Raw genomic sequence first — 72,089 nt, forward strand, 5'->3', positions numbered from 1 at the left:
TTTTTTTTCTCTAATCTCTTTTTTTTTTTTCTGTCTGTCCCCTCTATATCTTATTTCAAGACTTCTACTTATATCCCATCTCATAAATTTTTTAATCAATTAAAATCAACCCATTTTCTCTACCAAACCCATTATCTTCCCACTCATCCCATTACATTAAATAAACATATCACACCATCCCATTATATTTTGTCCCCCATGCCTAACATAAAATAATGCAAGATTCCCCCCACTAAATTTTGTCTTGTTCCCCCTTTATATTAAAAAATCATATCACAACCCACCCCATTTCATTTTGTCCCCCATGCTTCAAATAAACAATTACAAAATGTACAATTCCTAAACTACCCATCCGACCCTATTACAAATTACTATTTTACCCCCGAAAGTACTATAAATTACCAAACTACCCATCAGCTATAACACATCAATTAATCAAACTTAACCAAAATATAGACAATATGATTAATTTCTAACAATGTTCAAACAACAAATTTCATGAACATGAATTCTTCAACATTTCAACAACAAATCACATGAACATGATTTCTTCAACATTTCAACAACAAATCACATGAATACAAATTGAACAACAAAGAACAACTAAAATTTGATTGAACAATATTTTAGCAACAAACAATCCTATTTTCGGATTCAACAACAACAACAAACAAGTATATTTAGATTTCTAAATTCAATCATATTGAACTTAAAATCCACTCTAACAACATTACAACAAACAATTCTTATATTAAACTTTAAACAAGATTATGAGACCAATTCAAGAAATAATCACAAATGGTAAACAAGAAATCAAACTATAAACATTTCGGATTCAAAATCAAACAAACATAATATGAACATGAATTAAATCTAAAAATAAAAACGACGGATTCAAATGACTAAAACCAACATACTTCCCTTATTACAACTAAATTCTTTTAGGCAAATGACAAAACAAAAACTAAGAAGAAACAATTATGAATTTAAACTTGAACTTAACAATATTAACAATTTCCGGAAAATACATCAAATACATGAAACAAATTGAAGAAACAATTAATTAAATTTCAATTTGAATCTAACAAATATTAAACTAACAAATATTCACTTAAACAATAATACAAACATGAAATAAACATGAAAACAACTAATTAAACTTCTATTTTGAAATCTGAAAATTAATTTTAACAAAGCACATGAACATGAACAAACTAGAAAAACGATTTCAACGATGAACAACGAACAAAACAAGAATCAAATATTTAACGATTTTAACTTTGAGAAATATAAAAACGAAAATGGACAAAATAAAATTCAAAACTACTAACCGGATTGAAACGACGAACGACTAACCAACGACGAACTCGAACTTAGTCTTCAACGAAAACCCACCTTCCTTTAAACTCGACGAACTCACAACGACAAACGACGACCTCGACGGATTGAAACTGAGGAACGACGAACAGCAGCCATGAGAGCTCGAGCTCGAGCTATAATCAATGGCGACGACGAAGGGCAAAGCAGCAACAAAAACCATGGTAACCACGCTGCTCAACTGTAGCAAGAAGACCACTGTAGCAGCGGCGAAGAAACTGGAAGGAGAGCAGCAGCGACGGAGGAGCTGACCACGCTACTCAACTGTAGCAGCAACACTACTGTAGCAGCGGCGAAGAAGCTGGAACTGGAAGGGAAGCAGCAGCGACATGGAGAAGAAGACGACGCAACAGTGAAGCAATTCGTCGAAGGTTGCTTGGTTGAAGGAGGAAGGCGACGCAACAATGTGTGTGTGTGTCGTGAGAGTGACGGGGTGAGGGGAAGGGCTGGAGGGGTCTGTTTGGTGGTGAGGATGGAGGGGAGGCCATGGTTGGGGTCTTGGTGTTTTGCTTGAGGAAGAAGAAGAAGAGAGATAGAGAGGGGGGCGGGTAGTTAGTATAGTTTTTAGGGTTTTTTTTTCATTTTTTTTTGTTTTCTTTTGTTTTATTTTTTGAAATGCAAGATAATAGGGTGTTGGGTTATGGACCGGGTTAACCCAGTTCGAAATGGGCTGGGTCGTAGGGAAGATTGGGCCATTTTTTGGGCATGTGGCTTGAAATTGAAGACGAGGCTCAATTCCGACTTTCTTTATATTTTCGCTCTCTTTTCTTCTTTTATTTTTCTAAAACTAAATTATAAAAATACTTAAACTATTATTAAGAACTAAATTAAGTTATAAAAGCGCAAATTAATTCCCAATAACAATTAACGCACAATTAAGTATTAATTAAGCATAAAATTGTATATTTGGACATTAAATGCTAAAAATGCAAACGATGCCTATTTTTGTAATTTTTAATTTTTGTAAAACAAATTTAATTACTATCAATTGTAGAATTAAATCCTACATGCAAAATGCGACATATTTTTGTATTTTTTATTAATTTAGCAAATAAACAAGCACAGACAAATACAAATAATTATTCAAAATATCACAAAATATCACAAAATTGCACACCAAAGAAAAATCATTTTATTTTTGAATTTTTTGGGAGTAATTCTCACATAGGGCAAAAATCATGTGCTTACACTTACTCGCGAGGGTGACACTTAGTGTAATTGGAACACATAGTCCCGTAAGCTTAACTTTGCTCACATTGCTTGCTTTAGGGAAGCGTCATCCTGAATTACCATTCTCTGAATTTCTCATGAATCTTCTTTTATTCTCCATTCTATTATCGCTGGAGCAAAATCTAAAATTCTTATGATGCCGACTATTATCAATCACTCAGTCCATAATTCATGTTTAGTTTATCATGTTCACCAGCCCATACTGATTTCTATCATTCTGAGGTCTAACATTTCCTTCTGGTAGTTGCGTTGGAGTCCCAAACCTATTTCTCAAAATGAGGGTATACTTTATAGCTTATACTCTTTTGTTGTCTCAAGGCATGTCACCACTCGTATTTTCCTTCTTGAGTATATACTCTTTAATACTGTCATCTTTTTGATCTACAGTTGTCATCCATGTATCATATCTTACTCATATTGCTTCATTTACTCTATTCTTATTTCCCGCTAACATTTATGTCTATCACTTTATTCTGAACTCGAACAAGACATTCTTTTACTATTAGCTCCCCTTGCTTTATCTACTAGCCCTTCGGGTTGTCTAACATTCTTTCTCTACTAGGGACGGGAGCCACACTAAAGTAATATTTATCCGTTCAAGGCTTCTAGTGCCTATCCTTGTAGTACTCATATCCAGCTGTACTATTTTAGAGTGCACCATGTGGGTCTCTCACGAGAAAATCTATTAGCACATTTGTAATATCCTTCGGAAATATCAACTAACACAAACAATCCATTCATTATTTTGGGTTACTCTAACCCCAACCAGAGTAATTAGATTGATCCATCTAAGGGTGATACTATACTTTCATAACCGTACTTTATCGTGTCCCAATGTCATTCACTTTATATGGGTATTTTAGCCCCTTACAATCATGCAATCCTCTTCAAGTCATTACTCAATCGAAGGCCCAAACGTCATTCTTTATCTATCACAATTACGCCCTTATTCCACTACCAGGGCAGCATTCCATCTCTTCTAAATGCTACTAGTCTTAGACTCATTTGAGTTTATTCTGGCTATACTGAGGCTTCTATAACTTAGAGAATCCATCAGTTCTCTTATTTTCATGGGATTAACCCCGAGAACTTATTCATTCTTGTCACCTTCTCACTCATCATTTCTTGTTCTTACTCTTGTCTTCCTAAAACCTTGTCGCTTTATCATACTTTAGCTTGCGACCTACATATATCCATTTATAATGCTCGCAATCTTGCTTTACCATAGATTTCCTTGTATTATTCTAGAACACCAAGCGAGAGATCTCATCGTCCCTATTTCTTCTTTACTCTCTTGGCTAGATCTCTCGGTACCTAGAAACCATAGGGTGGAAAATATACCATTGATGATGATGCTATCATTCCTGGATACTGAATACATATGCTTTTAGCCTTCTATCCGAAGTATGGACTATTCATACCCTTCTGCATTTGAGTATCTCATACGTTGTTCACCTTTACCTTACTTACCTTAAAATCTCGCACCACATCTTGTATCTCTTTCATAACCTCCCTTCCACATAGGTATGATTCACATCCAGAACTTAGAGCTTTATTATAATACTACAATCCAGTGGGAGGTTCATACTGACTTCTTAAGAGGCTGTTATTTTTCTAACTGGATTTATCGAAGAGCTGTTATAGACTATAGTTGTTGTACTATCTCTATTGTACCTCTGATATTAAGGTTGGACCTGCAATGTTCTTGACCACGATTTCTATAATTTTCTAGGTCCAATAATTAGACTCTTGATTTAATTGATGTAACTCTTTAGTTTCTTCTTCCCTTTGATCAACCTTCGTGTAGGCTTAAGTTATCTTCCGATCTGCGGCCCATGGTATTAGCTATTACTTTAGTCGTGCATGGACACTATAGAATATCCAGGATATAATCTTCTAACAACTCAATTCTTTGTTTATAACCTGGACTCAATTCTTCCTTTTAACTTATACTGGAGTTTCTACGACTGATCATTAATCGAATAATTCCTTTCGTTCCATTTTAGCTTTCTTTAATTGCAAGTTCTTCCACTATGTTGCGTGCATACTTGGCTTATCTTTTTTCCCATGCATGTCAGAATTTTCGTGCAACTCATATGATCTCGAATAGTACTTTTGATTTACTTCTCGTTCATTAGCCACGATAGGGGCCACTTTCTTATGGAGTGAATACAATTTTGTAGTGAGACTATTATTACACGGCCATTTCCTCTTTAGGGCACCGTGCTTAGGTTGAAGCTTTCTTCCTTATTTTCTTAACTAGTCTTTCATTGTAGTACTTAGGGAGGACCCTTTGACTCTTGTAAAGCTGCGAACTTATTACGTTGTATGCTCAACAGAATTTTTGATGTCCTTCCTTGCCTATAATTATTCGTAATTACTTACCTCCATGCTCTTGTACTTGTAAGGTTGCTTCTGAAATGATATTTCGACTATCTTTCCAGTGGCGTTCTCTTTTATTTCGGTAATACTCATACGATACCTTTTTAACTTCACCAATTATTATATGAATATATCTCAAGTATTACAATGTCATAACTACGAGACTGGATTCCCTATGTTGGGGCGTTTATCTTGCATTGATATGTTGACTCATGTGTAACCTCCTATTTAGCCATAACTAGGCTCTTCCTGAATCGTTTACTAGCTATTCGTTGGCCCATTCTCATATCAATATTCTGCGTACTGGATCCTTATTTATCAATAACATTCCGGGCAGGAATCCTTACTTCCTTTTTTGACGTCGCATTTGCATAATGTTCTAGCATCGTAACATATCTGTATGATGTGAATAAGTTCAATTTCATCCCTTTCTCATATTTATCGCGTTCCTTTCTTTACCACTCCATAGTTACTAGAACTACTTAATTTTGACTTAATACCACATCACTCCATATTCCCCCTTTAAGGGAAGTACTAAGATTTAACGCTACGACGATCTATCTATTGATGTTTTACCTCTTCATCATTGGCACCTTCTCACATTATCGATGACCCTTACTCGCCTTGCGATAATCCTTCTATACCAAGGATAATGAAATTCCTTACTCCCGAGGGTGACACTTAGTATAACTGGAACACATAGTCCCTTAAGCTTAACTTTGCTCACATTGCTTGCTTTAAGGAAGCGTCTTCCTGAATTGCCATTCTCTAAATTTCTCATGAATCTTCTTCTATTCTCCATTCTATTATCGCCGGAGCAAAATCTGATATTCTTATGATGCCGACTATTATCAATCACTCAGTCCATAATTCATGTTTAGTTTATCATGTTCACCAGCCCATACTGATTTCTATCATTATGAGGTCTAACATTTCCTTCTGGTAGTTGCGTTAGAGTCTCAAACTTATTTCTCGAAATGAGGGTATGACTTTATGGCCTATACTCTTTTGTTGTCTCAAGGCATGTCACCTCTCGTATTTTCCTTCTTGAGTATAGGCTCTTTAATACTGTCATCTTTTTTATCTACGGTTGTCATCCATGTATTATATCTTACTCATAATGCTTCATTTACTCTCTTCTTATTTTCCGCTAACATTTATGTCTATCACTTTATTCTGAAAACTCGAACAAGACATCCTTTTACTTTTAGTTCCCCTTACTTCATCTACTAGCCCTTTAGGTTGTCTAACATTCTTTCTCTACTAGGGACGGGAGCCACACTAAAGTAATATTTATCCTTCAAGGCTTCTAGTGCCTATTCTTGTAGTACTCATATCCAGCTGTACTATTTTAGAGTGCACCATCTGGGTGTCTCACAAGGAGATCTATTAGTACCTTTGTAACATCCTTCGGAAATATCAACTAATGCAAACAATTCATTCATTATTTGGGCTACTCTAACCCCTGTCGGATCCTGATATCCGTCCTTCTCTTATACTACTTCTGTTAGCCCCCATTGGGCATAAATGAGACGGGTGTGGCCAATTACACATACCTCTGTTATTGTTGAAGGTAACTCAAAAGGCTTATATTCCTCTGCATGAATTGTAAATACCGACAATCTTCATTAACTGGGCGCCTCGTACCCTTCTTCGTCTTGCTTTTTTTTTCTTGTTGAAACTTGTATCCATCTTTTGAATCTCTTTATTGCCTTTCACCATAGGGGTGGATAGATATTCCTGCCTTAAGGCTCCTTATCAAAAGACTTACCCGTCTTAGTACACCCATGTTCTGATGGAAACTCCATATTTATCCAATATAAGAATGATACAAAATCGAGTTCCTCTGACTCAGCTCTTCCACAGCTATATCTCTTACCAACCGTATTTTTGGATATAGGCATTATCGTATTATGAATAATATAGAGTTTAGGAAATTGAGTTCTTACAAATGAGCTCTACCACATGATCTAGAGTAAGGAGAAAGAGTGACAGTCCTAAATGCTCTGTTGCCTCCTCCTTATAAGTGTGGTGCACGACACACCCATAAATAAGACTCTACTAAACATGGCTTGTAGACTCCCTAGGATAGAACTGCTCTAATATCACTTTTGTTACGATCCAAATAGATGGGTTGCGACGGGCACCCAATACCTTACTCAGTCGGGTACCAACGTAACGAATCTTTCATATTATTTTATCATAGGTAAGTGAACTGGAGTAAAGCATGAGTGAATATAAACTTATACATATGATAAGACCCAAATAACCATTCGTGTACTGAATATAGGCTGATAAGGCCATACAATCTTTTACGTACATGACATTTGTTTACAAGCCTCTAAGAATACATAATTTTCATAAAGATCACGAAAAAGGGATGCCAGTACGAATAATGTACCGAGTATGTAAGGCACATAAATAAGTACATAACAGACATGGAAGAAATATAGGGTAAATGACTCAACCTGTAAGTCTGTATAATTTTATAAATCATAAAATACTTATAGTGTCATGCATATGCGTATGAATGTCATTCCATGAATAGGTACATGTGTTCATAACATCATCAAGCCTCCGAGGGCATCCCATCATATCATCTCGTCCACTGTGGGAAAATCACCGACGTATACCAACTGATTAGGTGGTGGTGCGTATATAACGCCATAACCTTTCCCATATCCCATATGCATATATATATATATATATATATATATATATATACACACACACATATATATATATGCGTATATAACGTCATCCGGTCATGGGTCAATATACATGTATAAATGCATGAAATGCATATGAAATACATTAATAAAATCTCTCGGTCCGTCATAAGACCATTATGCCTCTAATTCATATCATGAAATAAACTTTACCAACTTACGTATTTTTGATACCCATGAACAGATGAGGAACTCTGGCTCTAGTTGATCCCAATTATCAATAGATCCCGCCTAGAGGTTTGTATACCAATCAAAAGCATTTCCTTTTAGCAAGTGGACAAACTATTTGACGAGGTAATCTCCATAAGTCCCAGCGTTGTTGCATGTCTCAACGAAGTGCGCCATATGTTGCTTTGGATTGCCTTTACCATCAAACTGTTAAAATTTTGGAGGTTGATAGCCAGCAAACATCTTCAATATATCGATCCTTGTAGTGTACGTCTTTGCGTATGTAAGGGAGGGCTTGACAACAACTTCATACTTATTATTAATAGTTACTTCAATGAACTCCTTCAGTTGATCGATTGGAATCATCCCTTCAGATAAGACAGGGATAGCCTAAGCGGAAGCTACTCGTCTTGGGGGAGAATCAATCTCTGGAACTTCTGGGAGCTTGCTAGGTGCATGGGTGGATTCTTCTTCCATCAAGGTTCCTACCTTGTTTGTTATCTTGTCAATTCTAGCATCTTGATTTTGCATGCACTTGGTCAAGCCAGTGATTGCTTCCGTCAAGTTTGCCAATTGCTCCTCCACATATGAAGAGTTTGTCATAATGGCTTGCATGATTGTTGTGGGCGATAGAGAGTAACATGGATTGTCACATAGATTGATCCTCGATTGGCTCACGTTATATTGTGTAAGTAGGGATGATCCATCACTTGAAGCATTATCATCTTCCTTTATAACAGAGTTCTTGGATCTGGAGAGGTCAAGCAGAGCAAAAGTTTTCTTAATCTTTTCAGCAATATCGCTTCCTCCTTCAGGTGTGTTTGTGGAAGATCTTGCTCCTTTTGAGATTGAAGATCCGACTAAAAGGGTTGATGCGGACGGCATTTGGAGTGCTTGTTGTCCTAAAGAGAGTGCCTTGCTCCTTGTAGTTGTTCCAAAGCTTCCAAATGTAACGTTGAGGATACTTTCCACATCAACATAAAACCTAGAATAAGCAGTCTTGGTGGAAGTTGATCTGGAGTTAACCTTCTTTGAAGCCATTTCGATGTTCTTGAACTTTGGTGATTGAAAAGTTGAGATGAGAGGTAGAGATTGTCCCACTAGGCGTGGCAAAATTTGTAGACAATAAATTTGCGTCGAGAAAATAAAATCAAGACCGAAAAATATTGCAACACATTATTTGATTTCAAATAATATGAGTGTACAATCTCTATGAATCATCTGATTCTTTTTTTCAATAGTAAATAAATTCAAGGGTCTTTGAGCTTGATCTTGAATCTATATTTGCTGCCACGAACGTTGATCTTGAATTTAACTAGCCGAACTTTGATTTGAACTCGTATTTCTTGAACCTTGATTTGTTCTTCGTTTTGAGCTTAAGCTTGATTGCTTGAACTTGAACTTGATTTGTTCTTCGTTCTTGAGCTCGAACTTGATTTGCTCTTCGTTCTTTAGTTTGAACTTGATTGCTTGAACTTGAACTTGATTGTTTGAAGTAGGGCTATGCATGGATCAGATTGGATCGGATTTAGCACATTTCAGATTCGGATTCGGATTCTAAAAAATGCAATCTGAATCCGATCCGAATTAATATCGGATCGGATCGGATTTTAAACTTTGGATCGGATCAAATTTTTGAATTTTCGAATCAGATTATTATGCCTCAAAACTGCAAACTCATATGTATATTTTCTTTGTAAAAGAGACAATACAGTAAGAAAAATTTACGTTTATGCAATTATGAAAGTATTATGGTGCCAATATAGCTAAATCCAATAATTGCAAAGGTAATAACTTGGAGGAAGACGTAAAGGAAGTACCGACTATTCGAAATTAAAGTTTAGTATACATGCCCTAATAATTTCGAATTTTGGATCAGATTAAAATTATACCAATCTGAATCCGATCCGAAACTCGAAATTTTTTATAAACACAATATGAAATCCAATCCAATCCAAAATCCGAATTCCGAAATTGAACGGATCGGTTCGGATTTCGGATATCCGATCCAAATGAACAACCCTAGTTTGAAGCTTGAAACTTGTGGAGGAATTTGCAGCATTTGATCCACGAGCTCTTTCTTGCTTCTTGTTATAACTTCTGGTGTCTTTTATGGGTTATGAAGACCCCTATTTTTAGTTGTGGGAGGGAAGGGTTATGATAAGAACAAACTCTTTCCGACCAATCAAACTGAAGTGTGACAAGGCCGCATTTGATTGGCCAAAACATGTCACTTGCACATGTGGCACATTTTCATTGGCCTTTTAATTTAGCTTGGCATGCCTTGTCATTTTGACACATGGCACGATCCTATTGGCTCTTTTGTTTGACTTGGCGTGCTACGTCATTTTTCATGTGGCACCAAAACTGGGCCTCTAGGAAGATGACTTCTTGGGCTCAATGAAGTGAGCTCATTGTCTGTAGCCCAATGAATTTTAAATGCCTACAGGTATATTATCATATTCTATGAATAAATAATTATAAATCTTGAATCCTTTTAAAATCGAAAGGTTTTTGTTATAACTCATAAATACGTTCTTGTGATTTGAATATCAATATTACAAGATATTACTATTAACAAATGATTAGTAAGTATGAGATAATTAGCGAAACAAGTACGAAGTGGTTTTTGAAAGATGAAAAACAGTAAGTGAAAGAAAAATATAAAGAAAAAATGATCAAATTTATCTATGAACTTTTTGAAATAATATAAATATATCATTCGTTAATCCATATATATATCTATATCTATCTATCTATATCTATATTATTATAAAAGCACAAATGTTAAAAGCTAAATGTTGAGTGACTAAAATATCCTTGAAATTTTGAGAGACTTTTGTGCCCTTAAAAAGTTAAAGTATTTATTTACTTAATAATTTAAAGGTGGATATAATTGTAATAAAATATTAATGGAACTCTTTTCCGATTTAAAGTCAAGTTAGCAGTAACTAAATACCTATAAAGCTGCTAGAGAATTGCTTCCTTCTAATTGTAACGTGAATCAAATATATCTCTATAATGTATCAAATTGTCGATTCCGCCAAAGTTAATGTGATTAGAGATTCCGCCAACAAGCACTTCGCTGGAGATGTTATCTAATACTATTGAGATTTTGTTTTGTGAAACTTTATGAAACTTTCTCTTTTCCTTTTTCTTAATTCGAATTATATTTACAATATAATGAGATATAAACTTATTGTAACGAGATAAGCCAAAAACTTCTATAAAAGAAGTTATTATTCTACAAGCTCCATCATAAATTTTTTGAAGAGTATTAATCATAAGTTGTCTATGGACTGTGGGAGAATGAAGGAGTATTATTAGTTCTCTATTGTTTTTTCTTTTTTGAAATTGAGGAATATTTTTATATTTCGTCGTATAAATGAATTACACGTTAACTGGTTTGAAAAAATTCTAGGGTGATGGAAATTTTTGATAAGAAATTGGGCATATATTGCTTGGTTTTGCTTTATTATTACTGAATTATGAATACTTTTAAATTGATTTTGCATAATATTGTTCTTTCATCAACGCGTAAATCTTTTATTGTCCGTTTCTGATTCACAGACGAGGGTTGTAATCTTAAAATATGGTACTATAACTCTCTATATGCATTGAAGGTTACCTATAAAACACAACTAAAAAAGAGATCGCTATAGGATTCGTTATGGCTCCAACTTTGAGAAGGTAAATTATTCTTCCTTAGATTCGTTAGGGTTCCAGCTTTGAGAGAAGGTAAACATTGTTAGTTTATAATTTAAGCTAACTTTCATTTTTCATCTTGCTTTTGTAATTATTATAATTTTGTTTTCTACATGTTGATTGGGATAGTCTGTGCTCTTTATGAAACGTTTATATATTGAGTTTTCTTACGAGCCAACGAGGTACAAACAAAATATACATGTTTACATGTATAATAATAAACGTTTCACTATAAATCGTGAATACAACAAAAAAATCTTGCATATCAAGAGTAAAAATTATTTTGCAGCTTTGTCTTTTTTATTATAGGTCCTTGAAGAATGGCAATGAAATCATATTTGGAGAAAAAATGTATCCCTATAAGTAAAATTTTTGGCAATCTGATTTTCTTTTGTACAATCAAACAAATGTATGTTTAAAATATTATTGATGATTAAGAATTAATAATATGTAAATATAAATTTGTAAAATTAAAATAGGATAGCGTGCAATCCTAAAACAAAAGATAAGGACATGTATTTTGATCTTGAGATATGACTTGTAAATACCTAAATCATTTAAGGCTTTAACTTTTTGTTTTGGTTAAACGTTTAAACTGTATTAACCAAGTAAAAATATTTACATCCGCTAGTTCTTTTGGACTCCAGAACTAGACCTATCTACATAGCTATCTGACTAATCAGTTAACAAAATTCCTATCACAATTACATTGTCCTATATGAGCTAAGGAAAATTCTTCAACTTTTCTAACTCTTTATGCCACTTTGTTTCTCCTTGCCCTGCTATATATGTAATTCCATCACAATTTCTTTGATTCTCTGATTACTGACAACTATTTCCCCTTGAAATCTTCTTTTGTTTCTCTCTACCCAGAAATGATACACCATTGCTGTGAATAGGAATATCAATATTTCCCCTCGAGTTTTATTAGCAGTCCTTCTTCTCAACCATTCAATTTCTTCTTCCCAGCTTCCAATCTGATGCTTCTCATTGAGCCATTATAGCAGTATAGCCCATATTGTTCTGGCAGAGTCACATCCAAACCATATATGCTCCAGTGACTCATCTTCCTTTGTTGCACATAGTACACATTCCTTTGCTACTGTTATTCCCCATCTCTCAAGTCGATCAACTGTAGCTAGTTTCCTGTGTACTGCTAGCCACAGTATGAATCTGTGTTTTGGTATTGCCTTTGATCCAGTTAATACTTTTTTCCACAAGCTTTTCTGGAATTGAGGTCTCATAGCATTATATAACTTTTTAATGCTAAATTTGCCATTTCTACAGTACCTGTGTAAGTTAGCACTTGTATACTTTTCCAGAAACCAATATCTGATTTCAAAGATCTTCCTAACAAGCCAGCATGCTTGTTTAGGAGTATCCATCCTCATGTTGTCTTGCCCTTTGATATAGTAGCTATGTATCCATTGTATCCAAAGAGTATCCTTCTTTTCACTAACAACCCATAGAAGTTTACACAATGCAGCTTTGTTTCATATATGAATGTCCAGTACATTTAACCCACCTGCTGAGAAAGGCATACACACTGTATCCCATGCAATTAGAGCTCTTCTTGATGGCTCACCCCTTCCTGTCCATAGAAAAGTTCTACAAGCTGAAATTATTAGCTTGGAAATTTTCTTTGGCAGTAAGAACACTTGTGCCCAATAAGTCTGCATTTCAAAGATAACAATTTTCAGCAATTGGAGCCTTCCACTGTATGATAGTAGCTTAGCAGTCCAGCAGTTGATCCTAGCTGTAATCTTCTCAATCAATGGCATACATTGTTGAACTGTCAGCTTCTTAGAGGATAGTGGTACTCCAAGATATTTGAATGGCAGTTCCCCGAATGAAAATTGCATCTCTTCCAGAATCATCTCTTTGAACTCCTTTGTAACACCTGCAATGTATAAAACACTTTTCTCCATGTTAGCTTTCAGGCCTGAAACTTCTGAGAAATGATTGAAACTATCTATCAGCAATTTGATGTATACCTTATCTTCTCTACAACACATAATAAGATCATCTGCAAAGCATATATGAGTAATGTTATTTCTGAAATACTTTGGGTGATAGTTAAAGTCAGGATTGTCCTTCAGCTTCTTCAATACCCTACTCAGATATTCCATCACTAATACAAAGAGGTAAGGAGACATTGGATCTCCTTGTCTTAGCCCATTTTTTCCTTGAAATTTAGCTGTTAACCCTCCAATTAGAATCAATGAGTAACTGACAGTAGAAACACAATTCATTTTTAGCTCTATAAACTTGGCAGGCATACCATACTCCATCAAAACCATTCTTAGAAAAGGCCATTCTACTGAGTCATATGCTTTCCTTATGTCCACCTTTATACAACATCTTGGTGAAACTCCCTTCTGAGTATATCCCTTAACCAGCTCATGTGCAATAATAACATTATCAAGTATGTTTCTCCCTTCTATAAAAGCTGACTGAAAAGGTCCTACAATTGAGTCCACTACCAGCTTCAATTTTGCTGTGAGAATCTTGGATATGATCTTGTACACTGTAGTGCAGCGGGCAATAGGTCGGAACTCTTTGATAGAGTTTGGGCTAGCAACCTTAGGTACTAGTGTAATTGTTGTACAATTAACACTCTTACGCAGCTTCCCAGTGTTGAAGAATTCTTGTACAGCTTGCTTGACTTCTCCTCCAATTATGTGCCAGTATTCTTTGAAAACTCTACTGGAAAGCCATCTATCCCTGGTGCTTTTTTATTTGGTTGCTCTTTCACTGCCATATCAATCTCTTATGTAGTTACTGGGGCAATAAGCAATTGTTGTTACTCTTTTGTAAGGCAGTGTCCATCTCTAGTTGTTGTAATATTAATACAGTGGATCTCCCTTGCTGAAGTGCCAAGTAAGCTTTGGAAGAAGCTTATGAATTCTTGTTCAATCTGCTTTGGTTCTGACACTCTCCTCCCTTGTTCATTACATATAGATGAAATTTTGTTCCTTGCCTGCCTATTTTTTAGCTGAGCATGAAAGAATTTAGAATTTCTATCTCATGCTTTTATCCACACTGCTCTGGACTTTTTTCTGAGTACCTGTTCATTCACCCCTTCCCATTTTTCAGTCTGTATAATCAACTCTCTTTCCTGCTCAATCAACTGTTGGTTGAGAGGATCATCATCTAGCTTTCTTTGAGTATTCTGCAGCTCCATTCTTAGGTTACCCAGCTTTTTCTCTAATGAGTTCATCTCCTTGTTCATCTGCCTGGTTCTATTCTGCAGTCTTTGTAGCTTAGTCCACACATAGTACATAGTATACCCCTCAATTGTTTGGTTCCAGATCTCATTCACACTGTCTTTACACTCCTTTTTATATAGCAGGACATTGTAAATCCTAAAAGGCCGTTGTAAATGATTCTTTACCACTTCAGTGTTAATCACAATAGGTGAGTGGTCAGAAATCCCTAGCAGTTCATATATAGCTTCAAGGCTGCTATACTTTGTAAGCCAAGAGGCATTTCCAAACACCCAATCTATATTGCTATAGATTCTATCTCCTACATCCCTTTTATTGCACCATGACCATTGGCAGCTTTTTCTATTCAATTGCCCCACTCCAATGTCTCTTATACAGTCTTGAAAATCCACTAATTTAGCCTGATGTATAGGTTGCCCATTTATTCTATCATTAACAGACAGAACACTATTAAAATCTCCTATGACCAACCAAGCCTCATGCATTGTACTTTGAATCTGCCTTAGTTGATCCCATAGCTCCCTCCTTTCATAAACTTTGTTCTTTCCATATACAAAAGTGATGTGACATGAGAATTGTGACCCTATTTCCTTCACTTGGCAATAGATCAATTGAGTAGTAATCATCATCATTTGGACCTAGACCATACTGTCCTTCCAAAATAACCATAACCTCCCAATAGGACTTATATGCTCATCTGAAAACACTTGCCAATCCCTACAAAACTTACTTTTTACTTTGCTAACACTTCTAGGCTTTATCTTTGTCTCAAGTCAACCTAGTAAAGTAATTTTATGTTTCAGCAGAAAGGCCTTGAGTTCTCTCTGCTTGTAGGGCTTGTTCAGCCCTCTTATATCCTTGATCATGGTGGATTTTCCTCATTGAGGTCAATCCCTTCAGTCACATTTGTAGTGTTGCAAACCTCTTGTATTCTCAGAGAGCTATATTTATTAGTCATTAGCAGCTTCTCTATCTCATTGTCATTTAGGGTTCTCTTATTTTGCATCTGTACTTTCATCTTCTGCTTACCTTTAGATCTTTGTTGTGGCTGGAATGCCTCTTCTTTTCAGCATTTTGTTCTGTATTCTCCTGCTCTTCCTATTGCTTTTGCAGCTTCTCACTTGTCTCTCCATTCTGTTCTTTCCCTGTCTCCTGTTGTGCTATTTTTCCTTTCTCAACAATTTGTGCTATTTCTGATTGTTCAGCAGTAGTATTTTTTACTTTCTATTGTGTTTTCCTCTTCTGTTGCTTGAATGGTTTCCCTTGTTTTTGTTGTTTCTCCTCCTTGGGCTGCTGCTTTTCTGTTGGTACCTTCTCACAGTTGAATTCATGTTATCCTATTTGGAAACACACTCTACAGAACGAAGGTCTCCATTCATAGTCTGGGATTTGCTCCATAACTTTGCCATCTGCCTCCTCAATTAGCATTCTGTCCGGTAATTCCTGAGAGACATCCATTTCAATTAACATTCTCGCATAGGATATTCTATCTCCTTCTGTCGTTAATCTATCAGAACATATAAGTTTCCCTATATAGCTTGCTATTCGACCTAGATTTTCCTTTGTCCAATATTCAACTGGTAACCCTGGAAATAGCACCCAAATTGGGACATTTCGAGTCATTTCTTTACTCATCTGAAACCTAGGTACCCATTGTTTCAATATCATAGGTCGATTATGAAATGTGTATGGTCCTCTTTGAATAACTTTGTTCTTATCATCTTCATATTCAAATATGAAAACAAAGTATCCATCGTCATGAAGAAATACATGCGGAGTTGCTACAAAGTTCCACACACCATATACGAATTTGAGCATTTCTTTGAAGGATGGATTTCCTCCCAGTACATACCCAATTAGTGCTGCTTGCCATTTCTGGGTTTTCTCCGCCACCTCAACTTGATTCAGATGAACTACCTTTACTCCTTCTTTGATAATTGGGGGATAGTACTCCAATTGCATCCCATGTTGTTGAAATCTGTTGCCTTGAACCACCTCAGCTAGTGTCGCCTTTGTTTCCTCCTGGTTTGAGTGTTGATTTGAGAACGTGAGCTTCCTAGTTGTTGTGTTGTTATCTACCTCTACTGGTTGAGGCTTCACCATTATAGCACACTTTGAAACTTGCATGACAGTTGGTGCACTTCCCATTCCAGTCATCCAGTGTACTAATTGCATTTGACTTACTGATTGTTGGATCCCAGACTTCAGTGTTACCATTCTTTCTCCGTCTGTCGCCTCCGGTTTAGCTGGCGGTGCCATTGTCTATGATTTCTATCTAGTCATCGTGATGTGCGTACGTTAGCTATCCCTACGTAACGTGCGCCTTCAGAGAGAGCATGACCTTATTTCTTAGGTACTAAGGCTTTGACTAACTTAAACTATTGCGTCACAAAGAATATTAAATATTGTTGCCTTTTTTTTGGTATACAAAAGATATTCGTGCAAGGCACGGACATAGAGACTAGTTATTATAAAAGCACGAATACAATGCTGGTTGACAGAAACGTCCTTATAATATTGTACTTAATAACTCACCGTGAAAGGACATTTCGAGTCATTTCTTTACTCATCTGAAACCTAGGTATCCATTGTTTCAATATCATAGGTCGATTATGAAATGTGTATGGTCCTCTTTGAATAACTTTGTTCTTATCATCTTCATATTCAAATCTGAAAACAAAGTATCCATCGTCATGAAGAAATACATGCGGAGTTGCTACGAAGTTCCACACACCATATACGAATTTGAGCATTTCTTTGAAGGATGAATTTCCTCCCAGTACATACCCAATTAGTGCTGCTTGCCATTTCTGGGTTTTCTCCGCCACCTCAACTTGATTCAGATGAACTACCTTTACTCCTTCTTTGATAATTGGGGGATAGTACTCCAATTGCATCCCATGTTGTTGAGATCTGTTGCCTTGAATCACCTCAGCTAGTGTCGCCTTTGTTTCCTCCTGGTTTGAGTGTTGATTTGAGAACGTGAGCTTCCTAGCTGCTGTGTTGTTATCTACCTCTACTGGTTGAGGCTTCTCCATTCCAGCACACTTTGAAACTTGCATGACAGTTGGTGCACTTCCCATTTCAGTCATCCAGTGTACTAATTGCATTTGACTTACTGATTGTGGGATCCCCGACTTCAGTGTTACCATTCTTTCTCCGTCCGTCGCCTCCGATTTAGCTGGCGGTGCCATTGTCTATGATTTCCATATAGTCATCGTGATGTGCGTACGTTAGCTATCCCTGCGTAATGTGCACCTTCAGAGAGAGCATGACCTTATTTCTTAGGTACTAAGGCTTTAACTAACTTAAACTATTGCGTCACAAAGAATATTAAATATTGTTGCCTTTTTTTTGGTATACAAAAGATATTCGTGCAAGGCACGGACATAGAGACTAGTTATTATAAAAGCACGAATACAATGCTGGTTGACAGAAACGTCCTTATAATATTATACTTAATAACTCACCGTGAAAGGACACAACCAAAATATTGTACCTTAGCCCATGAATAAACCTATTATTTTTTTATCTATGTTTGACAGTAAAAATTGCACTGGGCGCCTTATTTGGTCACCCCCATTTAATCTATACCCATTTTTTTAAAAAGTTTTAACTTGCACCCACTTTTTAAACAAATTCAACCCCTTTTTGTCCTCCTCATTCGTTTCTTCTTCCTATTCTTCTTCTTCTTCTTCTTCTTCTTCTTCTTCTTCTTCTTCTTCTTCTTCTTCTTCTTCTTCTTCTTCTTTCTGTTGTTGGTGCTGCTATGAAACTTTAGTTCATGGGATGATTGGCATAAATATGTTTATCAGATTATTTAAAAATAAATTATAAATAATTACATAAGTTAGTAGACAATAATTTGTGAATATTTCCACGTATGTAAGTTAGTAGACAATGATAATTCTGTTTTTTCACGTTTATTGTTTCCAAAATTTATGATTTAGATATTGTTGGCAATCTGATTATTTATCTAGTATGTTAGAAAGCTTTTTAAAAAACTTCAGCTTATATAGTACTGAAGTTTTTACAAATAAACTAAATAGCTTCATCATCTTCTGCTGAAGTTTTTGAAAAAGCTTTATGACAAAACTAATGAATCCAGGACAAAAAAACTTCAGCTTTTAGTGCTGAAGTTTTTACAAATGAACTAAATAACTTCAACATCTTCTACTGAAATTTTTGAAAAAGTTTATCCAGGACAAAAAAACTTCAGCTTATTTAGTGCTGAAGTTTTTATTAATGAACTAAATAACTTCAGCATCTTCTGCTGAAGTTTTTGAAAAAACTTAATGACAAAACTAATGAATCCAGGACCAAAAAACTTCAACTTATTTATTGCAATTACAAATAAAAACTTCAGCAAATAGAGAACAAAACTTTAGCTACTATGCTTAAGTTCATCAATTACAAACAAAAACTTCAGCAAATAGAGAATAAAACTTCAGCTACTATGCTTAAGTTCAACAATTACAAACAAAAACTTCAGCACACTTGGTTCGGCACGTTTGCTACTTCAGGTCCGTCTACTAGAATGCTGAAGTTTGCGTGATTGCCTTTGCTACTTCAGCCCCGTATACTGAAGTTACGCGAAAAAGTGAGTACGCTTGCAATTTTTTTTGCAAAGAAGGCACAAGTTAAAATGTGACCCAAAAGTGGGTATAGATGCAAATGCTCCTTTTTGACAATATACGTTAGCCCATGTGTAATCCTATACATGTTAGGCGGCCATATTACATTTTGGAAATAAACCTACTTCTTTTGGACTACATATGTCTATAATTCAATTTATGTTTGAACAACAACGATGAAAAGTACCCATATTAATTTGAATAATTTGATCTCCTCCTCTTAATAGTGTTGAACCATATTCATAAAATAACTCCATATCTCATATTAATTTAATTATTTGATCTCCTTTCTCTTTTTATAACAATGTTGGAGGATAAAAGTATTTTTGAAATAACTCATATTCCATAAAATTTATAAAGTCTAGACTTTGACTAATATTTAGTACGTTGAAACTAATTAAAATTCAAAATACTATATCTCTAATATCTCTCCAAAATATCCAAGAATTTTTCCTTTTCAACTTTGTATATTTTTTTTAATCTCCAAAAAGGTGGTGTTTTCATATTCATATTTTTAAAGCTATTTTTTAGTGTTGAATCTTGACCAAAGCAAGCATGATAGTACGTTCCTTTAACGTTTTAATCTTTTTATTTTTTATTTTGTTGTTGTTGTTGTTAAATTTTTGTTTTAAACCTTAAGAGAATAAAGTAATGTCTTTAATGCATGTTTGCTGGTACTTTTATATCTTGGACATATTGTAAAATTCTAAGTTGTAGGGACATTATATGAGCCCGTTTGGATTGACTTAAAAAAAGTAGTTTTTCAGTAGAAATAAATTTTAAGCCAAAAAACAATAAGTTAGGATTGCCCAACTTATTGTTTTTGACTTGTTTTAAGCAGTTTTTTAATTTATTTTAAGCATTTTTTAGTTTTGCCAAACACTGAAAAAAAACTTTAAAAAACTTAAAAGCTGATTTGACCAGCTTAAAAGTGAGAATAACAATTTTTCTTATCCCATTTTCTTAATTGATGTTGAAGGGTCAACTGAGAGCGTGGGATTCAAGGTACTCCTAGAAGAAAATTATGGTAACTTTAATTTTTTGTTCTAGATGTTATATGGTGTTATTTTAGTACACAAAGTATTGGTTCTTCATATATAGTATACTCTTGTGTTGATACTGATTTTTTTGGAGAAAAATTTCGCTTATGATATGGATGGCTATGTTAATAAAATACTACTAATATAAGATAAACTATCGAGTTTGTCCTCACATCATATTTTATGAGTTGTTATCTACATTCTACTCTTTTTATTTGATAATTATTGAAATTGTACTTAAACTATTAAAGCATCAAGAGTGAATAGTTTCAATGTCAAGGAAAAGTAGAAGATCTTTCGAATTTTATTAGTGCCACTTTGTTTTAAATGACGTAATAGCACATTTAAGAATGAATACCCATACGAATAAAGGGAAGAAGCCCTGCCAAAAATAATTACAAATTGATTTTATAATTTACCTGCACTTATCAGCAACGTAAGTTGTGAGGATGCACTATTTGTGCAAACTATAGAAAAGCTTAATTAGAAATTAAAAAAGGACTAACTCTTTTGCATAAGAGGATATTTTCGAGAAAAAAATGATGCATACGACTTGGACGTGACCTTCAGTTGTCTTTAGAATCCAACAACTACAATCACCAAATTACATGCAACGAGATTATTGTCTATATATACTCACACATATTAATGTAGTTTACGACATAACTACAATTCACTTAACTATAATTAATTTGAGCAAATATCCTGACATAATATACACGTAAAAATTTGTTACTACAATCAACAATATAGTAGTTTTATAGGAAACTTAATGAAATATTTTGTTTTGAAGGCTGATATCAGCTTTAGCTACAACTTCTTACAAAGAATATTTTTTTTAGTCTTTTTTTTCTATATAATTTTTGCAATAGTTTTGGGGTCATATACGTGACATAAAAACTACTAATTAATTACATGGTAACACGTGGCAACCTTAGGCACTACTCAAATATTTTTTATGTTACTTAGATCCAACTAATGCTCTACGTACTAGTACTTTTGTAACTTGAAAGGCACACTTGACTCAACTATTAATGGAGGTATATTTTAGACAATTTTCCCATTGTTCATAGGCAATTTTCCTTCTCCGTAGTTAATGTAAAGTCCAGTTATATCTCCTATTTTCATCTTGACTTTTGACATTTGTAGTAATTTTAAAGCGTCACGCCGTCGTTGTCCTCGAGAAAACGTCCTCTATCAGGCAGGCGGCAGCAACAACAGCGACACGTATTCTCTCTTTTACTCTTCTTCCTGGGTACTCAGTTGAAACTCTCCCTCAATTTGTTTCGCCGAGCATTATAACAGCTACATATACAAAAAAAAGCCTACACAAATGTCGCAGGATCAATCCTTGGAACAGAATTCTGGGTTCATGTCCATCGACAAGTTGGATCGAATGGCTAATTGGGTGGGGACAAGCGTGGCATCGGCGTTCTTCGCCTCTCTTGAACGCTGCTCCTGCATCCACCTTAGCACCGCTCAAGACGACGGCGATGAATATGATGACGAGGATGAGGCCAAGGATCGCCCTCTTATGCTCAACAAACCCCTCTCTCACGATCACTCTTCTTCCATCACCATTAAGCTTCCTTCTTCTTGATTTACTTATGTGTTTGCTACTTGTGTAAAGATGAAAAAAGAATACCTTTTTTTTTCTGTGCTTTTTTTGCTTGTAAATAATTGATGGGCGTGTGGTAATGTCTGGCATGGTTTTGTAAATTGTGACAAAATTTGAAGACGTAAAGTTTGTTTTCTATGTTACGAGCTTGTTGTTTCTGTAACTATTTGTGTTCTGTAGTGGACCTCTTAGTAGGGTTCAAATTCAGATGAAGATCTCACCATCTATCAGAGAAAAAAGAATGAAAGTATCTTCATGCCCTAATTCGTGTTACGGCAATAGAATCACCAATTAACTTGAGTTTAATTATGGTGGAACTAAAAGGAGCTGGATTGCGGAAATAGTAGCTGATTCATCATGGTTTGTTATGTTGCTAATACCAGATAATACATGATTCATCATGGTTTGTTATGTTGCAATACCTAGATATATTGCGTTCTGTAACATTAAAATTATATTGACCACGGGGCTTCAATGATGTTGAAAAAGTATCATACCTCTTAGATTTATAAATTTAAATGCAGTGTAGCATGTATGCTGGGGGTGGGCCAAACGGTCAACCTGATAAAAAGAATGGCATAAAATGAAGTAACTCCTTTGTAAGAGATCACATTTTTAAAAATAGATTTGGTTAACCATATTTTTCATGTTTACTCGGTGAGTGATGCTGTAATTTTGGAGGATCAACGATGAGCTACTACTGTTTGTAGTGGCGGTTTTCACTTTGTAGATTAATCTTCTGTTCAAGGTGGCCTTTGATTTCTTGCTGCTTTTGAGATATTGTTACAGAATGTATTTCGTTGAATTCTAAGCACGCCCTTCTTCAATCCCTGTGACTTTAGTAACCTCATAAAAATCCTTTACCTCTATTGCCAACATAGATAATGCGACTTCTCAATTATTGGCTGTAGCCAAGGTTAAGAGGATTTTGCATATCAGTAACTTTGTTGGGAAGTCCTGTAGCCACGCACAAAATGAAGCTTAGACTTATTGATATTCAGCATTCTGGATTTAGAGTCTTGCTGATTGATTTGTTCCTCTGTCAACAAACAGTTCATGTTGCTTCCTTTATGAAGCTTATCTCTTAACTCCTTTGTAGTTCTCCATATCTTCTTTGCTCCCAAAATATTTTAACTGGTTTCTTTGATCAGGAATATTTTTACTGTTTTCACCCCTGCATTGGATAAATTAATGAGCATTCTTGAGTTTAATAAGCTGATTTAAGCAACTACTCTTCATGCTTAATCAAATTTTCTATGGGTTCTATGATCAGAACTAGACCCCAGATAAGCATGCATACTACCCAACAGAATGTGTAATGCTTATGCTTTATGGGGATAAAGTGTGACTGCAACTTTGTCATCTTTTGGCATACATCAATCTGATGATATTTGAGGATTGACCTCTTCAACTGTGGCAACTCCACTTTGTGACAACCAACCTTTCAGTTTCTAGCATGTTCGATGAGGATTGCAATAACCAAGTTGCTCTATGCAATTAGGAACCGCTTTTTGGATGATAAGCTTGTATCATGAATTGGTAGCATTATAGATTCTCTAGAGTCAATGGATAAGAATGGTTGGTTGGTTAGTAAACACTAATTTTTACTTACATTTTTGGGTGGTTGAGTGTCAGGGAGTGTTCTCACTTCTCTGCGCTTATGCAGTTGCTATCTTGTGGATTTTCATTTAGTTTTACTTTTCCCAACAGGTATGGAAGGCTTCCAAGACCAGGATTAATGTGCCCTGTCAGGCATAAAATTTAGAATGAACGAAACGCTAACCATAAAGTTTAGATAACATGTCTTTCTGGCACTAGGATGGATAGGATCATAGGAGATTCACTACTAACAGTGTTACTAGTTGAAAGAAAAGCAAATTATGTCTAGTATGTCAAGTAACTGGACCTTCGTTGATTGAATTACAGTGACAGTTTTGTGAAATCCTTCAAATGTTATGACTCTATTCTATGATTCTTTTTGTCTTCTTGAGCTGAAGGTCTTTCGGAAACGCCCTCTCTACTCCTTCGGGTAGCGGTAAGGTCTGCGTACACACTACTCTCCCCAGACCCCACTAGTGGGATTTTAATGGGCCGTTGTTGTTGTTGTAGCAGAGAAAACATTTGTAACTTGCAGAGAGGTAAAATCAGTTTCTATCTCATATGATTCTTAGATAAATGATTCTTGACATTGTCATCGCTTCTGTACTTGAGATAATTAGCTCGAGTTCATAAGATATGTTTGCTTTGGTTTTGCCCAAAACTTTTCTATCTAATCGTAATTCTCCCTTGTTTCCTCTTTGAATTCATTCATTTTGTGATCATGTCTGCTAAGTACTACTACCAGAGATTATATTATTATATGCTTTACTAAAATCGAAGTGCTATTTGTTAGAGTAAGTGTAGTAAAGGCTTGAGATGAGAATGATCCTGTTCCAGTATCATGGATCACAATGCAGGTTTAGCATAGTCCACATCAAGAACTAGCAACTACAAAGGAGCAACTAGACAGGTATGCAAAAGTCTGACTGATTTATTATTTGAATGCTCACATTAACAATAAAAAATAAAAAAACCATTTGGCTTTCCCATCTCCAGTAATGCTGCCATTGATCCACAGTTAATGGTAGATCTTATTACTGTGAAATGCTGTACTTTTCACTCTCTATTGATAAAAGTCCAGTTACTAATACCAGTTATGTTGCTAATACCAGATAATACATGATTCATCATGGTTTGTTATGTTGCCACTCAAAAACCAAACCACCACCCCACACTTTTGCATAATTTCAATACCATTCAAGTGCTTATGGGAGGTAAATGGGTTCAAACAGATGTCCATTCAAACAATTGGGTAAGGTTCGCAATATGGTTGACAAGGAAACAGGCTTATAGGCTCAACGGAGTTGATTACGATGTATTACATTTAGGTGGGTTTACTTTATATGTCTGGCTCAACAAAGAATTGTCTATATCACTTCTAAGACTGAATGAAACTACTATTTCGCTTTGCAAACACACGGGGCAAGTTCTAGGCATCAAATGTAAAGCATGGAATACAGTATATCTCACACACACATGGCACATGACTCACTCCAGATTGGCTTATCAAGACACTCTCGTCTGAGTACTCAAGTCAGTGACAAACATACAATTTAAGGCACTTTAGCAAGAATCAACCATTGAGACTAAGCGTTACACTCTAGTATCTATACTTTTCAGGTGTATCAACGCAAAGGGTTTCTCTTCGATTTCAGCTCGTGGCCCATCAATACTAACTAAAAAGTAAAAAAACAAAAACAAAAACTACCTATACCCGGTTCAAGCTAAACCCTTGGAAAAGAATCGTGGCCCAAAGAAAAACCAAGGGGGAATTACTACACTACCTAAAAAAAAATTTGGTCTTTTCTCTAGACTTACTTCCCTCAAGAAAATTGTCTAAAGGATCCGTCATCAGGAAGAGTCTCCATATTCCCTTTTTTTTAGTTGAATATCGACTTAGTCCCTCAAGAACCCCGTCGAGAGAGATCCGTCGTCGAGACCAGTCAACTTACCTACTTTAAACTTACCTAAATTAACTATCACTCAAACCACAAAAACAAAAAAAATCAAGAAGAAGAAAACATCAAACAACAATTTGTTACATGTACATACACACATTGAAGTATCCCCCACCTCACACTTAAAAGGTAAGTCATGTCCTCATGGCATAAAAATTATCGGAGACGGTGTCTGGGTTCAAGTTGCAAGCACGACCCAGAGCTCTCAACCAACCTAAGATTTTCTTCTCCGACTTTACCTGCCGGTCAGCCACCGCGTCAACACGGGCACCCAAATCAGTGACTGAGGTACGCAACCCAGCCACCTCCTGCTCCAAAGCAGTGAAACGGGAAACTCGAGCAGCTCCAGAAGGTGTTGCAGTCCCAGATGGTGCTACAGCTGCTGCAAATTGCTCATGGGCCTGTGGCTCGGCCCCCCTCCTGCTCAGCCTCCTCATCCTCCAAGTCATCAGAGTCACTACTATCCTCACCAGCTGCCGCCAGCTCCTTACCAGTGGTTACTTTGTCTGCTCGAAACTTGCGGTCATTTTGGTACTAGCCCATCCACAGCCAGATTTTCGGGCACCCGAGCTTCCCTGCAAAGTTTAGTAACCAAAGAAGGGAAAAATAACCCATACTTTTTGACTGGACAGCGGGTGAACATCTCCTCATGAATCAATCCGGCCACGTCGAAGTTGTGACCATTAATGAAGCACCAAATCAAAGTTGCTTGGGGGCCATTTACCTCCGTAGTGTTGGATGACGAAATCAGACGGTTGTTGATAAGATACAACCAACACTTCCCTTCAAAGGTTAGTGCCGAGGAGTGAAACTTCTCACCATACTTCATCCAGACCACCTCCTTTTCAGGTACACAGATCATCTCAAAGAACCTCGCCCACTGCGTGTCAGATCGGCTATACCCCTTATAATATTCATCATAATGATCCACCAGAGGGGGCAGCTGATACGTCGTCCGAATAGCCTCAATAGAGGCATTCACTGCCTTTCTGCGCACCGTGACTACGCCATCGACATGCTCCTTCACATTGGCGTAAAATTCTCTAACCATCATTACATTGCCCTCGCCCGACTCGTCAATGAAAGTTTACAGCCCCCGCCTCACCAGCTCAGTGTACATGTGAAGGTAGCCCAGCTGGACCGATCCTATATCAATTCCCTTTTCCAGTATCGGTTTTTTAGAAGCCTTATCCGCAAAGCGGTCCTGAGCCTTGGCGGAGACAAATCTGTTACTATCAAAGGGGCGGGCATGGGCTGCCCCGCGTGCCTTGAACGAGCCAGCTTGGCTGCTAGAAGAGGCACCTGTGGCACGACGTTTCCGAGATGGAGCCATAGTGCCTGAAAAACGAGAGCACATTAGCACAACCCAACACAAAATTGTGACGCAATGCGGTTACTCAGACTTCACACGCATACGTGGTCACAACTACACAATTACGTTCACTGAGGCCTTTCCACAAACACCTTGTGGGCATTAGGCACTCACGCGCCATTTCACACATGTTAGAACCTCAACACCACTATAATATCCACCAAAATCACATACCAAGTGAGTCTACACTCCACCAATCTTACCACTCACAAACACTACAACCTATGTTACCAATTTTACTAATAAAAAAAAGAAAAACAACTACAAAAATGCAACACTACAAACCAAGAAATTCTGATAAAAAATTGAAAGAAAAAGGAAAAATGGAACAAGGAACACATACCTGCAGTAATAGATTGTGGGAAGAAGAGAAGAAAGTGGGGGGGGGGGGGGATGTGTCTTGAGACTTGGGGAAAGTGAGGGTGGGAATTTTTGAAGAAGATAGGAGTTGAAGAAGAAGGGGGGTCGTTGAAGAAGCAGGGGTTAGGGTTGGGGAGGGTTTGCTGATTTGTTTTGATTTGGGCGTTGGGTTTGGGATTAAAGAGGGGGGATGGGGTTATTAGAAGGGGGGGGGTAATTTAGGCTACATTAAAAAAAGTAACATAAAAAAAAATACAACACAAAACTCACAGATGTGGGCGGTACTAGCGCATTCGCGCTAGCCCAGGCATAACACAAGCCTATAAACGCGGCCACTAGCGCGATCGTGCTAGTAGCGCGTTCAATAGCGCGGTCGCGCTAATATTTTTGAGCTGAGGTAGAATACTTGCCCATATGCGCGGCCTGTAGCGCGGGCGTGCTCCTAGGCATAATTTTTTTCATGTTTTTCACCTGTTCTTACCACTTCTGATGGCCTTATCACCCGCCCATTGTCACCTGCATTGGTTAGCATTTCCTAAAAACTCACAATTAACAACTACTACTATCGTTGGGTTGCCTTCCAACCAGTACCTTAGTTAATGTCGTGGCATGATGATTACAACAATTCAATGGGTTGCCTCCCATGCAACGCCTGATTTAACGTCGCGGCACGACGCATGCTCGCAGCATCACTCCTCATTCACGTACTAGGGCTCTTCCAATATCTCCCTGTCCCCTTTCTCGTTTGCCATTCCAAGATAATGTTTCAACCTCTGAGCATTCACTGTGAACTTATTCGTCCCATCCTCTAATTCAATTTCAACAGCTCCACTTGGGAACATTTGCACCACTCTGAAGGATCCTGACCATCGGGACTTCAACTTACCCGGAAACAATCTCAATCTGGAGTTGTATAACAACACTAGCTCTCCGGATTTGAAGTTTCGGTCCACGATGTGCTTGTCATGCATCAATTTCATCCGTTATTTTGTATAATCTAGCACTCTTGAATGCCTGAAACCTGAATTCCTCTAGCTCATGTAACCCAGTGACTGTTAGTGCCTGTTGTCTCCATATCCAAGTTCAACTGCCGCAATGCCCAAAGTGCTTTGTGCTCAAGCTCTACCGGGAGGTGGCATGCCTTTTCAAACACCAACTTGTACGGTGACATACCAATTGGAGTTTTGAAGGCTGTGCGGTACGCCCACAATACATCATCCAGCTTCTTTGCCCAATCAGTCCTTGTTGCATTCACTGTTTTTGTAAGGACACTTTTAATCTCCCTGTTGGACACTTCAACTTACCCGCTCGCCTGTGGGTGGTACAGGGTGGTCACCTTATGATGAACTCCATACTTTTCCAGCAGCCGTGCGAACGCTCTATTGCAGAAATGGGTTCTGCCATCACTGAGTATAGCTCTTGGGGTGCCAAAAAGTGTGAAAATGTTCTTCTTCAGAATGCCTGTTACCCCTTTAGCATCATTGGTCGGGAGAGCCACTGCTTCGACTCACTTGGAGACGTCGTCAACTGCTACCAATATGTACTTGTTACCATACGAGCTGACAAATGGCCCCATGAAGTCGATCCCCCACATGTCAAAAACCTCCACGTCTTGAATTATGGTCATTGGCATCTCGTGTCTGCAATATATGTTGTTGTCCTTTGGCATTCATCCCAACTTTTGACCCAAGCATAGGCATCCTTGAACAGAGTTGGCCAAGACAAGCCCGACTCCAACACCTTAGTTGTTGTCCGACCTCCAAAGTGTCCACCATATGGTGAAGCATGGCAAGCCTACAAAACAGAATCTTGATCTTTCTTGGGGATACACCGTCGGATCATGTTATCTACACATATTTTAAATAATAAAGGTTCAGCCCAATAATAAGATCGACAATCACGAAAGAACTTTTTCTGAGGAGAGTTCGGTACAATACCACTTGCTAAATAATTAGCAATGTCAGCATACCACGGTGCCTCCTCCATTGTCATTGCTAGTAACTGTTCATCCGGGAATGTCTCTGTGATATCCTCAACCTCTACCTTCTTTTCAGCTCCTTCCAACCTTGAGAGGTGCTCCGCTACTTGGTTCTCTGTCCCTTTTCTGTCACGTATTTCCAGATCGAATTCTTGTAACAGAAGAACCCAGTGAATCAAGCGTGACTTTGACTCCTTTTCTATCAGGTACCTAATTGCTGCATGGTCAGTGTAAATAATAACTTTCGAGCCAATCAAGTATGACCTGAATTTGTTGAATGCAAAAACGACAACCAACTTCTCCTTTTCCGTCACGGTGTAATTGAGTTGTGCACCACTTAGCGTTCTGCTTGCATAGTAAATCGGGTGCATCAGTTTATCCTTTTGCTGCCCCAAGACTGCTCCTATAGCATAGTCACTTGCGTCGCACATGAGCTCAAACGGTTGCTCCCAGTTGGGTGCAACAATGATGGGTGCAGTCACCAATCTATTCTTCAACTCCTCAAATGCCAACCTGCAATCATTAGAAAACACAAGGGGTGATCCTTTTCAAGGAGTTTGCATAACGGGTTAGGCCTGATTCCTGAAATATATCAAAAGACTGTAAACTTTAACTTTTATGCTACAACTAGTACTTATTTGGAACCTGAATTGAGGAAAAAGATTGCATTTATAACATCTATGTTAGAATTCTAATTATGTCAGGTCTTAGTTTTCTTGACAAAGGTGCCAAAACTGGGTGCGCGCCTAAGAAGCTAGACATGTAATCAAGGCAATCTAATGGCTTTTCTGAATACGAATCAATTTGCCTAATGATGAGGAGTCAGCATTTTGCAGTGTGCGATGTGGAAAGGACTAAAGGAACATATTTGGAACGAGCAGCAATTGCTTCCTTTTTTGTTACTAAATGGGTAGAATAATGGGGATGATAAATCAACATTCATGTTTTCCATATGAGCCTAACCAATGTTGACATGAAAATCAGCCATCTTTTCTTGGTGTATGCCCGAATACTTATTCTCATCTTAATTGTGCTTATATATCATATTATGGGTAACATCAATTTTCAATATTATTGGGACTTTGTTGAAATTAAAAACTTATACTACTGGATCCTGAAAATTTTCATAGGCATATGGTGGCACCACAGAAGGTAGCGGTTTGGGTGGTGTGTTTGATTCACTTGTTAGCCATCTAACAAATGCACATACTAATTTTCTTCAAAAATGGGATCAGTTGATTGACTTGGAGGCTAAAGAAGATGAGGTACAATACATTGTCGACTGTAAATTAAGAAATCACTTCATGGCAATTGAATATCTCTTTGCTTGTTAATTTTTTTTTCCAGGTTGTAAAGAAAGAAATTTGGAGTTCACAAAGTTCAAAGAATGACCTTTACGCTCCTTACTTATCTTCTCTTGTCCTTGATACATCAGAACAAACCACACCAACAAACTTTTGCAAAGGAAATCAATTTACTTATCACTTTGTACATCGAGATTGGACTTCCTTGGGCACTCACCAACAGGATGGAGATGCTCTTAATAGTTATGATTTTCCTATGAAAAAGTTTGAATCCTCGCTTAGGAATGGGGATTATGTGGTATTCTTCTTTCTCATATTCTTTTTGTTTTATGCACTCCTGAATGTTCTATTTTCACAGCAATCAGCTGAAGCAAGAATTACTTGTCCATAGGTGTAAATCTGCCTGCCTCCAAGAGAACAGTAGTGAGACAGAGCAGTTATATGCATCTATAGCAAACTGCATGATCCTGTCCCTGTGAAATATAGTAATCGGATGGCTTGAACTAATGGTTCAGTTAGTTATTTTGGTGAAGTAATGAAGCTTCTTAGAATTCAATGAATCAACTATGCCTTGATCCTGAATTAGTTGTGGTCAGCTACAGGAATCCTCTTATTCATTCCACTCTATCTAAGAACACATGCCTTGGTGGCTCTGGGATCATCCCACAAATTTAGTAATTCTCTACTAGCGTCAAACCCTCGGGCTTTACTTGGGTTTGGGACCACTAGGCTTCGTGAAGCTCATAGAGGACAGGGAGTTCTCACTATTCAATAACAAAAAAAAAAGAATAATAGTCAATTATTTTCTGAAAAAATGGCGTAATTTCTGATTTATCTTGGGCCATGGCTTATGTTTGTATAAGTTGCCTGCAAATAGAGTAATTTCTAGTTTTGTTGAGCCTCTCAATAGCTGAATTGTTTGTTTCGTTCCTGCACTTTCAGCTCACAGTAGTGTGTGAGTTGTGATCATTTGAATTGAAAGTGCTGTCTTATAAGCGCAATATGTTTGGTTCTATTCATGGTCATAAGCAATTGACGGTATGACAATATAAATTTTAAACTATTCAGATATTGAGCACTGAACCTGGTGGTATACTAATAGCTACTGGAGTTGTTGTAGATATGAGTTGCTCTCGCATCTCGGTGAGTATTAGATCTTTATTTGGTATTAATTCTTCAATGCAAGGAGTTATTACTTTATAGTGTTTGTCATTGCTGCAAAATGCCTAGAATGCACGGATATAACTTAGTTTCAGTTCCTTCTTTTCATTCTCCTTAGGTGGAGCAACCCGAACTTTTCAAATAATCTCATTTGTTCCAATGAAAAGTAGGAAACTTATATTTCTCGTCTGCCAATTATCTTCGTTAATGCTGTTAGATCTCACTTTGGTCCCTTTCAACAGCTGAAAAGCTTTTGCCTTTCTTTAATAGATAAGGTAGCTCCAAACTATATAAGTAGATGATATAAGAATGAAATAGTTTGATTTGTTGAGACAAAACAGAACAAGAGCCCTGACCATTAACAAAACTAAAGCTTCACATGGCTCTTCCTTTTTATCCCACTTTCAAAAGAAAAACTACTTCAGGACCTGGAAAGCATTTTCCAAAATGAAAAGTTAAAGAAGTCCATACACGGAAGTCTTCTAAACCAGTGTTCGTCTTAAGAAATAATTACAACTAAAGCATACTAGTGTTTAGCTTACTGTATTTAGCTAGGGCTAAAGCATTCTTTTGTTAATATATCTATATCTATACAAGATTTTACGACCTAACCTGTCTATCTTATCATAGTATTGTTTTCAAGTAGTAGAGGTCCATTGTCACTCATTCTGAAGTGAGCCAGGCTACATTCCCTTGTATGTCTTTGATTTTCAAAAAAAAATATTTGTTGATTTGTCTAATTCTTTATGATAATTCTGGCACTAATTAACAAGTTTGGAATATAAAATGCCCTGGGTACTCCTTTTGATTTTGGGTCCAATAATATGTAAAAGGAAAAAGCCTGCGCAGATTTTAACTTGTAATATTTGCTTTCATAATTCAGGTATCTCTTTCCAAACGCTTAAGGCTTCCAGGTAGCAGCCGGACTTCACAGGCACAAGATCTTCATCAGCAGTTGTGGCGAATTCATAAAGATGAGTTTATGGGTTCATTTGCAATTATGAGGTATTCAAATTTTTTCATGCGTTATTATCTCCATCTGAAGTACATATATTTGTCCAAGCTTAATTTGCTCCTGCTTTGATTTTGAAGATTCAACCTCATACAACTATTTCTGCAAAATGAGCAGAGTTCTCATCTGAGGAAGATGATAGTTGATCTGGAGGTGAATGCTCTACTTATGTATGAAATTTGATTTGCAGCTCCTCAGCCACAGCCCTCTTTAATGAATGAGAAGAAAATCTTAACTGTGAAATTCTGCAGGTGCCTAGGTTTGATAGTGGATGTCAATTTAGTCAAGACCCCGCCATCTCATACATTTGGTCGGAGAAAAACTTGAATGACGATCAGCGCCGAGCCATACTTAAGGTGAAGAGTTATTGAAACTCTCTATAATTGGGTTTATATCTGCACCTGCAAATCAGAAGCATTGTGAATTATCAGAATCTTAATTGGATAAACCAGATACAAAGCAAAACTTACAGCATTCGAGTTGTCAGAACTCTCAGCCATATCAAACTGTCAGAATTGTATTGTGAATTATCAGAACAGCATCATATATAATTGTCACTACTGCAGATACTTACGGCAAAGGATTATGCGCTGATACTAGGAATGCCAGGGACAGGCAAAACATCCACTATGGTCTATGCTGTGAAGGCACTGTTGATGAGAGGTTCATCCATTTTGCTTACCTCCTATACAAACTCAGCTGTTGATAATCTGCTTCTCAAACTGAAGGCTCAGGTCATCTCCATCCTTGATGCTTCTATTAGAAACTTATTGTTTTGATCTTTATTTAACTACTATGCTGTATCTCAAAAACTTAGAAGGTATAAGCTGTGGAACTGGTGTCAACATAGTATAAAATTCTTGCTTTAAATAGTCTTGGGAAAGCTAGATTTAGCAAACTGAAGAAATCTATATTCGGTGCAAGGTACGCATAGGAGTTGATGTGTAGCATTAGATGAAACTGGTTGATTTAAGAAGGGCCTACTATGACAACTACATTCCCTAGCTGCTTCTACTGGTATTAGTATTACATCATTAATTTCCTCTTTATCCTTCAATCATTTAGAAGCTACATACATTTTTTATTTTACTACCTCCAAACTCCTGAAATAAATTCCAGCATAAAGCTGCTTGGTGGTGACTCCATCGAATAAAATCCTTTTTGAATCACCAAATTGTCACATTCATTGAAATCCCTTCCCCCACTTGTGAGAATTTGTTGCATATGTAATGTGGTTAGTGAATGGGCGTTAAGGAGGATCTCCACCTGCCATTTGAAGCTCTGCTGGAAGTATGTGCTCTCGCATGGAGTAAAGGGTTGAAGGACCATCAAGGAATTGGATATCCCTTTAAAAAGGGTGGAAGACCTTTTTAGATGCGAAATTCTTCGTTTTTTTTATCACGTGCTTCCCATTGGTCAATGACCAACCAAGGTGCTCTATACTTCACTACTTGTAAGGCGTGACGTATGATTCATTGACTTTTAATTTAATAAAAGAAGATATTCAAAATGCGAATGTCTAGCTATTTAATGGATAAGGGGATAGATTATAGCTGTTCAGCTTAACTCAGTGCAATCTTGTAGAAAGAACAACTCAAACTTAGGCATTCAACTGTTAAATATAAACCCTAAACCTATATTTTTAAAATATATAATTAATAACAAATTTTAAAGTTTAAACTGTTTTGTAACTTGAAGCATTTTCAAGGAAAACTAACAAATGCCTATCAGAAATTCTAAACAAGGGATATCTTGAGTCCAAATTGATAAACACAAGTCATTTACTTCGAACTTTGATTCCTCCATATTGTAGATCATGTATAACTTGGTCTCACCATGAAAAGTTTTAGATAGCGCTGTTAAGCTGTTGATGAATTAGTAGACAAGCTATTCTGATATATGTTAGTGGGGCTTAGGCGAAGGGGAAAACAAATCCAATCTATTAGCTTCATGGCAGAAAACCAAAATTCTATCCTTATAATCCTTGTCCTAACATACATTTAGATCAAATCCAGAGCCTGCTGATTTCTAAGGTAAAAAATAACGCAACTACCTCTTCGTGTATAAATGTATCAAGTTAAAGATCCTTCTTTTTATCCATTTAGATATTCAACTATATGCAGCCTCTCTGCAAGTAAAATGAAGCTGATTGACTGACATGCAAGCGTTATCGAGGAAAATCTCTCTTTTCTTCTTCCTCTAAGGGCATGATTTTCTGAAATGTCCTGCTAGGAATGATTTCTCGACATGCTTCACCTACATATTACGGAGTATCATTTATTTTTCCTAGTGCTTTCATTCTCTGGTATGCTTCTGCTGATTGGCACTGCCAACCACAAGACACAAGTAATGTAGTGCTTTTACATTTACATACAAATCCTACTGCATTACCACTTCAGTGGACATTGGGACTAACATATATACTGTTGCAGGGTATAGATTTTATTCGTATTGGAAGATATGAGGTTGTACACGAGGAAGTTCGAGAGAATTGCTTATCAAGTTGGTTTCTGGTAACTTTGTCAAAGAGTTTGCTTCATGATTGGCCCACAGAATACTAATTTACTGCTGGACTTTCTCCTACAGTGATGGACACTCATGGTCTTGAAGAGATAAAGCAAAGGATAGAGCAAAGCAAAGTTGTTGCTGTTACGTGTTTGGGGATAACTAGCCCATTGCTTTCAAACAAGAGATTTGATGTGTATATCATGGATGAAGCCGGACAAACTACGTTGCCGGGTAAGTTTCTATAGTTTATGTTGTAGTGAAGCATTTGAACATTTTGTTGAATAGAGGTCTTGAATGAGGTTAAACTTGTCAAAGTTGCTATTGCTGATTGCAATTGTTCTATATATCTCAATTAACTATGTTTGTATTTTTTTGATAAGGTAAAGTTTTATTAATGAAGGTACCAAGATGGTAGAGTTACACCAGACCAAAAACTGCCATAATACTTATCAACTACAAACCAGCTATCTCCTCCAAGAAATCTATGTATTATTCTAGATTTTCAATAACACTCCTTTTACACCAAAAAAAACAAATTCAAAAGACATCTATTTTTAATCCTGGATACATGCTGTCTTATCCTTTCAAAGAACTCTGTTTCTCTCCAACCACATTGTCCATAAGACACAGGGGGATTGTTCTCCACACTGCCTGCTGACTTCTTGCTACTTGTTGATGTTGCCATGTCTCCAGCAGACTTGATACATTTTGTGGCATAACCCATTTGATACCATACAAACCAAGGAATAGCTCCCAACACTGTCTTGCCACTTTGCAATGAATGAGGAGATGATCGACTGTTTCTAATTCTCCTTCACACATATAGCATCTATTAATTAAAATAGTTCCTCTCTTCTGTAGATTATCCTGACTTAAACAAGCTTCCTTTGCTGCCACCCACCCAAAACATGCTGCTTTAACAGGAGCTTTTGATTTCCTTATTGCTTTCCATGGCCAATCAGATTCATACCTCCCTTGTTGCTTCTGTAAAAGAGTATAACCTCTGCTAACTATGAATTTCCCATCATTACTTGCTGCCCAAATCATTGAATCTCTCCTATTGCCCTCCAAACTGACACTGTCCAGCAATTGCATTAACTGAGCGAATTAATTTACTTCCCAGTCATTAAGGCCCCTCCTGAAGATCAACTGCCAGCCATTACTTGAGTAAAAGCCTGCTACCTTCCCATTGTTGTCAGAGAAGCAGTGATATAAAACTGGAAATTGTGATTTGAGACTTTCATTCCCCATCCATACACCAGTCCAGAATTGGATATTTTTACCATTCCCCAGCTTCAACTTTACAAACTGACTACATTCCATAGATTACTGATAGTGCTCCAAAGTCCCCCTTTGGAAGAGGATTGGACTGCATGAGGAGTCCAAAAATCTTTCCTGCCATGTTTGACATCTATGAGTTGTTTCCATAACCTATTGCTTTCATCGTTATATCTCCAAAGCCACTTAAATAATAGGCTTTTGTTGTGCAGCCTTAAATTCCTTACCCCCAAAACAATCTCTTTTGCTTTTCCGTTTCTGTGTTTTTAGAGCTAGTTATTTTTATGAACTACATTTGTCACCAGATGACAAGTCCTTACTTGAAAAACAAATGACAATATTAGATTTACAATCCAGGTATCATTGGGACCATTGACATTTGCATCAAAATTTGTTCTAGTTGGGGATCATTACCAATTACCACCACTCGTCCAGGTAATCTTGATTCTCTCTGCGTTGAGCTCCAATGCTTGTGTAACTTGTGATACCAAAACTTCGAACTGTTTCCATATTAGAGTGCAGAGGCTAGAGAAAATGGAATGGCAGTAAGCCTGTTCTGCAGACTCTCAGAAGCTCATCCCCAAGCAATTTGTCACTTTGCAAAGCCAGGTATCTTCAAATTTCAATAAGATGTTTCTTTCCACCTCTGAAGTTCGTTTGGGTTAATATAGTTGCCACTACTATGCTACAACTTGCAGTACCGCATGTGTGCAGCCATAATGGAATTATCAAATGCCTTGATATATGGTCACAGATTGCGATGTGGTTCTTCTCAAGTAGAAAAAGCCAAAATCAAGTACACAGCATTGCCATCTGGACCTACGTGGATAAAGGAGGTAATAGTCAGTGATTACATTGCTTCCAAGTACAATGCTGCTTTATTTTAGTAATGATCCAAACATAAGAGGCCTGCCCAGCTAGAAAAAATGATCTTAGGATGGAAAATAGATGTCGCTTCCAAGTATGATACTACTTTATTCTATATATTCCAAACTATAGAGGACTGCACCTTCTATAAAGAGATTGATGCCTGGATGGACAATACACCTGGTGAAACTTGTCCATTTCTTGAGCACTCATAAGTTCTTCCCTGTATATAAGTTAAACGTTTGAGCTGCTGGTTCATTTCCGCAAAGTTAATTCCGGCAATAAACCACTCAAATCTGCACTTTCTACTTGCTTCTCAAGGAGCAAGTCTGCTCATATTTTCATGTCATAACCACAGTGATGCTTTTTCTTCTTAGAGTGATTTACGCTTTCATTTATATATACTTTTCCGATGTACTTATTTAGGTATATGCACTCAAATTAAAGAGGTGTCGTGTAAAACCTAGTGCACTTTTTAGTTTTTAGTGTTTCCGTTTGGTAACTAGACACAATATAAGACATCTTTTGCCTGTCCGTTCTTTTCTGTCCGGACCCTCGAGAAAATAGAAAAATCCAGTTTCTAACTGAAGCTCTACTACTTGTGAATTCTGAGGTTTTTTATTGGTTGATCTAATAGGTTTAGACTACTGAGGAAAAAGTCAAAAACAGAATAGCCTAAGGCCATCTCCAACGCTAGCACTATTTTTTGCACCAAATTTCACACTAAAATGGTGTAACACCAAATTTACTCCAACCATTACACCATTTTTTACACCAAATCTTCTCTCTCTTCTATATTATATTATTATCTTCTATTTACTTTTCATTTTTTATTTCCTTCAAACTAATACTATCTTTTTTCTTTTTTCCATATTCATTATATATAATTCACATTCCCCACTTATATAATCATTTATTACAAAATTATTTTAAAGGATAAATTAACAAAAAGTGAAATCATTGATAAAAGATAATTAAATAAATATTACATCAGTCAAATTTAATTTAAGTACCACATAAATATTTAAGTTTCGCCTCTATTCTCCCATAAATGCTCGATTAATGTATTACGAAGTGCGAAATGCGCATCTTTATCCTTAATTTTTTTGTGTCGAGTTAATGGTTATATTTCTTTTTATACAATTATAATAATAATAAAATTAACTTATAATTTTATATAAATATAATATATATAAAAATTAATATATCAAAAAATAGGATATAAAATTAAAATTATAAAGATCTTAATATAAAAGTTAATTATATACACAATATATGATAAATAAAAAGTCCAAAAATAAAAAAATTGAATAAAATAATATTAAACCAAATATAGAGTGATGAATAGTGTTGCACCAAATTTGGTGCAACACTATTCATGCTCTATAATAGTGCAAAAAATGGTGTTGCATTGGAGCAAAAAAAACACCATTTCTTGCACCAAATTTGGATTTGGTGCAAGATTTAGAGTGGCGTTGGAGATGCCCTAAACACATGTTCTTCACTACCCTTGTATTAATGAGACCGAATTGTTGGTTGATCTCTTGTGTTTCAAAAAGTATAATTTGTCTACCTGCTGTCCAAAGTTTCTCATTGCACAATCTTAAAGGTCCTTAGAAAGGATGATTCTTACCATAGTAATGATTCATACAAAGTTGTACATAACTGACAAGGAGGAGTTCAACTTTGTATACAAAGGTAGTGATGGGAATGTAGGAAAACAGTAGGAGAAATTTTACAAGGGAGAAATTTAGTGCAGTTACTTGGTGTGATCATTATCTGACAAGGATGATCTCATCTTAAGCAGTTATATTCCTTCCAGAAAAATATGTTGTATGACTTGTGAGGGTTAATACCCCAACTGCTTGTCGTCTTATTCTGTGAAATAACCTGGTATGATCTGTCTTGACAGGCTTTGAATCCAGACAGACCTGTCGTCTTTATAAACACAGGTCAGGCGAATTTCCATCTCAAATCAAATTATGCAGGCTTGTCAAATGCAGTTTAAACGTTCTTGTCCTAAGCTGTTGACTTATCTGTTTTTCCAAACTAGATTTGTTGCTTGCATTTGAAACAAATGACCGTAAAGCTGTAAATAACCCAATGGAAGCAAATATCATTGCTGAGGTATGAATGCCTCTTGCTTCTTCCATGAATGTTAATGACCATTGGCATCGGATCACAAGAAATATATTAAGCTGTAATTTCTGTATAATGATTTTGGCCTACAGATAGTGCCTAGGTTGTTGAGCAGAGGTATATTGGAGGAAGATATAGGCATCATTACACCCTACAACTCTCAGGCAGATCTTATCCGGCAATCTGTTTCCACATCAGTGGAGATACATACCATTGATAAATACCAGGTAATATATGTTGATGTAATTACATCCTTGAAAAACATCTTAAATTTGCAACTTTTCTTATTTTTAAAAAAGACAGCTCCTTTTTGGCAGGGTAGTAGAAGGGGAAAGGAAATCACTAGACCAGCCTTACTAGAAACATATCTGTCTATGGTTATTCTCTGACACGTTTGTAATTGTCAACTATACACATAGGCGACCTAGTACGGTTTTGAACTATAGGGTCCTGAATGCCAGCTGGAAGTAGAGAGCAGAAAAATGGTTGGCTTTCCGTTTCTGAAACAGAAGTTCAAGAAGCCTAAAACTTCTCAATACCGTAGCCCAGAACAAGAAGTCTAATCCCTCGCATCTCACAATGCTACTTCAGAGACACTTATGTTCACCTGACTTTGCCTAGAAAAAAGCCCTAAGTCCTTGTCCAGTTGTTCGTTATCTATCCTCAACCGTTTAGGATTATATATGCCATCTATTAGCCCCACGAAGCTCGTTTGGCAATTCACGAATGATCCAATCTACACGATTGTTTGCTTTTAGAATCATTTTCTGTGGCTCATGGTGGTCTTGCAGTTACATCAAATTACTTGATTAATTAGGTAGAAAGGACTAAGAGATCGGTACATTCCCTAATTGTTCTAATGTAATCTACTCTTTGCAGGGAAGGGATAAAGATTGCATTCTGCTATCCTTCGTAAGGTCAAGTGAAAATCCAAGAAACTATGTTTCTTCATTGCTTGGAGACTGGCACAGGATTAACGTGGCTCTTACACGTGCTAAGGTTTAGATACTGTTCCTTGAGACATTTGACTGAAAATTTTGCTCTATTTGAGACCTTATGAAGTTACTCAGATTATATAGAATAATGTACTTACTCTTTTGATTGAACAGAAGAAGTTGATAATGGTAGGTTCATGCGTTACACTGTCAAGCGTGCCTCTGCTAAAACTTCTCATAGAAAAGGTGGAAGAACAAGGTGGCATTTTGAGCGTCTCCAAGAAGGATATTCATAAACCGGAATTGAAGAGATGTTCCAACCTGAGATGGTGAAGATGGTAAAGATGTGCCCGCCCCCCCCCCCCCCCTTCCCCCAATTTTGCTATATCTTAAATTATTGCTAAATCCAGCCCTTTTAGGGGTTGCATTTTTGTATTCTAATGCAAATGTAAATATTAATCTCTGCGACACCAAGCCATCCACTCTTGTGTGAATAATAGTAAAAGTTCCTGGGTGAAATGAAATTGTTCAAGGTTAAACTTCACATTTCACGAATGTCTGTATATGAGGTATCAGATTGCAATTCCAATGCTGGTAAAAAATGCTAGAACGTTTTACATTGGGTGACCTTTCATCAGTAACCGAATTGGCAGGCATTGGTAAATATAGCCAATTTTAATTTGCACCTTCAATTTCGCTGCATTATGTTGTCATAATCCAACGAGCAATTTTGTTCGTAAAATAAATAAAGGACTAACCATAAAAGCAATCTCTTTATTGCATTTAGCCAATGAAGTGAAAAATGGTATTATTAGATGTAATGAGAATTCTCGAATTGATTTACAGGAGGTGCCGTCATCATGTTTAGAAAGGTCAAGGTAAGAATGAATATCACACGTTTCACACTTCGCATTCTACACTCACGCAGAAAATTGGAAGCAAGATAAGTTCCCACTGGTATAATCAGATCTCTCTAAAACAGAATTTGAAATTTAAGTGTTATTTAATTATTATAGACAAAATTTTCCAAAGAATCAATTTTTTTATTTTTTTTAAAACTTATAGTAAAAGATATAAAAAAATTACTTAGATTTAAGACCTCTAAAGATAAGCGTATTTCACTAAATAAAAACTGGAGAAATCTAATATATTATTAACAAGTACATATTGATGTAATTTTCTTTGTCAAAATTGGTGCTGTATTGAATATTCAAAATATATGTGGCTTTATGACAACAGAGCATTAGTAGTGCTTTCTTTATTATGAAAATAAATGACAATTAACATAAGTGAAAACAATAATTTCAATTAATATTTGAGCAAAAGTTATTATAGAGGGATAATTTTACATAGAGTGTACTGTTAAAATGATAGTTGTTATAGATAAAAAGGTTATTATAACACCCCCACCCCCTCCCCCCCCCAAAAAAAATTAACTGTTAATAGCGGAATGTTATTATAAAGTTGTTATAGAAGTCTTGAGTCTGCTCCAAAAATTGGTTTATTTCCCCTGAAGTGCAATCGAAATGTAGTTTCTGAAGTAAAATCACCGAAAGCAGATACAAAAACACTGCCATAGCTTTATCACAGCCTTCCTCCACAGAAAGGATTTTTTGGAGTAAGTGGACATTCACATGCTTGCTGCATACAGAGTTCATGTACAGTTGAAATAGCTGCTTAAGTTGGCATGCGTTGTAGTTTTGTCGAGAGCAAAACTCACCAACATTTGCACAAGTGACCTATTTGTGTACGAGATATTTGCAGATACCCAACAAAATAATCAAGTCTCTGTAATCAAATTCATTGCCCATTGTAAAAGCAATTTTGGGCTAGTCTAGTTAACAGACAAAACTTCGTATAGTATAATCAACAAAGGAAATAAAAGAAAATGAGTTGGAAAAAGAAACAAAAAGAAAACAAAGTTTTTAACCAAATATCCTACCTAAAGCTCTCAGTTCGCTTCTCCTTATAGCAGGCTCTCGCAGAAAATGCTGGACAGGGCTTCTCAAACTCTTGAATTCACTGTTGGCTCTCTTCAAAAGGAATAATCTCCTCAGTAACATTTATTATTTCCTCAACTTCAACTTCCTTTGCCTCGTATTCCTCCTCTTCGTCACTGGCTTCTCCATCACGCAACTTCTCCCTCTCCATTTTCTCCTCTTCGTGCAGCCGCTTCCACTCGTTAATCCATGCTTCCCATTCTTCTTTCAACTTCTTCCGCTTTTCACGATCTTGCTCACTCAATTGCAATGAAACATCCTGATCCTCTGCCTCATACTTCTTGCTGTATCTCTTCAAGTTCTTAGCGATCTCTTCCTCTTTCTCCTTGCTCAAGAAAGATGGTGGCCTGGGGCGCCACAAATACTGCAGCAAACAAGAAGCATTTGCTATATTGATGAGTATCCAGTAGGTCATGTAATGAATATAAGCATGTTCCTTCCAAAAAACAGGCGTAGCCAAGCAGAGCATACAACCACATAGCAAATACGAGACAACAGGGAAATTGCGTCAAATATACATTAGCAGCATTCGAAAGATAACAGAAAATCAGTAATTGCCCGTTCTGCGACTGCATAGTAAAAGCTGCAGCGAACCCTTAGTACTGAGATTACACAAGTCCTAGAACATCAACTAACACAAAACCAGCCCTAGAGCATCAAATATAGCATGTAAGAAACGCATATCCGCGGGGAGAGGGGGGGCTAAGGATCAGTAACCATCCCAAACATATAGTAACAATTTAGGAGGCAGAATAATTCGAGCAGTGTGACCAAGTCGCTTATAGGCCAAAGTAGGAACAAGTACAGCGAACAATGTATGGAAAGACTGTTACCTGGAAGAAATGATCCTTAAGTATCCTATACAACAACTTTCCATTGAAAGACCAAATGTTGAATCCATTTTCCATCTCATGAACTGAGGTAACAGATGTTGCTACATACCTTGAAATGCCCAATAAAGCAAAAGTATAAGAACCAAAATAGGAAGGTGTTTCAGGGCAAAACTAATGAAAGAGCAAATTCAATACCTTCCAGTAGGATCCCATTCAACATCTGTGGCCATAAAATGCTCAGCAGATGCCATGGTTTCAAGCTCATCAACATCAAAGAATTCCAACTGCCCATTGAAACCTTTCAGTCCAGCCAAAATAAGGAAGCGGCCTCCAGGTGACCAGTAGAGAGCATTAGCCTGCTTTCCCTTAAGAGTTGTCAGCTTTGAAACACGGCCCGTGTTAGTGCCAGACCGCACGGAGTAGAAACTGATGTCTGGCCTAGGGTTGTCGCCATGGATAACAGCAAATCTGTGACCCTTTGGCTCCCAGGCAAATGCAATGATTTTGTCGTTCTTGTTGTCAAGCTCCAAAACCTCAATCGGAATGTCCCGTTCTTTGATTCTGAACAGCTCAAAACCAGTGTAAGTGCTTTTCTTAGTCTTCGTGTACCGGTCAACTTTGACAGCAAGGTAGTCTCCATTGCTTTGCCAATACATTTTGCAATCACTAACACTGAAGAGATTCTTCTGCCTCAACTCCTCTTTGCTTGGGATTTGCACAAGACTGACCTGTCAATTTAATACAGGTTTAATTCAAATGCAAATACAAGTAGTTCCTCCAAATTAGTGATGACTTGCATAAAAGTTTTAGCACAAACCCTGGCAGGTTGATTTCCGCATTCAGGAACAAAAAGTGCAAGAATTGGATCTGCTGGCGACCAGCTAAAATCCATAACATTTTCAACCTTGATAGATTTCTTGTCAATAAGAGAGAAAGTCTCTGTTTCATAAACAGAGATGACATTCTTTCCTATTCTTGCAAAGTACTTGTCTTCTTTACCACCACTCCACCTGAAATCATCTCAAAAAGAAAGTTAAGAAAGTATTCCAGCCCCACTTTTCATTATATTTCTGACGAATCGTGTATGCACTCAAGCATGCAAGAGTTTGCAAATGTTAGGTATAACTTTAACAACAGGTAGCAGAGAAGGATAGAAAGCATCTCTTACAATAGGATCAAATCTCACCTAAAAACTGGCCACGACACACCAGTAACACCTCCAGTTCCTCCAACTGCAAATTCATCGGCACTTCCCTTGAAATCTCTCATCACTTTCCCAGTTCTCACATCAAAAATATTTAGCACAACCCTCTGAAAGAAAACTATATTAGAGACAATCCAGTATGGCCACAATCAGATACACAAACACAATAAAGCTCAGACTTACATGAGTGTCACGGGGGTTACTTGGTTCGTGGCTGCTGTATGTCACCAGATATCTCTCACCAGGGGAGAAATCAATCAGCTTTACCTGAATTTAAAGCCAGCAGAGGTAAGTCACAAAAACCTGCAAAGGTTCATTAGAAAATAAACAGAAACTAACCTGTGGATGTGCATAGCGCATCAGACGGTTGAAAGTGGTGGCACCACCCCAAATTGCAGCACCTTGTCTGTGAACTGTTGCCAAATACGTTCCCAGAGGGGACCATTGAACAAAACTCTCAGTCCAGAACTGCACTCAAAGGACATCGTTAGCAAAAGTTTAGTAATTACCCATCTTCATAAAAGAAAAAAATATCTTTTAAAGAAATAGTTTCTGTGCAAGACCCATTTCGAATTCTGAAAATATGAGACACTAAACAGTACCAAAAAACCCCATGAATGGATAGCTAAATGAGCACAAAGAGGAAATAAGTTCACTTACAGAACGTTTGTAAACAAGCTCAGGCTTCAACTGTCTTGCATCATTCCAGAGGACCTCTGTGTCATTGCCAGCCCGAATTACAAACTGGTCTCGAGCTTTCTCATCAGTAAGCCACTGTTGCAGATTCTCCTGCCAGGATACAAACATCTCAATGTTAGCAGATGAATGAAAAGCTAATATTTAAGACACAGTGCTCGCCGGAGAAAAAAACAGCTGATGAAGAGCCTAACCCCGGGAACATAAGGCTTGATCTCTGGTGGAGCCCACTCATCGGGAACTTTCAGGAATTTCTCAATGTCATCAAACATGTTAACAGCAAATATATGCGACCTATCTAACTTGTATCCATGTGTCTTCTCCTTACTCAGCTCAGCTTCCTAAAGCAGAAAAACATAGCAACATGACACTGGTTAACATCTTCCACAATTCAGTTACAAGTCTCACACATTGTCTAAAGAAATGAGATACATTGTAGCTGCTAAGGAGAAAAAAATTGGAGTACCTGAGGAGTATTATACTCGATGAAGCAGTACCCAAGGGTTTTCTGAGTCTCAGGATCAACAGGCATCCAGAGACCATCCTCCTTAATAACACCAAGTTGGCTGTAAATTTTCCGAACTACTCCTTCCAACTTCTCAAATTTCTCTTTAGGCACCACAGGAAGATTGTCCACCACCAGTATGTTCCCAAAACCAGCATCAAACTCCAAGGGGTCCTCCTCCATTAAGTCATCATCATCACTGATAATATCCAAATAACATACAAATTCAAAACCAAAGGAAAAACTACAAAACCCATTTTCATGGTATATGAACCAAAGAGAATTTAAACTCTACAAACCCTTTCTTTATCGGTATGAACCAAAACCACAATTACAAACCAAAAGAAACGAAACCAAGCAGAAACACATAAAAATTCATATATAAATTAAGGTATTACCAGTGTCTGAAAATACAAATGGAGATGTCAAATCCCCAATAGAGACGCTAAAAATATCTTATCAACATATGAACAGAACGCAAGGAGAATGCAAAAACACATAAAAATCCATATATAAATCAAGATTTTTTAAATGGTAATGGATCTATAACTCAACATATTCAAGACTCGCAAATGCAAAACTCAACATATTCAAAATCCAACAACAACAACAACAATCCAGTGAAATAGCACAAGTGAGGTCTGGGGAGGTTAATGAGTACGCAAAACCCAAGAAAACGCTAAAAGTCTAATCTTCACAACATATTAACAAGCCTTGCACACTCAATAGAAGAACATTGACAAAATCCAAACTTCACATCATAGAAAAGAATCCCAAACATATACGTCCATAAAAAATTTAACATATTGAACTGAATATAAACATAAAATAAAACTAACAAACTCAAAAACCCAACAAAACACTAGAAATTTCTAATCTTCAAAGCATATGAACCAAACAATAAACTCAAACTCAAAAAAAAATAAAAAGACCCAGACTTTACAGCAAAGAAAGGAAACCCATAAGCATCACCACATAAAAAGCGCATATATAAATCATAAAAATGCAGAAACACAAAAAAAAGAAAGAAGGGAAAGTCAAGATTTAAGACCTGGGTATGCCACAATCTTCACCAGGAGGAAGATGGATGGAGTCAAGATCGATTTGGGAAAGTTCCACACCAATCCTAGCGGCTATGGCTGTGATTTCTCCCATAGACGTAACGTCCGCCATGATTGGAACTCTCATAGCCACCTTTGAAGCTGAAAGCAGAAGTGTGAGCTTAGCGATAGAGGCAATGTGCACGCATACGGGTTTTTCTGTAGCTCTTATTTAGGGGTGTACGTGAGGCGGTTTGGTTCGGTTTTTTATTAAACCAAAATCAAACCAATTATGTCGGTTTACTAAATTGATAATCAAATCAAACCAACATAAACTCGGTTTTTTCGGTTTCGGTTTTTGTCGGTTTCTTCGGTTTATTTTCGGTTTTCCTTTTTAGTTATATTATGCTTGGCAAGAGAACCTTTTAACATTAAGCAGTGACAAGATGTAAGTGCAATATTTCAGGACCCAAATTTAACCAAGCATACCATTCACAATATTTTAAGAGTTGTTCTACTACTGCAAAAAGAGATCACAAGATGCCTCGTCAATGCTACTGAAGCCCAATGGGCAGAGTACTCCTATATAATACAACACCTAGTAAGTTTTAATTACCACCTTCCATTTAGTATCCCAGGTTCTGCAGGAATGTTCATACACTGTTCACAATCTAAGATAACAATTATACCCAAATTTAAAGGGACAAAATAAAATAATTGGTTTAATCAAATACTTTAGCTTACCAAATTGTAATCGAGCAGTAAGGCAAATATGTGATTATAAACTTGAACAGTGGCTCGGAATTGCAAAGAAGGAACCTGGCGGCTGGCGTACACCCCTAAGTGGATGGAAGGGTTTTCACTATTGGGGTTTTTTTGATTTTGGAGTTGGTACATGGAAAGATACGGGAGAGTGAAGACTAAAGATTGAAGACATTTCCTATTTTATTATCTTTTCTTATTGGGTTTTAGTTTGGGCTTCAAATTTAGGTTGTGTAGTTAGAAATTAGAATATAGAATCTATTAAGTGGATAGTAAATTTACAAGCCCACATAGAAATAATATCTCAAGACATTAAAAACTATAAAATAATTTAGAAAATACTTACAAATTTGATTTATATATATATAATGTCGGTTTGGTTTAGATTCGGTTTGACTTAATTTTTATTAATACCAAATCAAAAGTGATCGGTTTTTTATTTTCCAACACCAAACCAACCCAACCAAAAGTGATCGGTTTTTTATTTTCCAACACCAAACCAACCCAACCAAACCACAAGTCGGTTTTTTCTTCGGTTTGACTTGGTTCGTCGGTTCGGTTTGGCTTGACGGTTTGGCTTGTACACCCCTACTCTTATTGGGGTTATGTTGTTCTTTTATTTTTTTTAATTCCGGGTAATTGGGTCGGCTAGGGCGGATCTCCCATTGGATCTTTTTTGAAGAATTAATCAAAATAATTGCTTATCCAATAATCTATCTATATATATAAATATATAAAGCTGGGAATTAGCAAGCTTATGTGCCATCCCTATATGGCCACTTTCATATTTATTTATTTTCTGGTTTTTTGAGATTTTTTTCTAATTTTAATACAAAAAAATCATTTACTACCTAAAACTAATAACAAAACTGATGAGGCTTATGGATGGGGAGATTTTAGTTATGGAATATACAAAAAAGTGTAATTATTATTTTCTTATGAAGAGAATTCAATTATGGAATATAAAAAGACAAAAATTAATTAATTAAATTGTAATCGGTGTTTTAAAAGGCGAGGCGTTTTGTATTTGTCTCAGCAGGGGCGGGCACACCTTGTACGAAGGGGTTCAATTAAACCCGCTTCATCAGAAAAATTCATTATTTTTACTTGTGAATTTCAGCAAAAAATACATAAAAGGGATAAATACTAAGACTTGAACCCACTTGGCACAAACAGAAGTTGCACAGCAACGGTCAAGCGGGTTCAAAGTAAGTCTAGAGTTGCCAGTTAGAACCCCCACTAAAACGTTGTATTGAAGCATCATTTCTTTTTAGCTTTGCTCCTAAACGTATATTTTTGAATACACATTTGAATTCATTGTCCACTTCATCATTTCTATTATAATATAATTGTAGAAGTATATTATTTTGCTTATTGTTGCTTTGTTGTTCCTTTTCTTGTCCTTGTTTTTCTACTTCTTATGATTCCTTGCTATTCTTATTAAACTTCATTTTAGTTCAAAAAAACTTAAAGCTTTCCACAAAGTGAATTTTGGTTCTCTTTCTCGTAAGTATTGCTAAAAGAATGCGAGTGCTTTATTGAAATTACTTGTAATCTTTTAATTTAATTTAGTTTAGATTATATTAAAATTGTTAATTTGTGTTATATTCAAAATTTTATTTTGGCGTACAATATCTTTTTCTTTAATAATTTTGCATTTGTTAGTTTAGTTTGAAAAACTTGTTTGCCGTGTTTTGTTTGTAACTTTGTACGTTATATTTCTTAGAGTTATAATACGATGTTTAAGTTGGTTAAACACTTTTTGGTTAAAATTGCTAAATTTTCTAAGATAAATTTGTTAATTTATATAGATAAATTTCAAACATTTAAATCAAATAGACTTCTTCTTTTTTTTAAAATAAAAATTTCCCGAACTTTCAAAAAAAAAAATACTTCCTCCGTTCCAATTTATGTGAACCTGTTTGACTGGGCACGGAGTTTAAGAAAAAATGAAGACTTTTGGAACTATGGTCCTAAACAAGTCAAAAAGGGATCCAAAGTATTTATGTGGTTATAAAAGCTTCTTATTAAATGTAGAATTATAAGTTTAAGCTAAATTATTTTCAAATTTAGAAAGGGGTCATTCTTTTTTAAACGGACCAAAAAGAAAATAGGTTCACATAAAGTGAAACTGGGAAAGTATACGACTTCATTTTGAAGTCATGTCATGGACAAAAAAAGAGCATTGTGCAAATGGTGTTTATTGGTGCACTTATACAATTGACTATCGTGATTCCACACTGAATCCGCTTGTACAAAATTCTGGGTCCTCCACTGTGTCTCACCGGGGCGTAAGCCCCATGGGTATTTAATTTTAATATTTTATAAAATAATATAATTATAAAAAATATTATTAAATAGGTAAAATTGCATAAAAAATTTAAAAAAACTATAAATAAGTGATATAATATATATATATATATATATACTATCTAGTGAAATTATATAGAAGTCCCAAATAAAGTGAAATTACATATAAATCCCAAATAATTATATATAAGTGAAATCCCATACTATCGAATGAAATTAAAAATCCCAAATAAATAAGTGAAATTATATATAAATCTAATCAATACATATAAAAGCACGCATACATATAATCCTATATTATATTTTGAAAAAGAGCAAGAGAAGCACTGAACTTAAAAAACTAATTACTTACATATTTACAAACTAACAGTGAAATATAAAAAGAGAGGAAAGTAATGAGTTCAAAATAATAAAGTTTTTACATGGAGGAAGGAACAAACCTGTTGAATTTGACTTACGGAGAAGAATGAAGTTTTATGTTGCAAAAAAGTGATAAATCATTGCTCTTGGTAGAGGCAGACTAGCGGAAAGAATTAGGAAAGACTTCTAATTTAGGGCTTTTAGTAATATTAAAAAGTTTACTTTTAAATTTAATGTTTTTAATTCCTTTTTAAAAAGATGTCTCTTGCGCTTACGCCTCAACCAAAAAACTCGCCCGGGCGTACGCCTTACAGGACTTTCACCCCCACCATCCCCTTGGGGCATTTTTGGTACGCCTCGCCCCGGGGCTCGCCCCAGGAACGCCTTTTAAAACACTGATTCTAATTGAAGTGCATATTGTTTGTACAAGCTGCCATATGGCAGTTCATAATATGAGATGTAATTGTGACATGCTACATCATCCATCAGTTGCCTCGCCCGTTCCTTCTTATTTATTTACTAATTATGCTAATAAAGAAAGCAATGAAGAGTTGTATTAGTTAGGGATATCAATGGATATTCGAAAACCGACCGAACTGAACCGTACCGAACCGATTTTTAGGTTTCGATTTTTATATAAATCTATAACGACACCGATAATTAGGGTAGGTTTTTTATTTTATAAAAATAAACCGAAAAAATACCTAACCGTACAGAATAAATTTTACATGTGAAAAATATATTTATATAGTAAGTTTAAAAATAATAATGCATTAAACTTTTTTTTGGGCCTTGGAATTATGAAAAGTGTTACAAACCAACAAGTAATTAAACTCAAAATATTAATTCCTAAAACCTATTATGTTACTTCTACTTAAACTAACTTATTTCACGTATCTTAGCAAGACATAAAATATTCTAGCGATTATGAGTAGCAAACTACAATGTAATGAATATGTTTCGTTTCATATAATTCAGATTTAGCTTTTTGAATATGTAATCTTCTATAAACTTTATTCTTGAGTCTTAACTTTGTTAATATCTTTTCACTCGTATAATTTATATTTTTTTTGCTTTTGCTTGGTTTCTTTTACGCTGTTATAGAATAATTGATGAATCTATACTCTAGCCATCTTTCATTTTTTTAATTCATCACCATTGAAACAGTAAAAATTTCTAGAGAGTTTTGTTATGTCCTATAGAAGAACATATGTTATTGCATTCTACTTCTACTGGTGAATTTACATAATATTTAAAAAAAATACCGAAAATTAACCGAACCGTACCGATACCGAAGAGAAACCGATATGATTGGGATGGTTTCGAAAAGTCTAATTTTGGTAATATATAATAGAATAACAGAAAATTGGTATGATACTAATTTTATAAAATAACCGGCCGAACCGAACCATTGACACCCCTAGTATTAGTGATAATGAAGAGGGATAAAAAAATAGTGAAGAGTCACAATAAATAGTAACGGCCTTGCTTTTTTGGCTCATATAAGCCCCTTTACTTTGCTGCCTCCAACAATGCGAAGCATATACAAATTAGGTCATCGAAGGTATTTAGCTTTTCTTTATTTTATATTTTCCATTTTCACCTAAATTATGGTTTACCTAAGTTTTTGAAGCCCTAATGTCCCTAAAGTTATAACTATTCAACTTTTTTCCTTCTATAATTATTTATTTACTTCTTTGAATATGCATTTGTTAAAAGAAATAACTATAGAGATGACTCCTCTCCATTATTAAAGTCTCATTTTTTCAATATCTTTTGGGAAGAAAATGGAGCCGAAAAGCTGCCAAGGAGAGTATGTAAAACAATGGTAGATCCCCTAGCTTATCATTTTCGGCAAATATTTGTGAGAATTGAATATTTGAACATCATTAGATTTTGTGCTCCTGATTGTTGTTAAATATCAACATCATTTTCTATCAATAATGTTTATTAGTCATATGTGATATTAAAAAAATATATTGCTTTCAATGCTGAGAGTTTGTGCTTCTCAAGCTGAAGGAACAAATATTGACGGGCACAAATATGATAACCACCAGGTAAAAAGTCATGGCCAATTAGAACTTCTCCATAAAAAATCCACATAAATAATGCAATGCAGAAGAAATTCAAAGGTCAATTTGGGAGGAGAAATGGTTAATATTTGATGCAAAAAGATGAACTAGTATATGTGAATATTTCTAATGTATTTGTAGCCGATGGTCAATTTTGATATCCGTTTGTTATATTTTTTCTGTGGCATGTTATGAATATTTGACTTGTATGTAAATTCAAACAAAAACTTGAATAGATGATTCTTTTGGGTTTATTATGATGAATTTACTTGATACTTACTTAGTAGTATTAATTTACCTTTAGCATAGTATGCATTCTAAGTTTGAATCATATATACGCATAAAGAGGAATCTTAAAGATGATTTTATTTGGCCATATGGGAATTTAAACAGAAGATATTTTTTTTTATTTCTTTTTTTTGTGTGTTTTTATCATGATGGTTATCTGCATGATATTTTTTCCTGACATTTTATAGAAGCTGAATTTTGGGCACATTATGGACCTTGGAAGCTTATTTTATGTATCCTACTATCTTAGATTTATGAAGGATTAGGCATCGAAATTATCACGGCCCGCATTTCCCACCCTCGGGAGTCGTGATGGCGCCTACTAATGAGAGATAGGCAAGCCAAACTTTAACTAACTGCTAACCTTTTTCATATTACTTCTTTTTAGCAACCATGGAACGACAATATAATAAAAGCGAAACTTTAAGAACTAAAGTGTAAGTCATCAATTATAATCAAACTGCGTCTATTACAACTTCAAAACTCAATACCCCAAAATCTGGTGTCACAGTATCACAGACCGTCTAAGAGTCACTAAATACAAAGTCCGAAGGAAATACACAAAACTGTTTATGAACAAGAGTAAGGGAAACATGGATGGGATAGAGGGGGACGCCAGGGCCTGCGGACGCCTGCAGGTCTACCTTGGGTCTCCGAGTGGACTGAAGGAAGCCTTCCAACTAATGTCCGAAAGCTGCTTCGGGATCTGCACACAGTGCAGAGTGTAGTACCAGCACAACTGACCCCATGTGCTGGTAAGTGTTTAGCCTAACCTCGGTGAAGTAGTGACGAGACTAGGACTAGACCAACAAATAAACCTGTGCAGTTTAAATATATACAACGAAACATGAAATACAGAAATAGTCTAACAATGTGGGAAAGGGAACATGCTGTGGGGAGGTAATAGTTTTGAATAAAAGCAACAAGTAAGGATAGAAACAACATAACTCGAATACAAATGAGAAATCAGTAAAACAATAGTGGCACGACACCATCTTTCGTGCTTTTACTCTCGTCCTCACCAAAATAATACACGACATCACCCTTCTTACTTTACACTCTTACCTCACAAACAACAATGCAAGGCATCACCCTTCGTGATTTATCATTCTTTCTCACCCAAACAACAATCACAAACAGTGGGGCGAGAGAATAGACAAGATTAAAATAAGAATCCCGGCAAAGGAACAACAATTAATAATATCAACCTCCCGGCAAGGGAACAATTTATACCTCTTTCTTTTTCTTTCACTTTTATTTCATAACTTACTCTAACACTTGAGCCAATGCTCCAAGGGTTCGATCAACCCACTTGTTTTCACAATTTCATAATATAACTTGAGCTATTGCTCCTCGATGTTCAAGAACCACAATTACTTCATTAACTTTCCACAACAAGTAAACATCATCTTTAAGGCATAGATTATTCAACAAAATCATGAAGTTCACATTATAAGACTCACGGTCATGCTAGATACCAACGTATAGATACTCGTCACCATGCCTATACGTCGTACTCATAATTAGCACATAACAAATAAGACTCACTCCTGATCCCTCAAGCTAAGGTTAGACCAAACACTTACCTCGATGCCTTGAACATCACTCAAGTCTAAATTATAGCTTTACCTCTTGATTCCACCACCAATCCGCTCAAATCTAGTCACAAGTTACTTAATTACATTAATAAATGCTAAGTGAATCAACCCCAATGCATGAAAATAAGTTTTTCCAAGTTTCACCCAAAAAGGTCAAAAATGCCCCCGGGCCCACGTGGTCGAAACTCGAGATTCGGATCAAAACCCGATTACCCATTCCCCCACGAATCCAAATACATAATTTGTTTTGAAATCGGATCTCAAATTGAGGTCCAACTCCCCAATTTTTAGAAACCCTAGGTTCTACCCAAAGCACTCAATTTTCCTCCATGAAAATCTTTGATTTGAAGTTGAAATCATGTTAAAAGATGTTAAGGAGTGAAGGAAATGAGTTATAAATCACTTACCAATCGTTTTGGAGAAGAAAGGTTGTTTGGAAAATCGCCTCTTATGTTTTGGGGTTTTGAAAAGTGTAAAATAACTGAAATTTCCGTTTATTTGTACCCCTTTGAAACCCCCTGTGCGGACCGCACAAAAAGGACCGCGGCCGCACAGGCTTACCTAAAGACCTGCAATTCAGTTCCCTGTGCGGACCACACAAAGATGACTGCAGTTGCACAACCTCTACCGCGGACCGCACTAAGGCGACCGCGGCCGCGCTGGCCCCTCCGCGGTCGCACGCGATTTCTCGCGGACCGCATCAACGGGTTCAAAGACTTGTAATATTTTCTGAACCCGCAACATCTGATCTTTTAAATCTAAGGCATCCCGGAACCTACTCGAAACTCACCCGAGCCCTCAAAACTCCAACCCAAGTATGCACACTACCTCAAAACACATCTTACGAACATATTCGTGTGATCAAATCACCAATATAACCTCATGAACATCGAATTAAGCCTCAAGATCAATGAAATTTCTCAAGATTCCTTTAAACATCAAATTTCCCAATTAGGGTCTGGATCACGTCAAACGACGTCCATTTTTATCAAACTTCGTAGAAACTACTCAAATCACAAATAAGACGTGTACCTGGCATCAGAACCAAAATACGGGCCTGATACCATCACTTTCTAATCTGTTTTCATTTCAAGTTTCCTTAAATAATTTCAGAAAACAATTTCACTTAAAAAATTCATTTCTCGGGCTTGGGACCTCGGAATTCGATTTCGGCCATACGCTCAAGTCCCATATTTTCCTACGAACCCTTCGGGATCGTCATATCACGGGTCCGGGTCCGTTTACCCAAAATATTGACCGAAGTCAAATTTATTCATTTTAAAGTCAAAACTTAACATTTTTCACAAAATTCCACATTCAAGCTTTCCGGCTACGTGCCCGGACTGCACACGCAAATATAGGCAACTCTAAACAAGGTTTTCAAGGCCTCAGAGACACATAATTTGATTAAAACAGGTGATGACATCACATTCTCCACCTCCAAAACAACCATTCGTCCTCGAACAGACCAAAAAAAAGTACCTAAATCGGGGAAAAGATGGGGATAACGGTCCCGCATAACGGACTCGGACTCCCAGGTCGATGCCTCAGGAGGCTGACCTCTCCACTGAACACGAACCGAAGGAAAACTCTTCGACCTCAACTGACGAACCTGCCGGTCTAGAATAGCTACCGGCTCCTCCTCATAAGACAAGTTCTTGTCCGACTAGACAGTACTGAAATTTAACACGTGGGACGGATCGTCGTGATACTTCCGAAGCATGGACACATGAAACACTGGATGCACGGCTGATAATCTAGGAGGCAATGCAAGTCTATAAGCCACCTCTCCCACTCTATCAAGGATCTCAAATGGACCAATGAACCTTGGGCTAAGCTTGCCCTTCTTCCCGAATCTCATCACGCCCTTCATAGGCGACACTCAGAGCAATACCCGCTCACCAACCATAAAAGCCACATCTCGAACCTTGCGGTCTGCATAACTCTTCTGCCTGGACTGAGCCGTACAAAGCCTATCCTGAATAATCCTAACCTTGTCCAAGGCCTCCTGAACCAGATCCGTACCCAACAACCGAGCCTCCCCCGGCTCAAACCATCCAACCGGAGATCGACATTGCCTACCATACAATGCTTCATAAGGAGCCATTTGGATGCTCGACTGGTAGCTGTTGTTGTAGGCAATCACTGCTAAAGGCAAGAACTGATCCCACGATCCTCCGTAGTCAATGACATAGGCTCAGAGCATATCCTCCAAAATCGGAATGGTCCGCTCGGATTGCCCGTCCGTCTTAGAATGAAACGTTGTGCTCAACTCAATCTGAGTGCCCAACTCTCACTGAACTGCTCTCCAGAATCAGAAACCATCCCAAACATATAGTAACAATTTAGGAGGTAGAATATTTTGAGCAGTGTGACCAAGTCGCTTATAGGCCAAAAGTAGGAATAAGTACAGTGAACAATGTATGGAAAGACTGTTACCTGGAAGAAATGATCCTTAAGTATCCTATACAACAGCTTTTCATTGAAAGACCAAATGTTGAATCCATTTTCCATCTCATGAACTGAGGTAACAAATGTTGATACATACCTTGAAATGCACAATAAAGCAAAAGTATAAGAACCAAAATAAGAAGGTGTATTAGGGCAAAACTAATGAAAGAGCAAAATTCAATACCTTCCAGTAGGATCCCATTCAACATCTGTGGCCATAAAATGCTCAGCAGATGCCATTTTTTCAAGCTCATCGACATCAAAGAATTCCAACTGCCCATTGAAACCTTTTAGTACAGCCAAAATAAGGAAGCGGCCTCTAGGTGACCAGTAAAGAGCATTAGCCTGCTTTCCCTTAAGAGTTGTCAGCTTTGAAACACGGCCCGTGTTAGTGCCAGACCGCACAGAGTAGAAACTGATGTTTGGCCTAGGGTTGTCACCATAGATAACAACAAATCTGTGACCCTTTGGCTACCAGGAAAATGCAATAACTTTGTCGTTCTTGTTGTCAAGCTCCAAAACCTCAATCGGAATGTCCCGTTATTTGATTCTGAACAGCTCAAATCTAGTGTAAGTGCTTTTCTTAGTTTTTATGTATCGGTCAACTTTGACAGCAATGTAGTCTCCATTGCTTTGCCAATACATTTTACAATCACTAACGCTGAAGAGATTCTTCTACCTCAACTCCTCTTTGATTGGGATTTGCACAAGACTTACCTGTCAATTTAATAAAGGTTTAATTCAAATGCAAATACAAGTAGTTCCTCCAAATTAGTGATGACTTGCATAAAAGTTTTAGCACAAACCCTGGAAGGTTGATTTCCGCATTCAGGAACAAAAAGTGCAAGAATTGGATCTGCTGGCGACCAGGTAAAATCCATAACATTTTCAACCTTAATAGATTTCTTATCAATAAGAGATAAAGTCTCTATTTCATAAACAAAGATGACATTATTTCCTATTCTTGCAAAGTACTTGTCTTCTTTACCACCACTCCACCTGAAATCATCTCAAAAAGAGAGTTAAGAAAGTATTCCAGCCCCACTTTTCATTATATTTCTGAGGAATCGTGTATGCACTCAAGCATGCAAGAGTTTACAAATGTTAGGTATAACTTTACCAACAGGTAGCAGAGAAGGATAGAAAGCGTCTCTTACAATAGGATCAAATCTTACCTAAAAACTGGCCACGACACACCAGTAACACCTCTAGTTCCTCCAATTGCAAATTCATCGGCGCTTCCCTTGAAATATCTCATCACTTTCCCAGTTCTCACATCAAAAATATTTAGCACAACCCCTTGAAATAAATCTATATTAGAGGCAATCCAGTATGGCCACAATTAGATACACAAAAATAATAAAACTCAGACTTACATGAGTGTCACGGGGGTTACTTGGTTAGTGGCTGCTGTATATCACCAGATATCTTTCACTAGGGGAGAAATCAATCAGCTTTACCTGAATTTAAAGCCAGCAGAGGTAAGTCACAAAACACCTACAAAGGTTCACTAGAAAATAAACAGAAACTAACCTGTGGATGTGCATAGCGCATCAGACGGTTGAAAGTGGTAGCACCACCCCAAATTGCAGCACCTTGTCTGTGAATTGTTGCCAAATACGTTTCCAGAGGGGACCTGTAAGCACGTGATTTTTACCCTATATAAGAATTACTCCCAAAAATTCTCAAAAATAAAACAATTTTTTGTTTGTTTGCAATTGTTGTGAATTTTGTGTTATTTTTCTTGTATTGTTTGCTAAATTAATAAAAAATACAAAAATACATCACATTTGCGTTTAGGATTTAAGTTTACAATTATGAGTAATTAAGTTTGTTTTACAAGAATGAAAATTACAAAAATAGGCATTTTTTGCATTTTTAGCCTTTAATGTCCAAATTGTGTGATTGTATTTTAATTGTCATTTCATTTTATATGATAATTGTTGCTAGGAATTAATTAGTATTTTTAATAAGTTAATTTAGTTTGTAACTTAATTTAGAATTTTAGTTTTAGAAAGTAAAAGAAAAGAAGCAATAAAAGAGGAAGAAAATCGGATTGGGCCACCTTCTAATTTAAATCAACCATGGCCCAAACCAAATAAACTCCTACCGGGTCGACCCGACCCAGTCCGCCCCATAACCCCAAACAAATCCCAACCCCCCTACTTCCATTTTTTTTTTCATTTTTTGAAAACCCTAACCTAAAAAAACCTAACCACCCCCCTCTCTTCTTTTTCTCCATCTCCAAACCAAGCTCCCTCCCATGGCTTCCCATGCTGCATCGTCTTCTTCCCCGAGCTCCACCTCCCATGGCTGCCTGCCCCTTCTACCTTCGTCTTCAACACCCAGCAATACACCCCCTCTCTTCATCTTCTTCGTCCAAACTCCCCGTCCGCCATTGAAACCCAACGTCCAAACAACCATAGCTGCTCTCTCGTCGCCTTCACCCACCAAACCAAGTGACGAACGTTGTTGTTGCCGATGTTTCTTCTTCTTCTTTAGTCGCTGCTCAACAGCCTCCTCATCGTCGTTCTTCGTCGTCGAGCTCCAGCTCAAAACCACCCTCCCATGGTTGTTGCTGCTTCACCTGTCGTCGTCCACCATGACGACCAGCGACTCCATCAGCTCTCCCACCACCCCCACGTCCAGCTCCACCATTATGCCCATACGATGACCATCTCCCATCATCGTACGACAACACCACACCAGTCGACCACTATCATCGTCCTTTTCTCCACCAGTATGTCGCTTCAAACAGCCCCATCCCTCCACCTTCGTCGACCAGCCTCACGCTGCTTCATCGCCGTCTTCGTGGTCGAGTTCTTGGTCGTCTTCGTCGTCCAGCTTCATCGCCTAAAATCAACCAGAAAACATATAAAAAATTTCGGGCAGATTCGAGTTATTTTGGTTTCAAAGTTTCCGGGCAGATTTGTTTCCGTTCGAGTTCGTCGTTGTTCCGAACCGGTTAGTTGGTTTAAGTTTCATTTCTGTCTGTATTTTGTTTGATATTCTCGGATCTGAAATCAGTATATGTTTGATTCTTTTCTTGTTCGTTGTTTATCATTTCTTGATTATTTCTTCAGTTTGTTTTTTATTCATTTGTTCTTGTTTAGTTTTAATATAGGAATGTGTTAGATTTAATTCGTGTTCATTTTTTTGTTTGAAGTTTGTTAGTTTTTCATCAAGTGATTTAATGTGAGTGTTTATGTGTTGGTCTTTAGTTTTTGATTTAGTTTGAATCATTCATCTTTGTTATGATGCTGTTTGATTTAGTTTGAGTTCAACTGATGTTGAGTTTAGTGATTTAAATCTACTTGTTTGTTTTGTTAAGTTTGTTGATATGAATCTGACTCTGTTAGTAATTCATGAATGTTGTTAATTTGGCAAGTTTATTATGCAGAAGTTGATTACTTGTTGATGAAATTTGATTAGGAATTGGTTATAGCTGCTATAGTTTGGTTAATTGATTCAGGAGGATTGGATATAGCTGATGGGGGTAGAATGGTAAATTGCAGTATTTTCAGGGGTAGAATGGTAATTTCAGTATTTTCAAGGGCATTTTCGGGATTTTAAAGGAGTCTTAAAAATAATTAATAAATGCTCTGTCCACTAAGTATTAAATAATATTTAAATAATATTAAAATAATACGTAGTGGGGGACAAAACATAATGGTGGAGAATTTATACATTGTTTAATATAGTGAGGGACAAAACATTAGGTAGTGGGAAATTAAAGGGGGATGGGTAGAAGATAGTATGATTTAATTTTAAAATGCTGGAAGTTGGTAAATAAATGGAGGAGCTGGACACAAATAAAGGGGGGACAATTCCGAAAATATAGAGGGGGAATTCCGAAAATATTGAGAGAACTCCGAAAATATTGAGAGGATATAGGAGATTTTCTGAATATTAAGAGAGATTTGAGGATTTTTCGGAACAGAAAAACATTCTGGAAATTTAAAGAAAGAGTAGTATACACCCTATATACAATCTGAATACACTGGATATACGGATTCAGAAATTAAGAGTTAAACATTAACTGGTCTTTCAATCTGAAAAAGATTCACTTTGTTTCTATCCGTTGATTGTTGTTGGTGTTTATGGATTTTTTCATTTGGTTTGTTCCATGAGTTTGGTTGGTTATTTGCTACTACTTCACTGGTTGTTGATGGATTTCTGCTCGGTTTTTAAATCTGGTTCTGGGTGTTGCTGTTGTTGTATGCTACTGCATTCCTGCTGATCATCCTTTTCTTTTGCTTCCAATATCAGGTACACAACTAACACGCTGGTTACTGTAAACTGAAACATGAAGCATGAATATGAAATGAAGAGTTGAAGTTCTAAATTATCTTAGTTATATTCTGAATTTTATTTGTATATATACATTATTTAGCTTCCTCTAAATCTGAATCATGTAGTTGTTTAATACATATAATGGAACATCTGACAGTAGCTTAGTGGACGAACTGCCTATGTATTTCCTAAAATATAAATAAATGGTGTAGTATCTCTATCCATATTGTGTTTTCACTCTGATTTAACAAATCGCGTTCGGAACCCGACTATAACAACTCATAAGCATGTAAATAAATTAGGACCTTTTCTCTTTCATTTTTTAGAGACAAATTTAATAGAAAAAATGTAGGCACTTTAGGATTATCCTTTTTAAAATAAATGAGATGAGCCTCACCCAATAAAACGCACAAGTTGCGAGGCCCTCAATAAATGGTTAATAATTGTATAGACTTCGGGATCGGTCGTTTAGCAAATTTCACGGTCTTACCCAAAATAATGATACGCTAGTCGTTTTAGGTGCGCCTTTAACAATTTATTTTCTTAAACTCGGGTGCACATTTATGTGACCCAAATCCAAATCTCAACAGAGTCGAAATATGTCGATAACCACGGGCACATTGATGTGACGTGGTTTGAGATATATTTTTACGATGCTGCAATTCTCTGTTAAAATAATAATAATGATAAAAGCGGTTAAAAGTTAAAATTCGCACATATGTTCAACATGTATTATATCAGATAATCAAGCCGAATATGACAGTTGAGCGACCGTGCTAGAACCACGGAACTCGGGAATGCCTAACACCTTCTCCTGGGTTAACATAATTCCTTATCCGGATTTCTGGCGCACAGACTATTAAACATAGTCAATATTTTCCTCGATTCGGGATTCAACTGGTGACTTGGGATACCATAAATCTCCCAAGTGGCGACTCTAAAATAAATAAATAAATCCCGTTTCGATTGTCCTTTAATTGGAAAAAACTCCCTTCCGCGCCCCTTCGCGCGGGCGAAAAAGGAGGTGTGACAGCTCTGGCGACTCTGCTGGGGACGGTAACCCAGAATCTCTGGTTCAGGGTTCAAAAATTCGAGCTTAGAATAATTGTTATTATTTGGGTTCATTTATTATCTGATTTTATTACATGTTTTAGCCTAAATGTGCAAAATGTTACTCTTACCGCTTTGATATTATCTGAATCGTATATAAAAACTGCTACGAAATCCCTCTCTTCTCTCTCTTGGGGAGTGCACGCTGGTCGTGACTTCTTTCTGTTAGTGTCCTATTCCAAAATAGAACGAGGACTCGGAGGAGTTGCAAAATCAGATGATCTTTTGGTTACCGGTATGCAGTTCCCATCCTCGGCTCGAGTTGTCCGCTCGGGTAAGCCAGGTCTAGAACAAACACCCAGGATAAACCTAATATAGCAAAACCTCATGCCGGATCCCTAGTAGGAACGCTTGTTTGCATCATGTTGCATTTGATTTAGGGGACTCAACACAGGGGTTGGGTCCGTTTAGGACTAGCAACCTGAAATGAAAAGACCATCCTGATGCATCCTATTTGTTTTCCATGCATTTATTTGTCCCGCGCCCGCATGCTGACCGATTTTTGAATATCAGGAATATTGTGAAATTGAGGAAAAGAAAAAAAGAAGAGAAATAGCGCTTAGGGAGTTAATTGTTTATTTTTGAAAAATCCAATGCCCAAATACTGTCGAAACTCTGCCGAAATTTTGAGAAAATGAAAAAAAAATGTTTTATTAGTTTGTTTTACTAAAAGCAAAGGAAAAATAGAAAAAAAAGTCGTTGTTCTGTCTTGTTTTCAAAAATAGAAAAGGAAAATAGTTTATCTTGCCATGAAAAATGAAAATGAAAAAGAGTCTTATTTTTAAAATAGTTTTTTATTTGTTTATGAAAATGCCAAAAATGAAAAGGAAAAGAGTCGTGCTTTGAAAGTGGTTTTGTTATTTGCTGCCAAAAATGAAAAAAAAAGTCATGTTTTAAAATAGTTCAGTTAATTTGCCCGAACTACGCCGGTTTGATTTTCACAGGATGTGAGATACGTATGTAACCCTCATCGGGTCCAACCTCCCCTTTTGCAAAAATAGCCGTAAAAAAAATGTGTCAAAAACTTCAATTTTAGACATAAATAAATCGGGTGATGCCGTTTTTGTCAAAAATAGCCGAATGTTCCCGAAAGGGACGCCGGAAGGTTGACTTTGTATAAACGACCACCTTTGGTCATTTTTTAGATGTTGACCAGTTGGCCCACACAACCCTGAAATCTTCGTCCCTGAGGCGCTGAAAGGCCGTATTTGCAATATCGGGTCTTCTATTTTGAAAAACAATAAAAAGAGTCATAAATAAGTCGGGTGATGCTGTTTTTGTCGAAAGTAGCCGAATGTTCCCGAAAGGGACGCCGGAAGGCTGACTTTGTATAAACAGCCACCTTGGGTCATTTTTTAGGATTTTGGCCGGTTAGCTAACGCAACCTTAAAATCTTTGTCCCCGAGACGCTGAAATGACGTGTTTGCAACACTAGGTCTATTATTTTAATTTGAGAAAAAAAACACAAAGAGTCAGCGGTCAGGTGAATACCGTTTAGATTTTTGGTCAAAATAAGCCGAGCCAGCTTCGGCAGTGTCTTAAACCGTTCTTGCCGAGATAGCCTTAGAGTATCTTTCAGTTGTCGAAAGACTATTTTCGTAAAAGAACGGACAAGTTTGTAAAATGTCATAAAATTATCCTTCCCGGCCTCAAAATTCATGTGAAATTTGGAAGGGGCCACGTTTGCAAAAATAACCGTTTGGTTGCATTTGTCAAACAGGGAAAGGAAACTGGCCGTTTGTTTTTGAGTTTGTAAATCTTTTGATTAGAATATGTGGGTTGTTTGATTTTCGAGTTTGTAGGTCATCTTTAAACCTTTGAAACCCAGTTTGTTTTATTATGAAAATTGAAAATTCAAAAAAAAAATGTTTCATTGTTGTTACCTTTCATTTAGTCCGAACTACGCAAGGTCTGATTCATGCGGGGTCATGATACATAGGCAATCTCTATAAGATTCGACCACACCTAAAAAAAATGTTGAAATGAAAAAAATGTTGTTTATAATGAGGACTGACTGAGTCCATTCTAACCTGTTTTGCTTTGAATTGTGAAGAAAAATTGAGGTGGTCGGTTTGTGGTAAGATGGAAACACAAGATCCAAGGAAAATGATAACTGACATCGAAGTTGTTACAAGTGCTCAAGAGACTCAGGGTCAGAGGATTCAACAGGAGTCTACTGTGCCGGAGAAAAATAGAATACTGACACAGCAAATGACCGAAATGTGTCAAGCATGGGCCAGTGGTCAAGAACAGCCTCGTCATGAGTCACAATTTGTGACACAACAAGAGCAGTACCACTCCCATGAATACCACTCGTACTCGTTTGATGTTCCTGAAAAGATTGAGAAGCCTGCCCGAAAGATGGTACAAGAAGAAATGACCCAAAGAGTGAAAAGCTTAGAACAATGGTTGACAAATATGCAAGGGTCGGCAGGTCAAAAGAGTGTTGCCTTCAAAGATCTGTGTATGTTCCCCGATGTCCACTTGCCGCCTGGTTTCAAGACTCCCAAATTTTAAAAGTACGATGGACATGGAGATCCCATAGCCCACCTGAAAAGGTATTGCAATCAACTGAGGGGTGCGGGAAGAAATGAAGAATTGTTGATGGCTTATTTTGTGGAAAGCCTTACGGGAGTAGCCTCCGAGTGGTTTGTGGATCAAGACACGTCTCGCTGGTATGTCTGGGATGATATGGCACAGGCCTTTGTCAAATAGTTCCAATACAGCATCGACATTGCCCCAGACCGCATTTCCCTTTCAAACCTGAAGAAGAAACCAAGTGAAAGTTTTCGGGAATATGCCATTAAATGGAGAGAGCAAGCAGCTCGAGTTAAGCCACCCATGGATGTCCACGAGCTAATAACTGTCTTCCTTCAAGCGCAAGAGCCAGATTACTTTCAAAACATGATGTCCGCAGTTGGCAAATCCTTCTCGGAAGCAATCAAAATGGGAGAAATGATAGAGAATGGTCTTAAGACGGGCAAAATTATAAGTCAAGCAGTTTTTAAAGCCGCAACTCAGGCTTTCCGGGTTGAGTCTGATAATTTTAGCGACACAAATGACAAGATTGAAGAAATCATGATGACATCAGGGTCGAGAAGAGGTCCCATGAGAACATCTCAAAAGTATGAGCAGCCTCCTCAAGTTTTCCATGAATCCCCCGAGCAATATTATCCCCCTCAGAACCCACAGCACTCTGTTGTTCCACCTCAGTATGTTGCCCAGCCACCAAAACACCCTAGAAGGCGAGCACGAGCATCACAAAATCTCCGGAAGCCTCCACAAAATTTTCAAGTGCCCTATAACCCACATCCAAGCCAGAGGTATAAAGGGGAACGAAGGTTGAAAGATAATTTTACACCAATAGGAGAGTCCTATGAAAGCTTATTTGAGAAGTTAAAGTATTATGACATGATTGCATCTATTCCTCCAAATCATGTGGACCTACGTGCAAGAAGCTTTGACCCTTCTAAAAGGTGTGCATACCATTCCAATGCCCAGGGGCACAATGTTGAAAGCTGTCGGGATTTGAAAAGAGAAATAGAAAGGATGATCCAGGAAAATCTGATTGTGATCCAAGATAGCGACGCCCAGAATATCGCGCAGAATCCTTTACCGGCACATCATGATGCACACTTTGTGGGGAAGATGCCTGGTGACATGGAGTTTGAGAATCATCACGGGAAACTGCTAACTGATGATAATGATATTGAAGTTGGTAATGGTCTTGGAAATGATGATGCAGAACTCAGTGGCTAAAACTAATTGGAAAGGCACTCCATCTCTTGGTCAGCCAGAGAGGAGTTTTGGTGGTTTATTTTGTTGTCATTTCTGTCGTCCGGATTATTTCAAGGTTGTAATCCGGATATTGTCTTGTGGTCAAACCCCCTTATCCTTTTATTTGTCTAGTACCTAATATGGTGTTATCTGGGTTGGTTTTAGGGTTGTAACTGTTTATTTTGTTGTTCAAACAGTTCCGCCGTTTGTCTAAATGCAAATTCCGGTCTATTATCTCCAGTCATCTTCTTTGTTTAGTTTTCTTTACCCTTTTGTTTTGCTTTTGTTCAACGCCGATTCTAGTGATATGACATGCGCACACAGTTTAGGCCTAATCTTAAAAGTTGATCGTAAAGCCATTTGGGGATGATCGGGACCCTTTTGAAAATAAGAACAGTTTGAGATCATTTGAAGCCCGAACCGTGTGAAACTGGGGTGAGGTAAAACATAAAGAAAACCGTAAAAGCAAATTGGCCATATTGACAAGGGGGCCATTCGTGGTGATAAAAGTGAGAGTATTGCCCATCGGTGCTTTAAAAATGACAAATAAAAAGGCGAATTCGTGGATATGGTTATCAAGTCTGGCACAATCAGAAAATGTTGCGATGTTTAAGTGTGTTGTTTGCACTTGGCCTGTTTTGAAGACTGGAATGACGAAGGCATTTTGTTCTGCTACCAACACTTTATCCTTCGTTACCCCTTTTGAGCCTTATTTATTTTCTTTCATACCCCTCATTCGGAATCAGTAGCAAAGGTTAGAAACACAAACATGAAAGAAAAAAAGAAAAAGAAAAAAAAGGAAAAGAAAGCGACAAAAACAACAAAAAACAACAAAAGAAAAAAAATGAAAAGAAAAGAAAAAATGATAACAAAAACAAAAGAAAGTCAGAAGAAAACAAAGGAATTGGGAACTACGTTTGACCTGATTCCTCAAAGAGGATACGTTGGCGCTTCAGGGCTCGGTCATAGTGTGCATGGTGTGCATAGTGTAACAGAGTGTAAAAAATAAAAAATCCCCAAGCAAGAAACTGGGGCAGAAGTTGTGCTTGATGTAGAGAAAGCCGGTTCCGAAGGTTGTAAATTTTGAACCCAAATTGATTCATTTTGAGCCGCTAATACCCTTTCTTTCCAGCCCTATCCAAAACCCCACGTTACGGTCCAAAGAAAGACCTTTTGACCAGTCTTCGAAAGATGCCAAGTCATACAAACGGAAGTCGGGGATAGCACCCCGATTCCCAACAGAGAAAAGGATCATGGACTGGAAATGAATTGATAGCCAAAAAGAATCCCCAGCAGAGAGAGTCATATCAGCAACACTCCAAATCCCCAGCTGGAAAGTGATACAAATGAGAGAGTCTTATCAGTGAAAATCTTCACGGGGACCATAAGGCGATGAAAGCTGAGAGAAAAATCAAAATGAGAGAGGCTTGACAGTGAAAACCCTTCGGGCACTACAAGTCGAATAAAGATTGAGAATCAGATGGAAATCACCAGACAAAAGTTGTGAAAGATGATTAACGACGGAGGATAGGCCATATGTGCATGTCATGACCATTAGAGTTGGTATCTGCATTTGATAGGTTTTTATTTTTTCCTCATTAGAGAGTCATCTCTTTCCTTTGTCTTTTATTCTATTCCTTTTTATCTTTCTCCTTTCATAGAAAAATTCCCCAGTAGAGTCTATTTGGTCAGAACAAGTGAGAAATGACTTCAAAATCTGCCATCAGCTTTCCAATTATGCAAGACGAGATCTGACTAGTACATCCAAGTGGTATAGTCAGCAAGAAAGAAGCGCGAGGCCAGTGTCAAGAAAGATATTCCCAGCAAGAGGGAATTGACAAAAGGATGGATGAGTGTCAAGAGGGATATCCTCGCCGAAATCAAAGGTTATAGACCTCAAGGCCAAGGCCCGTGGATAAATCAAGAAAGAACAACGCGGGGAGAAATGAGCATGATTTGGGAAATTCATATGAGACTAAAAGGTCGGGGAAATGCCAGTTTTCGAGCTATGCCACAAAAGAAAAGGGATATCCCCAGCAGAAAGGGATCATCCCCAAGCAAATAATATCATCCCCAGCAAGTTTTTTGGATCGCAGAGCAGGGAAGGAGAAAGGGAAAAGTCATCCCTAGTAGGAGTATCACAACCAACCAACACAGTCGAATCTTAAAGGAAATGACATTGATGGCAGAAAGGCATGCCATAAAGAAGATTTTCAAACTGGGGCAGAAAATTTTCTTTTCATTTTGAAAATTTTCTGGAAGTCAGGTATCCACATGGGGAAGAAGAAAGATAACACCAGTCTTAAGGAAAGTGGGTTTTGAACCAGTGTTATCCCCAGCAGACAGAACAAAGAGATGAAACTGGTGTTTCGAAAAAGCAAAAGCCATTATCATCCCCAGCAGCTTCCAGAAGAATGAAGCACCGATTTGAAGGAATAAAATTCCCCCAACAGCGTTATCCTCAACAACGTTATCCCGAGATGATAACACTTTTATCCCCAACAGTGTTGAGAGAAAATAAAAAATTTTGAAGGAGGGGAAGAAAGGAGACTCCCCCAGTGGTATTATCCCCAGCAGGTAAGTAAGTAATTCCCCAACAACATTATCCCTAATAGTCTCGTGGGAAGACAACACGAGCTTTTAAAGGAGGAAGCCATCTCCAGCAAGGCTACAAATCGGTCACCATTTTAAAACTGATAAATGTTTCTTTGCTTGAGAGTTGAAACAAGAACAAAGTAGCGCAAGGGAAAAAGAAAAGAAAAGAAGAAATTACAAAGGTAAGTTTCTCAAATCTTTGATCTTTACATTTTCCTCCTAGGATAAAAGTCCTAGTCTGATGGATTTCCCTCCCGATGAAATCTTAGTCCGATGAAATTTTCTCCTAAGATATTAAATCTTAGTCCGATGAATTTTTCTCCTAAGATAGAAAACTTAGTCCGATGAAATTTTCTCCTAAGATATCAAATCTTAGTCCGATGAATTTTTCTCCTAAGATAGAAAACTTAGCCCGATGAAATTTTCTCCTAAGATATCAAATCTTAGTCCGATGAATCTTTCTCCTAAGATCACAACAAAATAGACCTAGTTTGATGATTTATCTCCTAGAGTCAAAATCTTGGTCCGATGGAATTTTTTTCCTCCCAAGATAAGATATCAAATCTTAGTCCGATGAATCTTTCTCCTACGATCACAACAAAATGGACCTAGTTTGACGATTTATCTCATAGAGTCAAAATCTTGGTCCGATAGAATTTTTTTCCCAAGATATCATAACAAAATCTCAGTCCGATGAATTTTCTCCTAGGATCAACGTCTTAGTCTGATGATTTTTTCTCCTAAGATAGAAAACCTAGTCTGATGAATTTTCTCCTAGGAAAATTTGAAAAAAAAAAAGAAGAAGTTTGAATTTGAAAAAAAAGGGAGTCATTTTTTTAGTTTTCTTAAGATTATCAATGTTCGGTTGTTGTTGAGGTCTGGAGCCCCCCCGAAGAACAGAATGACGATTTATTTTTAAAGTTGTTGTCGAGGTCAGGAGCCCTCCTGAAGAACAAAATGACGATTTATTTTTCGAAGTTGTTGAAATCTCGCCCGCCTGAAGAAAGGAATGGTGATTTATTTTTCAAAATTGTTGTTGAGGTCAGGAGCCCCCCTGAAGAACAGAATACAGCCGAAATCCCCAGCAGGAAACAAAAAAAATTCCCAGCAGAGGAAGGAAGTCCAAGACTCGATGGAAAAATAATGCGAAGCTCCCGAAAAGGAAATAAGCAGTTCGAGATCGGCAATCAAGGGAGAATACAAGACAAATCGAAAGTAAAGAAATACCAGAGAAGTCACCGAGACATCAAAGCAACAAGAGACACAAGAGCATGATCTAGATAAGATTTTGTAATTCATAGACTATGGTCTAGTCTAGCTTCTTGTTTTCTTTCAGCATGGTGTAATAAGGAGGTCGGCAAGCAGTAATAACAGCATGCAACAGTAGTAACATTGCAGTCCCATGGTAGTCCCAGCTACCAAAACTTCCCGAACTACATTAACCTGATTCCCTTCTAGCCAGGGATATGTAGGAAACCTTTGAAGCAAAAGTTCGGTTAAATATTTTTCAAAAAAATGCTTCACACGGAGTACTCGGATGGGCAAAAATCGCTCACTTTATCTTTGCACGAAAACTCTTCGTGTCTTTGGACAAAGAGGGGCAGCTGTAAGCACGTGATTTTTGCCCTATATGAGAATTACTCCTAAAAATTCTCAAAAATAAAACAATTTTTTGTTTGTTTGCAATTGTTGTGAATTTTGTGTTATTTTTCTTGTATTGTTTGCATTTGTCTGTGCATGTTTATTTGCTAAATTAATAAAAAATACAAAAATACATCGCATTTGCGTTTAGGATTTAAGCTTACAATTATGCGTAATTAAGTTTGTTTTACAAGAATGAAAATTACAAAAATAAGCATCTTTTGCATTTTTAGCCTTTAATGTCCAAATTGTGTGATTGTATTTTAATTGTCATTTCATTTTATATGATAATTGTTGCTAGGAATTAATTAGTATTTTTAATAAGTTAATTTAGTTTGTAACTTAATTTAGAATTTTAGTTTTAGAAAGTAAAAGAAAAGAAGCAATAAAAGAGGAAGAAAATCGGATTGGGCCACCTTCTAATTTAAATCAACCATGGCCCAAACCAAATAAACTCCTACCGGGTCGACCCGACCCAGTCCGCCCCATAACCCCAAACAAATTTCAACCCCCTACTTCCATTTTTTTTTTCATTTTTCATTTTTTGAAAACTCTAACCTAAAAAAACCTAACCACCTTCCCCCCTCTCTTCTTCTTCTTCTCCATCTCCAAACCAAGCTCCCTCCCATGGCTTCCCATGCTGTATCGTCTTCTTCCCCGAGCTCCACCTCCCATGGCTGCCCGCCCCTTCTCCCTTCGTCTTCAACACCCAGCAATACACCCCCCTCTCTTCATCTTCTTCGTCCAAACTCCCAGTCCGCTATTGAAACCCAACGTCCAAACAACCATAGCTGCCCTCTCGTCGCCTTCACCCACCAAACCAAGTGACGAACGTTGCTGTTGCCGATGTTTCTTCTTCTTTAGTCGCTGCTCAATAGCCTCCTCATCGTCGTTCTTCGTCGTCGAGCTCCAGCTCAAAACCACCCTCCCATGGCTGTTGCTGCTTCACTTGTCATCGTCCACCATGACGACCAGCAACTCTATCAGCTCTCCCACCACGCCCACGTCCAGCTCCACCATTACGCCCATACGATGACCATCTCCCATCGTCGCACGACAACACCATACCAGTCGACCACTATCATCGTCCTTTTCTCCACCAGTATGTCGCTTCAAATAGCCCCATCCCTCTACCTTCGTCGACCAGCCTCACGCTGCTTCATCGCCGTCTTTGTGGTCGAGTTCTTGGTCGTCTTCGTCGTCCAGCTTCATCGCCTAAAATCAACCAGAAAATATATAAAAAATTTCGGGCAGATTCGAGTTATTTTGGTTTCAAAGTTTCCGGGCAGATTTGTTTCCGTTCGAGTTCGTCGTTGTTCCGAACTGGTTAGTTGGTTTAAGTTTCATTTCTGTCCATATTTTGTTTGATATTCTCGGATCTGAAATCAGTATATATTTGATTCTTTTCTTGTTCGTTGTTTATCATTTCTTGATTGTTTCTTCAGTTTGTTTTTATTCATTTGTTCTTGTTTAGTTTTAATATAGGAATGTGTTAGATTTAATTCGGGTTCATTTTTTTGTTTGAAGTTTGTTAGTTTTTCATCAAGTGATTTAATGTGAGTGTTTATGTGTTGGTCTTTAGTTTTTGATTTAGTTTGAATCATTCATCTTTGTTATGATGTTGTTTGATTTAGTTTGAGTTCAACTGATGTTGAGTTTAGTGATTTAAATCTACTTGTTTGTCCTGTTAAGTTTGTTGATATGAATCTGACTCTGTTAGTAATTCATGAATGTTGTTAATTTGGCAAGTTTATTATGCAGAAGTTGATTATTTGTTGATGAAATTTGATTAGGAATTGGTTATAGCTGCTATAGTTTGGTTAATTGATTCAGGAGGATTGGATATAGTTGATGGGGGTAGAATGATAAATTGCAGTATTTTCAGGGGTAGAATGGTAATTTCAATATTTTCAAATGGCATTTTCGAGATTTTAAAGGAGTCTTAAAAATAATTAATGAGTGCTATGTCCACT

At 37.0% G+C, this 72,089-nt stretch overlaps 3 protein-coding genes across 3 annotated transcripts in view; 1 reads left to right on the forward strand and 2 right to left on the reverse strand.

Annotated features, from left to right (window-relative positions):
- Positions 1 to 21,548: 21,548 nt before the first annotated feature.
- Positions 21,549 to 41,127, forward strand: LOC104243592 (DNA replication ATP-dependent helicase/nuclease JHS1-like). The gene is given in 19 exon segments (XM_070169542.1): positions 21,549 to 24,619; positions 30,508 to 30,642; positions 30,725 to 30,979; positions 31,750 to 31,824; positions 32,726 to 32,847; positions 32,935 to 33,007; positions 33,106 to 33,210; positions 33,421 to 33,588; positions 35,287 to 35,356; positions 35,441 to 35,597; positions 36,985 to 37,075; positions 37,156 to 37,233; positions 37,235 to 37,249; positions 37,339 to 37,476; positions 39,420 to 39,459; positions 39,561 to 39,634; positions 39,739 to 39,873; positions 40,526 to 40,645; positions 40,756 to 41,127. Coding segments are annotated over 17 exon segments (1,662 nt in total). The 5' UTR covers positions 21,549 to 24,619; positions 30,508 to 30,642; positions 30,725 to 30,937; the 3' UTR covers positions 40,915 to 41,127.
- A 1,219-nt stretch (positions 41,128 to 42,346) lies between these two features.
- Positions 42,347 to 47,781, reverse strand: LOC104243591 (eukaryotic translation initiation factor 3 subunit B). Its single transcript, XM_070169549.1, has 12 exons — positions 47,604 to 47,781; positions 46,871 to 47,021; positions 45,781 to 46,018; positions 45,509 to 45,655; positions 45,279 to 45,407; positions 44,958 to 45,086; positions 44,802 to 44,885; positions 44,601 to 44,725; positions 44,232 to 44,424; positions 43,610 to 44,142; positions 43,415 to 43,523; positions 42,347 to 42,945 (listed from the first exon to the last, which is right to left on the reverse strand). The coding sequence occupies exons 2-12, from the start codon at positions 47,005 to 47,007 to the stop codon at positions 42,601 to 42,603; spliced, it is 2,169 nt and encodes a 722-aa protein (XP_070025650.1). The 5' UTR covers positions 47,008 to 47,021; positions 47,604 to 47,781; the 3' UTR covers positions 42,347 to 42,600.
- Positions 47,782 to 70,684: 22,903 nt separating this feature from the next.
- Positions 70,685 to 72,089, reverse strand: part of LOC104237101 (eukaryotic translation initiation factor 3 subunit B-like) — a 4,077-nt gene continuing 2,672 nt past the window's right edge. The window contains exon 4 of the mRNA XM_070155164.1: positions 70,685 to 70,876. Within this exon, the coding sequence (XP_070011265.1) occupies positions 70,685 to 70,876 (192 nt within the window). The remainder of the gene's footprint in view (positions 70,877 to 72,089) is intronic.

The sequence above is a fragment of the Nicotiana sylvestris genome, chromosome 1, assembly GCF_000393655.2.
Source record: "Nicotiana sylvestris chromosome 1, ASM39365v2, whole genome shotgun sequence".
Lineage (NCBI taxonomy): Eukaryota > Viridiplantae > Streptophyta > Magnoliopsida > Solanales > Solanaceae > Nicotiana > Nicotiana sylvestris.

Bases quoted from the DNA above. Each gene is read 5' to 3' on its own strand.
- LOC104243591 (XM_070169549.1), bottom strand. From the start codon at position 47,007: ATGAGAGTTCCAATCATGGCGGACGTTACGTCTATGGGAGAAATCACA. The intron at 45,408-45,508 runs GTTAGGCTCTTC...GTATCCTGGCAG, and splicing joins TCAAGCCTTATGTTCCCGGG to GAGAATCTGCAACAGTGGCT. The intron at 44,425-44,600 runs GTGAGATTTGAT...AGATGATTTCAG, and splicing joins GTGTCGTGGCCAGTTTTTAG to GTGGAGTGGTGGTAAAGAAG.